The sequence below is a fragment of the Puma concolor genome, chromosome D4, assembly GCF_028749965.1.
Source record: "Puma concolor isolate L17-30 chromosome D4, mPumCon1.1.hap2, whole genome shotgun sequence".
Lineage (NCBI taxonomy): Eukaryota > Metazoa > Chordata > Mammalia > Carnivora > Felidae > Puma > Puma concolor.
This window is the reverse complement of record NC_141679.1, coordinates 39,793,317-39,865,405: the sequence shown is the minus strand read 5'-3', so window position 1 is coordinate 39,865,405 and position 72,089 is coordinate 39,793,317.

The window sequence follows — 72,089 nt, the reverse complement described above, 5'->3', positions numbered from 1 at the left end:
TTTCCTTAAAACAAAGCATGTCTTATAGATCAGTGGAAGTAGTAAGAAAAAACCTAGTTTATTCTTTTAAATTGTTGCATATTATTCCATAGGATAGCAATGCCATTAATATTATTAAAGGTATTTAAACTGATTGACAGGTGTTTAAGTTCTGTGTAATTATGTGAGAGTATTTTTATAAAAGAGACCTCTAACAATGTAACTGATCAAGTAAATAGTTATTCCATGTAATTAGGTACATACTGCAAATTGCCTTCCAGAGGCAGAGTTTAGGTTTTCCAAATCGCGCTCCCATCAACAAATCAGCAAGTCAACAAATGACTTTCCCTCACACCCTCATCAACACTGCGTATTATCAATTTTGTAAATATTGGCTAATCTGTTGGGTGAGAAAATAATTCACTCGTTAACAGGTAAGTGGAACATATTTTTATATATAATTTACATATATCCTTTCATTTCTTTTTCTGTGAATTGCCTTTTTTTAATTTAAATTTTAGTTATATTGGTTTCAGGGGTAGAAACACTCAGTGAGTGTATGTGAAACACTCAGTGCACATCATAACAAATGCCCTCCTTAATACCCATTCCCCATCTAGCCCATTCCCCACCCACCTCCCCCCATCAACCTTCAGTTTTTTCTCTATCATTAAGAGTCTCTTGGGGTGTCTGAGTGGGTCAGTTAGTTAAGCATCTGACTCTTGATTTTTGGCTCAGGTTGTGATCTCACAGTTTGTGGGATAGAGTCCCACACTAGGCTCCATGCTGGCATCATGGAGCCTGCTTGGGATACTCTCTCTCTCCCTCTCTCTGCCTCTACCCTGCTCATGCTCTCTCTCTCTCTCAAGATAAATAAATAAACTTAAAAAAAAGAGTCTCTTGTGGCTTGTTCCCCTCTCTCCTCTTTTTCCCCCCTTTCCCATATGTTAATCTGTTTTGTTTCTTAAATTCCACATATGAGTGAAATCCTATGGTATTTGTCTTTTTCTGATTGCCTTATTTCGCTTAGTGTAATGCATTCGAGCTCTATCCATGTTGTTGCAAATAGCAAGATTTCATTCTTTTTGATAGCTGAGTAATATTCTATTATACATATATATATATATATACACACACACACACACACACACACACACAAATACATATATATATATATATAGACACACACCACACACATATACACACCACATCTTCTTTATCCATTCTTCAGTCGATGGACATTGGGCTATCTCCATAGTTTGGCTATTGTTGATAATGCTGCTGTAAACATTAGGGTGCATGTATCCCTCCGAATCTGTATTTTTGTATCCTTTGGGTAAATACCTAGCAATGCAATTGCTGGATTGTAGGGTAGTTCTATTTTCAGTTTTTTGAGGAACCTCCATACTGTTCTACAGAGTGACCGCACCAGTTTGCATTCTTACCAACAGTTTAAGAGGTGGTATCCTTTTTCTGCATCCTTGCCAATACCTGTTGTTCTTTGTGTTGTTAATTTTAGCCATTCTGACAGGTGTGAGGTGGTATCTCATGATGGTTTTGATTTGTATTTCCCTGATGATGAGTGATGTTGAGCATCTTTCCATGTGTCTGTTAGCCATCTGGATGTCTTCTTTGGAAAAGCGTCCCTTCATGTCTTCTGCCCATTTCTTCATTGGGTTATTTGTATTTTGGGTGTTGAGTTTAATAAGGTCTTTATAGATTTTAGAAACTGACCCTTTATCAGATATGTCACTTGCAAATATCTTCCTGCATTCTGTAGGTTGCCTTTTAGTTTTGTTGATTGTTTCCTTCACTGTGCAGAAGATTTTTATTTTGCCGAAGTCCCAATAGTCCATTTTTGCTTTTCTTTCCCTTGCCTCTGGTTTTGTGTCTAGTAAGAAGTTGGTGCAGCCATGGTCAAAGAGGTTGCTGCCTGTGTTCTCCTCTAGGTCTTTGATAGTGTTCTCTTTCGCATTTAGGTCTTTCATCCATCTTGAGTTTATTTTTGTGTATGGTGTAAGAAAGTGGTCCGGGTTCATTCTTCTGCATGTCGCTGTCCAGTTTTCCCAACAACATTTGTTGAAGAGACTGTCTTTTTAAAATTGGATATTCTTTCCTGTTTTGTCAAAGATGAGTTGACCATATACTTGTGGGTCCATTTCTGGGTTTTCTATTTGGTTCCATCATTGATCTATGTGTCTGTTTTTGTGCTAGTACCATATTGTCTTGATGACTACAGCTTTGTAATATAGCTTGAAATCGAGAAACATGATGCCTCCAGTTTTGTTTTTCTTTTTCAGAATTGTTTTGGCTATTCGGGATCTTTTGTGGTTCCATACAAATTTTAGGATTGTTTGTTCTAGCTCTACCAAAAGTGCTGGTGGTATTTTGATAGTGAATGCATTAAATGTGTCGATTGCTTTGGGTAGTATGGACATTTTAGCAATGTTTGTTCTTCCAGTCCATGAACATGGAATGCTTTTCCGTTTCTTTGTGTCCTCTTCAATTTCTTTCATAAGTATTCTATAGTTTTCAGAGTACAGATCTTTTACCTCCTTGGACAGGTTTATTCCTAGGTATCGTACTGTTTTTGGTGCAATTACAAATGGGATCAATTCCTTGATTTCTTTTTCTGCTGCTTTGTTATTTGTGTATAGAAATGCAACAGATTTCTGTATGTTGATTTTATATGCTGTGACTTTGCTGAATTCATGTATTAGTTCTAGCAATATTTTTGGTGGGGTCTTTTGGGTTTTCTACTTAGAGTATCATATCAACTGCAAATACTGAACATTTAACTTCTTTCTTGCCAGTTTGGATGCCTTTTATTTCTTTTTGTTGTCTGATTGCTGAGGATAAGACTTCCAGTACCATGTTAAATAGTATGGTTAATTTAATTGTCTGTTATTGGTTTCTAACATCTCTATATTTTATAGATCTTTGTCCCTTGTCCTTTAAATATGTTGCAAATATTTTTTTCCAGTCTCTTACACACATTTTAATTTATTAATATAATTTTTTCATTAAGTTTTAATTTTTCATTTTTTTTGTTCTTTATGATGTCTATAAAAAGTTTTCCAATGTACTTTTCTAATACTTTTATTGTTTTGTTCAGAGTTTTTGCTTTTTGGTTTGTGTATGTGTGTGTGTTTGTGTGTATGTATATTTAGTCATCTGGAATTTATTTTTGAGTATAATAGGAATTAAGAGTATAACTTAATTTTTTTCCTAAATAGGTGGCCAGTAAATAGAAAATTATTTCAACATGATTTTGTTTAATAATTTAGTTCTTTCCATTGTTGTGGAATATAGCATTTTGTATATTAAATTTCCATTGACATGAGTCTATCTCTAGAACTCTCTATTCTATTTCATTAATCTAATTGTGCAATCTTGCATTACATGGAATTTTTCCAGTTTTATTGAGAAGTAATTAACATACATCACTGGTAAGTCTGGGGCATACAGCATGATGATTTGATTCACATATATTGTGAAATGATTACCACAATAGGTTCAGTTAACATCTATCTTCTCATATAGATACAATAAAAAGAAAAGAGCAAAGAAAAGAACAAAGGAAAAAATTTTCTCCTTGTGATGAGAACTCTTAGGATTTACTCTCTTTACAACTTTCCTATAGACCACACAGAAGTGCTAGTATAGTCATTATGTTGGTCATCATACCTCTAAGACTTACGTATCTCATAACTGGAAGTTTGTACCTTTTGACCACTTTCCTCCAATTACTCCTGTCACTATTCCCCCAAACCATCTCCCTGGCCTCTGGTTACCACAAGCCTGATCTCTTTTTCTACAAGTTTGTGTTTTTTGTTTGCTTTTGTTTGTTTTATTTGTGTTTTTAGATTCCACACTTAAGTGAAATCATACTGTGTGCCTTTCTCTGTCTGACTTATTTCAGGTATATTTAACATATACCTTCAAGGTCCATCCATGTTGTTACAAACAGTAGGATTTCCTTGTGTTTTTTTATGGCTGAATAAATTCATATATTATATACATATATCACAACGTTTTTTATCCATTCATCTGCCCATGGACAACTAGGTTGTTTCCTTGGCTGTGGTAAATAATTCTTATATGAACACGGGGGTACAAGTATCTTTTCAAATTAGTGTTTCTGTTACCTTTGGATATTTCCCAGAATTGGAATTGCTGGATCATGTGGTAGTCCTATTTTTAGTTTTTTTGAGGATCCTCCATACCGTTTTCCATAGTTGCTACATGAATTTACAATTCTGCCAACAGTGCACAAAGGTTCCTTTTCTCCACATCCATGCCAGGTTTTGTTACCTCTTGCCTTTTTGAAGATGGCAATTCTAACAGTTGTGAGATGATATCTTATTGTGGTTTTAATGTACGTTTCCCTAATGCCTAGTTATGTTGAACATCTTTTCGTGTAGCTGTTGCCTGTTTACATATCTTCTTTGGGGAAATGTCTATTAGGGTCCTTTCCCCATTTTTAAATTGAGATATTATTATTATTATTATTATTATTATTATTTCTTTTTTTTTTTTGCTAATGAGTTGTATATTCTTTATATGTTTGGATATTAACCCCTTATCACATATATGGCTTGCAAATATTTTTCCCATTGCATAGATTTACCAAGACTCATTCAAGGAGTTTCTTCCTTTGTTTTCTTCTAGGAGTCATGTGTCCAAGTCTTATATTTAAGTCTTTAATCCATTTTGGATTCATTTTTATGACTGGTATAACATATGGGTTCAGTTTCATTCCTTTACATGTGAATATTGAATTATTACAGCATTTATTGAAGAGACTGTCTTTTCTCTATTGAGTATTCTTGGCTCCCTTATCAAATATTAATTGACTGTATGCTTGGGTTTAATTTTTTTAATTTATTTTTGTATTTAAAAATTTTTAATGTTTGTTTGCTTGTTTATTTTTTGAGAGAGAGAGAAACAGAGTGCAAGTGGGAGAGGGGCAGAGAGAGTGAGACACAAAATCTGAAGCAGCTTCAGGCTCCGAGCTGTCAGTACAGAGCCCAATGTGGGTCTCAAACTCACAAACCACAAGATCACGACCTGAGCCAAAGTCAGACGCTTAACTGGCTGAGCCACCAAGGTGCCCCTTCTTGGGTTTATTTCTGAGCTCTTGATTCCATTCTATTTGTCTGTTTTTATGCAGTACTATATTATTCTGATGACTATAGCTTTACAGTATAGCTTGAAATTAGGAAGCATGATACAGCCTGCTTTATCCTTCTTTCTCAGGAGTTCTTTAGCTATTCAAGGTCTTTGTGGTTCCATGTAAATTATAGAAGTGTTTTTCCTACTTCTGTAAAAAAGCCATTAGAATCCTGATAGAGAATGCATTGAATGTATAAATGGCTTTTGGTAGCGTTGACATTTTAACAATATTCATTCTTCCAATCTATGGATATAGAATACCTTTCCATTGCTTTGTGTCTTCTTTGATGTTTTTCATCAGTGTCTTCTAGTTTTCATTGTAGAGATCTTTCATCTTTTTAGTTACATTTATTTCCAAGTATTTTATTGTTTTTGATTCTATTGTAAATCTGATAGATTTCTTTATTACTTTTTCAGAAGTTTTATTGTTACTGTATAGAAGTGCCACTGATTTTTGTATGTTAATTTTGTACCCTGCAAATTTCCTGAATTCATTGTTGAATATAACAGTTCTTGCTTGAGTCTTTAAGATTTTAAATGTATAAAATCATGCTGTCTGCAAATAGAAACAATTACTTCTTCCTTTCCAATTCTGGTATCTTTTTTATTCTTGCTTGATTAATGTAGCTAAGACTTCCAGTAGTATGTTGAATAGGAGTGGTACAAATGGGCACTCTTGTTTTGTTCCTGATCTTAGAAGATGATCTTTTCTTCATTTGATATATTAGTTGTGCACTTGTCATATATGGCCTTTGTTATATTGAAGTATGTTCTCACTATATATACTTTGTTGAGAGATTTTATTAAGAATGAAAGTTGAATATTGTCAAATGCTTTTTCTCCATTCTATTAAGATTATTGTATGAGTCTTTTCTTTTATTCTATTAATGTGGTATATCATAGTAATTAATTTGTGTATGTTGAAACATCATTGTATTCCAGGGACAAATCCCACTTGATCATGGTAAATGATGCTTTTACTATGCTGTTGACTCAGTTTGCTGGTGTTTTATTGAGAACTTTTACATCTATATTCACTAGGGATATTTTCCTGGTGGGATAGTTTTCTTTTCTAGTGTCTTTCTCTGGTTTTGATATATGGATAATGCTGGTGTTTTAAAATGAATTTGGGAATGTTCCCTCCTCTTCAATTTTTTGGAAGAATTTGAGAAGGATTGGTGTTAATTCTTTAAATGTTTAGTGAAAATCACCAGTAAAGCCATCTGGTCGTGGGCTTTTCTTCATTGGGAGATTTTCCATTACTGTTTCAATTTCCTTATTGGTAATTCGTCTATTCAGATTTTCTATTTCTTCTTGAGCCAGTCTTAGTATGCTGTATGTTTCTAAGAAATTTTCCATTTCTTCTACGTCATCCAGTTTTTTAGTGTATACTTATTCATAGTAGCCTCATGTGATGCTTTGAATTTCTGTGGTATTAGTTGTAATATCTCCTTATTCATCTATAATTTTGTTGATCTGAGTCTTTTCTCTTTTTTGTCTCATTAGTCTAACTAAAGGTTTGTCATTTTTATCTTTTCAAAAAACTAACTTAGCTTGGTTCATCTTTTCTATTTTTCTGCTCTCTATGCCATTTACTTTTGTTTTAATCTATTATTTCTTTTCTCCTGCTAACCTTGGGACCAGTTTATTTTTCTTTTTCTAGTGCTTTCATATGTCAAGTTAGATTGTTTGAGATCTTTCTTGCTTCCATAAGGTGAATGTTTCTTGCTATGAACTTCCCTCTTAGAACTGCTTTTGCTGCATTTCATTAAGTTCTGACCTGTTATGTTTCCATCTTCATTTGTCTTAAGAAATTTTTATTTTCCCTTCAACTTCTTCTTTGATCCATTGGTAGTTCAAGACACTGCTGTTTAATTTCCATGTATTTGTGAATTTTGTTTTTGTTTTCTAGTTCCATGCCGTTGTGTTCAAAGAAGATACTTGGTTTGATTTTAGTCTTTTTGAATTTGCTAAAATTCATTTTGTGACCTAACATAATCTATCCTAGAATATGTTCCATATGTGCTTGAGAAGTATGTGTATTGTGTTATTATTGGATAAAATGTTCTGTACATATCTGTTAGCTCTGATGTTTGGCTCTGATATAAAACTTAGAATTGTTATATCTTTTTGATGTACTGACCTCTTCTGTATCATTATATAAAGACATTCTTTGTCTCTTTTTACCACTTTTAACTTAAAGTCTATTTTGTCTGGTATAGGTATAGCTACCCCTACTTTTTTTTGTTTGTTTATTTGTTTGCTTCTGGTTACCATTTGCTCCAAATGTCTTTTCCTGTCTTTTCATTCTTAGTCTATGTCTATCTTTCAGGCAGAAATAAGTCTCTTGTAGGCCGCATATTGTTGGATATTATTATTATTTTGTCCATTCAGACATTCTATGTTCCTTGATTGGAAAATTTATTCCATTAATGTTTAAAGTAATTATTGATAAGTATGTGCTTATTGCCATTTTGTTAACTGTTTTCTGGTTATTTTGTAGATCCATTTTTCCTTGTTTCTTATCCTGCTATCTTTTGTTTTGTTTTGTTTTGTTTTTTGATGTCTTTTGGTACTAGTGTTCTTTGACATATTTATTGTGTTCTCTTGTGTTATTGTTATAAGATTTTCCCTTTCCGTTACCATGGTGCTTACATAAGAAATCTAAAACTTATAACACTATGTTTTAATCTGATAATGGGCTAATTTGAGTAGAATTTGTATACTTCACACTTTTATTTCTTCTCTTTCTCACATTTTATATTATTGTGATTACGATTTACATTTTTTTTATATTGGGTAACTAGTAACAGACTATTGCATTTATATATATTTTTTCTATGTAGGTTTCTTTTTTTTATCTTTTAAGCTAGAGTTTGAGTTGTGCCCCACTATTACTATATTTCAGATCCATAAGTATATATTTACCTTGTCTATAATAGTTAGGCTACTTTTGTATGTCTTTATGATATTAATTGGTGTTCTTTTATTTCCACTCATTTCTTGTAAAGCAAGTCTGATAGTAGCAAACTCCTTCAGCGTTTGTTTGTTTAGGGAAGTTTTTACCCCTTCCTCACTTCTGAAGGATAACTTTGTCAGGTATAAAATTCTTGGTTGAGAGTTATTTTCTTTCAGTTTCTGAAAGTTTCCGTTGAGAAATCCACTTATGGTTTTGTGGGGGTTCACTTGTATGTAACTTCTCTCTTTTTCTCTTGCTGCTCTTAAAATTCTTTGTTTTTGACTTTTGACAATTTAGTTACGATGTATTTTGACATAGCCTTACTCAGGTTCAATTTATTTGGAATCCTTTGGGTCTCATGGATCTGGGTGTTGCTTTCTGTTTCCAGATTTGAAAGTTTTCAGCCATTGTTGCTTCAAATATAATTTCTGTCCCTTTCTCTTTCTCTTCTCCTGGAATTATTTTCATTTTGTTGTTTAATTCCCTTAGGATTTCTTCACTCTTTTTCATTCTTTTTTTTTTTCCTTTTTGTTCCTCTGTATAATTTCGAATCCCTCATTCTCCAAGTTGCTGTTTTTTGGGTTTTTATTTGTTTGTTTTTCTTCAGCATGGGTGGATCATTTTTGAAACTCTTTATTGAATTCTTTAGTTCAGTTATTGTCTTTTTCAACTCCAGGATTTATTTATTTATTTATTTTTCATGATTGCTATTTCCTTGTCAAACTTCTTGTTTCATTCATATAACTTCATTTACTTGTCTGTCTTGTCGTTCACTAAACCGGGATTATTCTGAATTCTTATCTGACAATATGTACGTCTCCTTTTCTTTAGGATTAATTGTTGGCATTTTACAGTTTCCTTCAGTCTGTCATATTTATCTGATTTTTCACGATCCTTGATTCCTTTTGTTGGTACCCGCACAGTTGACTAATGGTGCAGTAGGTAAAGTAAAGTAGGTTTACTTTGGCAGAGACAGTCTTTCACCAGTCTGCTCAGTTTGGGTTTGCGTGTGTGCTGATAACGTCTTTGGGCATGTGGGGGTCTGCTATTATGGTCTATTTTTGGATGGGGCAACTGTTTGAACTCTGAAGATGGGGATGAGGGTGTGTGGCATTGGCTGAGAGCAGTTGAATAGGACTGCTGGCTTAGTTCTTTACCCAAGTGAGGTTGTAGGATAGGCTCTGCAGTTGTCTAAATTTTCTGGTCAGATTTATTGGATGGTCAGGATGGGGGTACTGTTTTAGTAGAAGATGGGGCTAACAATTAGCTTCTCTGCCTTTTCAAGACATCAAGTCAGGGCCCAGAGCCTGTACGGTTCATTGTTTGAGGGCCTGAATTAATGAGGCCTGAATGTGCTCTGAATTCCTTGGTCAGGTAAGGCCACTGAGTTTCGCTCTGCAGTTGGAGAAAGCCATGGCTGTGCCTTCCGTTCCAGTGCCACTGTACTTAGCAGTGTTGGGTGGGCTAGTCACCTTCCCATGTGCTCTGCTTAGGTTCTCTGGATTTGATTCTGGAGATGAGCAAAGCCACTGGTTGAGATTACTGCTTGGGCCCTGCAAGTATGAACGCAGTGTAACAAAATCCATGTGGTGATCGTCTCACGTCCCTCCTCCCTTCTCTGTCACCGTCAATTCCCAGTGGCTATGCCCTGCACATCCCCCTGTAATCCCTTTATTGTGAGCTAAGAGTATGGGGCTCCCACGAAGCAACCTACAATGCTGGGAGAGGCTGATTGTCCTCTTGGACTTTTTTCCCCCTACTGGAAGAATTGGCAGCTTGGGAGAGACCAGTCTGTGTGGTGATGTGTCATCCTAGGGGAAGGCAACGTGGTCAATATGTAGCCACTCCTCTTACCCTTTTAATGCAGTCTGTCTTGGTCTCCGAGGTACTGGGGGTCCTTCAGCCTTACCCCACATGCTAGGATCCTTTCAATGGTGTCTTGTATTTCAATGCATGCTAGTTGTTCTTCTTGTGAGAAGGAGCAAAGTCAGGGACGACCTTGATGGCCATCTTGGTGACGTCACTTTGTATAATCCAGTTTTAATTATGTATCTTTTCTTGTTGAGATTAAAAAAAACCCCTTTTTCTTGAATTAAGTAATTTTTATCCATTTATGTAGGTAATTTAAAAATTTCTCCTTCGATCTATCAATTTCATGGAATTATAGCGATAGGTTTCCTGATGTTGAACTATCCCTGTGTTTCTGAGAAAGTCTTATTTCATTGTGATTGCTATCATACAAAACTGGATTGAATTTTCTGATACTTTAAGATTTTTTCCTCTCTGCACATAAATGAGATTGACCTAGTTGAAGTGTATCCTTCCAAGTCTTTCTGTATACATTTCCATAAATGTCCTTACATATTTTGATGTAAGGATTGTGCTAGATTTTTGTATTGAGCTGGGAAGCTTTCCATCTTTTTATATGGTCTGGAAGCATTTATACATTATAGGAATTATCTGTCCTTTGAAAGGCAGGTAGACCTTACCCAATACTTTGCCTGGGCTCCCTTGAACTTTAGAGATAGATTTTATTTCTATTGTGATTATGGTTATATTTTTAGCCACTCTACCTAAACATAGTTGCTTGGGTTTGAAATTTTTAAATGTTTTATATGTGAGTGCTGTTAAGGTTTGCTGATTTCATTGCTTCACTAGCTACTGTATCTCTATGAATAGCGCACTATGTTAGCACGTTTATAGCAATTATATCACAAAAATCAGGTTCACTGCAAATACCTAAATATATTTATATATAATATAAAATGTCAAATGTATATTTAAGAGAGACAATGAGGGGCACCTGGGTGGCTCAGTCGGTTGAGCTGACTTCAGCTCAGCTCATGATCTCACGGTTCATGGGTTCGAGCCTCGTGTTGGTCCCTGTGCTGACAGCTCAGAGCCTGGAGCCTGCTTCGGATCCTCTGTCTCCCTCTCTCTGCCCCTCCTTTCCTCTTGCTCTGTCTCTGTCTCTCAAAAATTAAAAAGAGAGAGAGAAAGAGAGAGAGAGGGAAGCAATGAAATGCTGGTGACCAAAATAAATGATTCAGATGATTCAGGCTGCCTTGTCTCAAAGCCTGGCAAACAGGAATGAGAAGCTATAGACAAATATTTAATTACTTAAAAATAGTTGTGCGGCCTCATCCCTCTTTTTGGAATCGCAGAAGCAACCAACATTACTGATGAAGTAGAAAATACTCAGAAATAACAAGGAAAAACACCAAGTTCACTCACCCTACATCCATCACCCGGAGGAAAATCATTTGCTCTATACTCTGCCAGAAATCTCATGCCAGTTAACCGATAAATACATTTTAAGAAGCGTTCTTTTTCTATATGTGGGTGTGTCTGTAACCTGCACTTTTCATTTACCGTTATGACCAGTTTTTCCATGTCAGTAAATACAGACCCGCCTTGTAACGGCCACACAGTATTCCATGGTATGAGTCATTATAATGTATATAGTCATACTCCGATGTGATGTTTGGACACTTAAAGTTGGGCCAGCTTGTGCCCTGTGCTGCTGTCTACCTCAATTCCACACCCTACATTTTCTTATTGTATCTAGTACCCTCTGGCCTCATTTTTATATCATTTTCTTTGTTTATGTAAATTAAGAGATTAAAAAAAAAATTCAAAGCAGGGGTTTGACATACTGAGAACATTAGCAAGCAAATAACTGAGCGCTTGCCTTGTGGCGTTGCCAAGACGAATAATGGGGCACGGGGGTAATATCTTTCGAATGCTTTCACTGGGCCAGAATTTACATAGTCTTTGTTTTACTCAATCTTCACGATACTTCTGCAAAGCTGATGTTCCAGATGAGGAAACTGAGTTCCAGAGAAGTTCCATGCCTTAACCGAGATCAAACCTAGTGGAGTGACAGAGTTGGTTGGGATTGAGGGCTGCCTGGCTTCATTGCACATCCTTGATATGGATAAAGGACAGTCCCCACCCTCAGGGGATTCACTCAGTGGCCGCATACAGAAGGAGCTGTGCGCCGGCCAGAATTCCCTGGCACGCAGACCCCTGTGCCTTGCTTTTTCACTCCTTTCCAGTTTTGAGAAGGACACCCAAGTAAGCCTTTATAACAACGAAATGCTATTTTAAGCAGAACCTACACTGAAACAATTACAATGAAAATACGTTATGCACCAGCAAAATGCACGCGGACAAAACCCACCTGCTCTAGCAGATGAGGCATTCCTGGGGGATAGGGCTTTGTGAGAATTATAAACACAGCTTTAGAAATCAGCCAGCACATGCGGTCAGCAAATAGTCAATGATGAGAATAAAAATAACAGAAATAAACTTTCAGACAAGAAAAAGAACAATTTACTCCCCTGTCGGGAAGGTTGGAAAAGAGTAGGGCTGATCGGTAGCCTTTGGATTGTTTAAAAGGATCAGTTCATTTTAGTAAGTTAGTAAGTTAGGGCCCCTGGGGTGGGGATGTCTTTGGATCTTTTCTCCATATCCTCATGACTCAGAGCTCTTCAGAACTTCCTGCTTGAAGGAAATGATGTGATATTTAGTTTGAAGCAAAGATGCTTTTCAAGCAAGACAATAGCCTGTTCACGTTCTATTCGAGAAGCAAAACAAAAACAAATATGAATCTGGTTTTTTTTCCCCCCCTTTAAACTCTAGGAATGGGAAATACTACCGCTCAGTGGGAATGGCAGTGAGAAATTTTTTCTCAACAGAGAGATAAATGTATTAAAATCGGCATTGTGGTGGAGAGAGCAGGAAACTCAAGGCTGGATGTCTCCATTTCATGCCCTTTTCTTAATAATCATGGGAACCTGGGCAAATGTCTTAACCTGTCTGGACCTCAGATTGTTGATCTAGGTACGGGGAGAAATATTTGCCCCACATAGCACTTAAGATCGCTAGTGGCAATGAAATTCAAATAACATGTGTGAAAACCATCTGTGAAATGTTGAGTGCTGTACAAAATGTGTTATTATTGTTATAGTTGATATGATTAGCCTCACAATACCTGATATATCTGGGTACCCGGTTACAACTTGTTTTCGTTGTTTTAGTAACATTCCCAGAGCGAAGAGCTGTGCTTTGGGAGCTCCCTGTGGTCGGGCTGGCACGTTATGTGAACCTGTTGAAAAATGATGGCTGAGAGCCGAAAAGAGGAACGTGAGAGATCTGTGGGCTCTTCACCTCCAGCCTGAATTTATCCTTCCCACCCGGCCGGCCAGATTCTCTCTGAAGCTGTGACCCGTATGTGTCAACACGTAAGAAAAGAAGACAAGAAAGGGGCTTCTTCGGACTCAGGTTAGCATTCAAAACCCACAAGCGTATGGCAAAAGAATCCCAAACCACACTGATGGCCATGCAGATTTCACTGGGTCTTCTGTTGCCTTCTGGCCAGGAGGCCGCGGTTAGCCCAGCAGTGTGTGTTTGGGGCGTGTGTGTGGGCTTAGAAAGACCTCTTGTCTCCGTTTTATGGGGGCCTGGATGCACTTTCTCTAGGAGGCCTGGGGCACAAGTAAGACAGCAGGTTCTTCTCGCCTTGTCCTCTTCTGCCTTCTCAGATGCTCTCTGCAGTCTCCCGAAGGGTGAGCCGGGAACACTTGATGCAGAATTCACCTCCTGAAGCTGTTTCTGCAACTTCATGCAGTAAGAATCCAGCCTGGCCAGGTAGCAGCTGGGCTCCTGGGCTTGGGCCCAAGAAAGGTGCATATACTCAGGGAAGGTCCCAGGGCCGCGTGGGGTTTAGGTGAAATGTCTGCGGAATGTCCCTGCCGCCGCTGAGCTCAGTCTGCTAAATTACCTTCCTGCTCTGTCCCACCTGCCTTCCCTCCTCTCCCCTCTTCCTATGCATTCCTTTCTCCCCTCACCTCGACACTTTTTCACTCTTCACAACCATCTTTTCTTTCCTTCATTTCTGTTACTTACTGGATGCACACATTGGTGCAGCTGTGTGAACTCCCTTCTGTTGCACTTGCCTTTATCTGTAAAACGAGACTAAAATACTCCCTAGGGGCTGGGGGCAGATTTCATGCCCGTTGCCTCCCTCCCCTCTGTTATTCTGTACTCTCTTCCTCTGTAAACTCTTTCATTTTTGGCCTCCGGGCTTGGCTAGGGCACCTCGCTGATCCCAGGGACAAGGCAGGTAAAATCTTGCGTTTTCCCCCTCCTGTTTCCCTTTCCCCCTTTCCTCCTTTCTTTCTTCGCCTCTCCCTCTCTTCCTGACACGCAAAGAAGGCCCTCTCCCACCCGCTTGGCTTTATGCTTTCAGTAAATCACCTGGGGAACATTCTATCCGCCATCCACCTCTCCTCGGCTCCTGGGGCTAGCAATGGGGCTGCTGCGAGCAGGGCTTTCAGAATTAATGGCCGGCCTTTATTTACCTTCACGCTCATGCCATTGATGCTGAACCCCAGGCTGTCACAAAGGCAGAGAAAGATTTGATGGGCTAAATCTCTTCCCATGCTCCATTACATCTGGGGGCAGTTTCTATCTTCTTCAGTGAGAATCCACCAAACAAAAGCTTGGTTGGGAGTCCTGCAAGCCGCTCCAAAATTATTCGATCCTTGATCGAAGCGGCAGAGGTTTTTACCCCCTTGGGAGGGAGCCCGCAAGGCCCTGTGACTCCTGACACCCAAATCTAACTGCTGTCCTCTTGCAGCTGCCCATCGGTGTCGGTCCCCTGGAGCTTCAGAACGTGGACCGTTCGTATGCCCCGCAGGGAAATCCGGTTGGATTCTACCGAAACAATTCGAATACTCCGGAAGATTCTCGGCTAGGGATAATATACCGTTGAACTGGAAGGTGAAGTTTCCTGGGTAGAGCTGGCTTGGCCCACTCAGCCTCTGTTCATTCTGTGCTTTCGGAGTGGGCCAGGGGCTGAACTGGCCGCCAAGGACGTGATGGTGGACAAGGAATCTACTTTGCTCTCAACAGTTTAACACCCAATAGGGTTTGGAGGGCATACTAGTGGCGGTGAAAAGCGATCCCAGCCTGTGACTTCCTAAGGATAGGCACCAGACTTGAATCCAAAGGCGGATGAGGAGAAGGCCCTGGGCAGGCGGCAAGAGAATCTTCCAGGCTAACAGAGTGGCCGGTTGCGAGGCTAGGATGCGGGCACATGAGGGTTCAGACCATTCCGTCTGGTTGGGTTGGTGAGTGTGGAGGCAGGGATTGGCAGGAAGTACAGTTAGAGAAGGCCATGGAGGCCAGGAAGGTTTTGGGATATTCTCCTCTGGGCATTAAGGAAGTCCTTGAGGCCTGTTAAACAAAGAGAAAACGTGACCGTGTATGTAACTTTAGGAACCTCGCTCCTAACTTCAACGGGACAGTTTCTTGGAGGAGGGCAAGACTCAGTTCACTCTGGCTCCACCTGGAATCTCCTGGGGAGCTTTCAAAAATACTGATGCCTCTGTTCCACCCACAGAGATTCTGATATAATTGGTCTGGGATGCAGCCTGGGCTTTGGAAATTTTTAAATGCTTCCCAGAGGATGCTAATTTGCAGCCCAGGCCGAGAACCACTAATTTAAGAGGTGGGGAAATAGAGGTGGGTGAAGGACATGAGATGTGTCAGGCTTGGGCAGGACCATTCCCCAGGGCTTCCTTGCAATTTTTTTTTTCTTTTTTTTTCTTCTCTTAGTGGTTAGGAGGTCAAGTCTTGAACCTGATGGCAGGTTCTCAAGTGCCTGTGGAGGGCGGGGGCAGCAAGCCTCAGACTTTATCAGTAGGAAGCCCCGAGATGGTGGGAAGTAGCTGAATCTCCAGAATGAACTGATTGGTGACAACAGGGTGGGGGAGGGGATGGAAATGAATAACTTGCTCAAAGTATAAGTTGGTTTTTGATTAGCATCCACACATACCCTCACTGCCCCTCCCCCCTTTTGTCTCCATTTGCTTTAATTTTCTTCTTCAGATTGATTGGGATTGTTCAGAAAAACTCTAGATAAACCGCATTGAAAGTTTTATATTTAGCCTGTCTGAACTATGGCTAATTTGTGAACAACCACCACCACCACCACAACAAAAGCAGCGATTTATTTTAAACTCCAGAAAGGGTTTATTCAGTTTCTTTCTTTTGTTTTTCCATGCATTGTTTTTCCGCAGAGAGCTCAATGCCATACCGCACAGTCCGCATTTCCCCCGGTTTCTATTTAGCCCTTCTAAGAATTACTCAACCCGAGAGCACTGAGAACATTCGGGCACGTCCCGGGACCCGTGGAGTTAACCCCTCCGTTCACGGAGGGGCTCTCCCGGCCTCGCAGCAGTGGCTTTGCCGGGAGCTGCCGTGTTCCAAAGGGCCCCTTGGTATCTGCTGTGATGATGCGGCTTAGGGGTTAAACGCAGTTTGCAATTTCAAAAAATGCCTGATTTGTTGAAAGAGGCTCCTGAAGAAGAACGTGCGAGTCTGAAATGGTGTGCAACATTTGAGAAGGTGGGAGTGCACGCTCAGGGCCCTGGAAAACTCGGATTGGGGCCCGGAATCAGGAGAAGGACTCTACTGGGGTTTCTCAGACCCTCATCAACTTATAAGCCTTCCTGTTGAAACCCCTGACAGTGTCTTCGACAGCATGTGATTATCTTACAATAAAATCTGTCCCCAGCCCCCCTCCTCCTGCTGCTCCCCCAGTTTCCACAAAGGTGTCGAATGGTTAACCGTCGGGGGGCATGGAGAGTTAAAAAGCAGATTCTAGAAGTTGCCGGTGACTTGACTCTTTCAGGGGCTGAGTTAGGATCAAACTCTCTAATTTTATTTTTTCATTTTCGCTGGCGTGGAATTAACAAGGGCAAGAGAACGCCCTCCAGGTTTACAGTTGTATGGCTTATTGTGTATATATCCTATAAAACCAAAAACCATATGGAGAATTCTGCTTTCTTGGCTTTTTTGTGTGTGTATGTACCAGGAAGCAGTAAAATGTTTTGAGGTGCTATTAAGTCTTTACGTTACAAAATCAAGATTCCACCTTAAAAATTTTCCATACTGTACCGTTGTTGCATAGCCTGGGGGGCTGAATGCCTGCCAAATATCTCTCCGAGAGTGATTTATGATATATGATACGCTCCCCAGCCCAAGTGGAGACTGTGTTGTTGTAACATGAGAAAGGGGAAGCCCTGCTCTCTCTCGAAACCATGATGACTGGTTTCTGTTTGGCTTTTCTGAGAGAACACACAGCATAAAGCGTGCCGCGTTTTATGGCACCAAAACTGATGCAAGGAACAATACGCAATTCAGCTAAAGAAAACGTTAATTTCTCTTTGCCGTTTGTGAGGGGTTGTTTTCACTTCTAATGGCTCTTGGTTTTTTTTTTGTCCATTCTTCCCCTACCTCTCCACCAGCCCCACCCCCCCTTGCTGCTAATCTCCGAAGCTCAGAAATAAACTAGAACCGTTCTGTACTGGCAATTAAAATATTTAAAAATGAAATCTCAACTCCATGTTTTAAATATTTCATGTGCTTTCCATTCTACTATGACTAAGAATATATTGTGATTTCTGGTGTTTTCTGTTCTGCAAATGTTTCCCTTGCAGCTGTGAAGAAGTACATCTCCCATATGGCTTTTTGGGCACTTTTCAGTTTGCTTAGATAAAGCAATATGGACCAAAAAAAATTTAAAAAGACAATCATTTTTTCCGTTCATACTAAGATCTTTTTGGCCTCTAGCTTGATATTTTAATTAGCTGCAATTTAAAGGACAGTGTGATTTGCTTGCAAAAATACTATCAGTAGTGATATTGCTACAGGTTATTTAAATAGCCTATTAGTGAACTTCAGCTGAGGTTGTTTGGTTGGTATTAATGTTAATTGTTCCTTTTCTAAATATAAAAGGAAGCTATAGTCACTGAAGAAAATGTGGAAAATGCAGAAGGGTGCATTCAAGACAGTGTACGATCGGACTTGGGTTTCCTTCCTAGTTATCTTACATCGTTCTTATATTTCCATGTCTACCTATTCTTTGAAAACATGACTTCTAATGGCTTCCTAATCTATGGCAATATCTTGGTATATGTAACCATTTCCTTGTTATAGATCATTTAGGGCAGTTCCATTTGTGATGGAATCGTCCGTATAAATAACAGTGTGATAACTAACTGCATATGGAATTCTGGCCATATTTGTTTTCTTTGTTAGGACAGATATTCCATTAGGTGGCTTTAATGTCAAAAATTATAAGCTTATTTTAATAATCTTGCTACATATTTCCACATTGGTTTAGAAAGTCTACACTGTACTTTATTACCACTGCTGCTGGTGGAATTTCTGTCCATCTCATCCTTATATTCTTTGGTACACTGGTGGTTGGTGGTTATTTTTTAAATCTTTGCCGGTTCAATATATATACCTATATATTGTATACAATATATAGGTATATATACACATATATTGTATACAATATATGTGTATATATGTATATATATACACGTGTATATACATATATATATACATATATATGTGTATATATATACATGTGTATATATATACATATATGTATATATATATGTATACACATGTATATATATATACATATATATGTATATATATGGTGATAAAAATAATTAATTTCATTTTTTTTAAGTGCTTTTTTTTACAGTTTATTTATTTTGAGAGAGAGAGAGAGAGTGTATAAGCAAGGGAGGAGTGGAGAGAGGGAGAGAAAGAATCCCAAGCAGGCTCCTCGCTGTTAGCATACTGCCAGACTCGGGACTCAAACTCACAACCTGTGAGATCATGACTAGAGCTAAAATCAAGAGACAGATACTTAACCGAGTGAACCACCCAGGTGCCCCAAAATGATGAGATTAATTTTAATCAGCATTATTTTAACCATTAAAACAATATAGATTCTTCTCTTGTATGTAGTCCACTAATTTTGAGCTCTTAATGAGTTGGTCTGGTAAGCTTTCCCCAAACCCACATTTGATGTATTGAAAACTCTCAGACTACTCATGCTCTTGTAAGGACCCGGGAATTCACTTTCTACTAGAGCAGCTGAGTATTGCATGGAAATCTGGCCAGAACTTGAACAAGTGCTACTAACACGTGGCATACCTTAAACCTCCCCAGCTGTGTAACTCAGGACCCATCCGGTATGCCCAGCACAAGCTGGTTTCCTGCAGGGACAGTGAAAGTCGTGCTTTGGTGGTGTCAGGTGGGTGTGAATAAAGGTCCGGAGAGAAACTGGGGCATACTGCTTTTTGTTCTCGATCCTGCTCATGAACTTGTAACCCATTTGGCAAAACAATTCTGGAACCTAGGATGCTTGAGGTAATGCACTTTTGGATCACCTTTATGTCTTGTCTCAAAACCGTTCCTATTGAAGACCTCTGGGACTTTCTTTCATGTACCAAGATTATTGCCAGGTCATCCTTAAAATTTAGTTGAGAGGGTGAATGTGATAGTTGGAGCCGTTTTTAAAGACGTTCTTGGGAATGCTTCTCAAATTCCCCTTGCTTTTCGATCTTACAGGTTACCATTTATTGAGCACCTATTACGCTCCAGGCACCTTTCACACTTGGTTTTATTTCAACTTCACTACCATCCAATGGAATTTTGAATGAATAATGATCCATTCTTACAGGCAAAAATAACTTCAGAGAGATTAGGCCAATTCCCCAGAGATATAAAGATTGTAAGTGGTAGCTATTAAATGCACAGAGGTTCAAATTCCTCTTTAGTAATTATATGGAAGCTGTAGGAATAGACATGTCAAGGCTCTCAAGTAAACTACCAGTGAGTCAGGAAGACAATTGGGTGATCTTTTCATTATTAGCATGCAAGAAAACTATTCCCTGCTCCCCGAAGAACATATATCATAGCGTTGTAAAGTCATTTTTCAAGCTTAATTGCTTCATATGTAATCATTAGAGTCTCAAACATAACATTTCTTAGAACATCTACAAACTCTGGAAGGACTGCAGAAATTCACGCAGTGACCTCAGGCTATTGAATTTATCCCACAGCTTTGATTGAACACCTTGCATTTCAACGCACATATGTCTTGTGAATTCTTTTGCTTTGCGGCTTAGTAGCAAGGCATTTACCCTCTAAGCGGTGCCCATAAAAACAGGGGTTGATCATTTATGGAAGCTGACCACGGAATATGCCAAAGGTGCTTTAAGGACATGCTTTTTAGTGTCCACACGCGGAAACCTATATTTCAAATTCCAGGGGCTCAGGATTTTAAGGATCAGGCTTCCTAGCCTCTTCAGTTTCTGCAAGCTAAGATAACCTGTTGCTATTTTTGAATATAAATAGACTGTATTAGGCATTAAAAGAACTGCCCCAGGGTTTTCCCCCCTTTCCCATTCTGGTGTTTGGATTGGCAGCGGAAGTCTCGAGCTTTGAGACTTGGAAGGCAGTGCCTGCAAACAAACATCCTGTGCACAAAATTGTCGGTCGGCACTGGGTGTTCCAGGATGATTGACAGGAAGCAGGGTGTGCGGTGAGGAGGGAGGATGGACACTCTGAGCACAGTGACTTCCAGTTCCCCCAAACAATAGCCAGGCTCCCAGGGAACGTCACACATTCCTCTTCCCATCTGCTGGCGTGGAAGTCTGTAGGGATGGTTGTGGTGCGAGTTAGGGAGGATGTGGGCTGGCCAGGAGGTGAAAAGAACCTGGTACTCAACCCAGCAATTGCAAACAGGGAACTGAAACCTTTTGATAATGCTCTCATCTGAGGAATAGGAACATGTAGACATGTGGAGCTCTGGGATGATGCCTTGGATCAGACAATGGCAAAACGGGAGTCATCCGTAGACCTTATGACTAAAGCTAACACTGGTCCCTCCGGGGAATGGGGCGTGAGGCCGGTGGTGTTGACAAGAGATCAGGGATAATTAAAGGAAGTGAAATGAAACTCACAAGGAAAGGCAAATGAACTTAAAAAAAAAAAATGTTTATTTTGAGAGAGAGAAAGAGCGCAAGCAGGGGAGGAGCAGAGAGACAGGGAGAGAGAGAATCCCAAGTCAGCGCGGAGTCTGACACAGGGCTTGACCCCATGAGCTATGAGATCAAGAGTGGGACACTTAACCGACTGAGTCACCCACGTACCCTGGAAAATGGACATTTTTAAAAGCCCGTTTTTCCAAAATCTCACTGTGAGCTGTGATTTTGCATATGGTTTTGCTTTTGCTCTTATTGCAGACTTTAATATTAAGGCAGGTATAATATTAATTTTTTTCAGATGATGTAACTGAGGCTCAAAGAGGTTAAATAATGTGACAAAGTTAGACCATGGAATAACTGGTATTGAAGGATCTGTCCTTTGGACCCCCAAACCCGTGCAGTTTCCCCCATCACGTTTCCCCCCTAAACTTGCTCAGGTCCTGCCCTCTTCTTTCTCTAATTCTTCCTTGTGGGGAAGACACGGAAAAGAATTTATCTCTGTAGCTCAGTCTCCTTCAGCTTCCGGTTTATACCTCCTTTCTCACTCTTCCAAAATGTTCCCTGGCTGCCTGGGTCAACAGCCCTGTCATATCTCTGGGTCTCTCCCCGTGGTTTCCTCCGCTGCCTTGACTTTCTCTTCTTTCTTCCCAACACAACCAACCGCGCAGTCTTCAAAGCCCATCCAAATGCCAGTGTCTTTTAAGAGCTCATGTATCCCAGCTTCCCTCACCCCCTGGGTGGGATCCCACCTTCCCAACATGCTCACAGCAGCTTGTGTCTACCTCTCTCGTAATTATCGTATGTCATTTCAAATCTGAATAGCCCTAGTTCTCACTAACCCATGTGTAACTCACACACAAAATTTCAATTTAGTCCTATCTTCTGATAGCTCGATGATACCCCACTTAAGTACATATTAAGTTTCAATCCTCCTTTCTGGATCTATTTTTGAGAATTACCAAGAATCCACAGTCTGTTTTTAGCCAGTAGTTTCTCTTATAGAATTTCATGAATTGATGTAAGAAAACAGATTGGCAGAAGCATTAAAGGAGCCAGTTCAGAAGGAAGGAAAGTCTGGCCAATATTTCCTTCTCTCCTTCTTTTTTTCCTTCCTCCCACCCTCCTTCCTTTCTTCCCTCCCTTCCTCCTTCCTTTCTTCCCTCCCTTCCTCCCTCCCTTCCCTTCCTTCCTTCTTCCTTCCTTCCTTCCTTCCTTCCTTCCTTCCTTCCCTCCATTCCTTCCTTCTTTCCTCCCACCCTCCTTCCTTTCTTCCCTCACTTCCTCCCTCCCTTCCCTTCCTTCCTTCCTTCCTTCCTTCCTTCCTTCCTTCCTTCCTTCCTTCTTTCCTTCCTCCCACCCTCCTTCCTCCCTTCCCTCCATTCTTCCTTTCCATCCTTCCTTCCTTTCCTTCCTTTTTCCTTCCTTCCTTCCTTCCTTCCTTCCTTCCTTCCTTCCTTCCTTCCTTCCATAAATATTTGTTGAGTATCACTCATGTGTTTGGTTGCTGGGATAGACACTGAGGATACAATGGTGAGCAGAACCCACACTTCTTCCGCCCCTGTGGAGCTACGGTCCATTGAGGAAGAGAAACATGACAAGTACAAGATACAAAATACACAATACACAATACACAAAATACACAATCGTGAACAGTGATAAACACTATGAAAAAAAGTCTAGGGGACTATGTAAACATAATTCGGGTGGACATGAGCCAGTCAGGGGAGCTGATGGGTAGCGGTCGGCAGACAAAAGTGAACTTCCCGAGCAAGGAATTAAATCAATCTGAAAGCACTCCTGAGGTCAGGTGGCCACAAGGTCCCTTAAGGGAAGATCTATGGCTGCTGTTCATCGGAGGCAAGCAGGGAAGGGCACCCCTCTTTCACCAGGGAGTAGAAAGATGGTGGTCTCATGAGACAGTGCTTGGTTTTGCTCATGTGGTATTATCTCAGAAAAGTCAAGTGATTAAACATAGAAAAGTGCACAACTTATATTCTTGCATGCTCGGTCAGGAAAACAGTAGAACATTGAAGGCTGATGATGAAATTCATAGATCCTTTTCAAGTTCCATTTACCTGGAAATTCCCCATGTCTACATGAAGAGGTCAGCTCTTGTGATACACATATTCATGAACACACACACACACATACACACACACACATACACATGCACATGCACTCACACATATACACCCCCACCATTTTCTTTGCACTGAACTTCTCCCCTTCACTGTGCAGAAGACTAGCTGTCCTTTGTTTTAGGTGTTCTTACGATTGTCAAGACATGAGGGTAAATGGGTGGTGGTGGGCGTCGTGGAGGAGGTAGTGAAGCTGGAGGAATAGATATCCCACACTCATCCCATGAATCAGAATACTTAGGGGTTATTCACAAAAGATTTCATGGACCATAGGCTCCATTTCCCTTCTGTGTGTGTGTGGACCTTGCAAGTAACTTGTGATTTGGAGAGATCCAGTGAATAGAGTGCCAGAGGCAGACACTGGAGTATAGGTGACATCCCCCAAGACACTAAACATGCTCTTTGTCTGCATATTTTAGGGAGTCATGGAGACACGATTCAACCACACATTTATACACAACATGAAACCTTTATGAGGGATAGGCTGTCTGCCAGATGTCCATTCCCTTTCCTTCTCCCCCTTCCCTCCTTCTATCTCTACCCTTCCTTCCTTCCTTCCTTCCTTCCTTCCTTCCTTCCTTCCTTCCGTTTCTTCCTTTGAAGTACAATTTTGGAGAAACTTGAATTTGAGGTAGCCATATTGTATTGTATTTAAATTCAAAATGGTCATGACACATCTAGATTTGTAAAAGTTTATATTCTCAGTATTTCCGTTCAGAGAAGAAAGTCAAAATTCCATACAAACATTGGCATCCAAAACTTCATACACCTGCTTCTTGACTTCTTATCTACCCTGACTCCACGGCCCCTGGTAACCTGGTGTCCCTATTGTTCTTGGAATAATTTTGTTTCCTTTGTTCTTGTTCCTGAGTCTTACCAGATTTGACCAATTCCCCCAGTCACACAAGCTCCCAGTTTTTCACCCACCTCTAGTCTACCTCCTACAACACCCCACCCAAGTCTTACCGCTTTCACTTTGAATGATCTCCTCTTCTCTGAACTCACAGCACTTTAGCTTATTTGGCAATTAATCCTGTGTGGGTTTGTGAAAAATCTTGGTTTGTTGGATGATATTGTTATGTAACTCATATCATTTGTTTTTTTTTTTTTAGTTTATTTATTTTGAGAGACAGAGAGAGAGCATGCGGGGGGGGGGGGAGGGGGAGAGAGAGAGAGAGAGAGAGAGAGAGAGAATGAGAGAGAGAATTCTAAGCAGGCTCCAAGCTGTCAACACAGAGCTCCACCTGGGACTCGAACTCATGAACAGAGAGATCACAACCTGAGCCGAGATCAAGAGGCGGACGCTTAACCAACTGACCCACCCAGACCCCCCTCATTTTTGTACTTTGTATTTCCTACTGTCTTGTAACCTCCACACGAGCCTGAAAACGTTTTGTTTTTTATATTTTGGTTACTCCAGCTGTTTGAAACACTTCATTATCCAAGCAAATCATATGTCTTTAGTAAATTATTTATTTATTGAAAACATCATTTTCAGTATTCAATCTACCAGAAGGGGAGGGTTATGGAGAAGCAAGCTGATATTTATTAAGATACAATTTGTTAGCCACAGGCTAGAAGCTCATTGACACATTCCTATTTAAACCTTCCTCAAATCTGGTAAATCAATTCTTTTTGATATTAATTTTACAGATAAAGATGTTTCACTAGAAGCGTTGAATTTTTTGCTTGGGATCGTACAGAGTGTATGTCAGAGCTTGCTTCCCTTTCCCCGCCCCCCCCCCCCCACCAGCCGTGTGTTCCTTGAAACATTCATGAGACAAGTATTTCATGAGACAGGCAGAGATATAACGATGAGCAAAAATCTACACAGCTCCTGTTTTCACAGTGCTTCAGTGAGTGGAAAAATATACACAAACCACACAATGACCACAAATGTAAAAGTGCAGGGGTGTGAAATGCTAGGATCGAGAGCCCCTGGCTACCAGGAACATGTATGATGGGCTATTTAACCGGCTCAGAGAAGGAAGGAAAGATGTCCTTACTGAAATAATACCTGGGCTGGATGTGTAGGATGAGTAAGAATCAGCCAAATGAAGAGGGAAGGAAGGGCACACCCAGAGGGGGACCCGCGAGCGCAAAGGCCTTGTGGTAGAGAGCGGCAAGTCAAGGAAGAAAGGTTGGAAGATTCTAGTGTGACTGGGGCGTGTATGGGGGGCTTGTGGAAAAAGTGGAGAAAGAGGGAGAGAGAGAGAGAAAGAGAAAGGGAGAGGGATTGAGAGATGAGGTGTGAAGCTAGAGCTGTCAGTCTTTCTGCTGTCTTTGTGTTTATCTTGAGAACAGTGAATGCATTCAGGATGTCCCGGCGTGTACATGACATAATTACTCTGGTTGCCGTGTGGAGCACAGGCAGAAGAAGGGCGAGAGAGGATGAGGGTAAAGCAGGCAGGGAATTGGCGTAATTGCTCTGGTGATGGAGAAAACAGTCGGCCAATGCGGGGATGGTGCCGGGAGGTAGATGGAGAAAAGGGATGGGCTGGAGACCTAGTCACGTGGTCCAACTGAGAGGTCCAACTGCTGATGGGTTGCACACGGGGATGAGGAGGAGGGTGACACAGACGATTCTAAAATTTTTACCTACAAACGGTAGGGCCATTATTTGTTCAGGACACTGTGAAAGATGAGCAGGTTTGAGGTGGACATTTATAGCAATGGATTTGACCACATTGTAAGACGTCAGGTAGGTGCCCGAGATGTGAATTTGCATAAATATGCCCGGAGTTTAAATGAAAGGTCTGACATTTCTAGAAAACGATGAGCATCTCTGCAGGGGAAGTTATAAAAGCCATGAGAATGGAGGAGGTGGTCCAGGGAGACTTTTGAGTGATCCTAGAGAGCAGGTAGTGTTGGAGGCACTAAAATGACACCCAGCCCCTGGTTTAAAGGGACTCTGGGTCCAGTGGTCTATACTTTGATTGGTCAGGTTCCACTTCCACCGTTTTCCAGTGACATCATCCTTTGAGAAAGCAAAGGCTGAAGTGAGTGGGCGTCAATGCTGTAATTCTTGACCTTTAAGGGTTTTTTGTTTTTTTTTTTTTCAGCTTTGTTTTCGAAGACGTGGTTTCCTGCCACTGTTTTGGCACACTTGTTGGATTGAGACACAGTAGTGTGTATTATATTTGGCATTTATGCTCATTACCTTACAGTGTTTGTGTTAACTTAGGAGGTATAAATTTTTGACTTTGCAAACAGGAAAACGGAGGCCCAGGCAGGGTTAGGAGAGCTTTGGGTGAGATCACCAGAGGCCCGGAAATCAAGATTAGAATCCACTACCTCTCAATCCCAAAGCAATTTCCATGCCTCTGATGTATGCTGTCTTGACATGCTGGGATTTGGCTTTTTATTTTATTTTACTTTATATTTTATTTTTTCAGAAGATCAGTAAGAGTGACTAGAAAAGGAGCAGGTATGCTGCCCCCAAAGGACTCCTGAGCTGTCCTGGGTTCTCAAGACTAGATCCTGATCATCAAGGTTATCAGAATTATCAGGATCAGTGATCACATTTGCACAGTAAAAACAGTGATGGCAAAAAGGATAAATGGCTTCCATTCCAATAGCGTGTAGTTCATGGTATTAGGAATAACCGCAGTAGGGATTCGTTTTAGAGACATCGAAAAGATAAATTGTAAAGCAACTATCAACTTAAAGAAACTTTGAGGAAGAGGGACTTTGCAAAATAACTGCATTCAAGGGAGATGTGAGTTTTAAAAGTGATTTATTTGAGGGGCATCTGGGTGCCTCAGTGGGTTAAGCATCCGACTTTGGCTCAGGTCACGATGTCATAGTTTGTGGGTTCGAGCCCCGTACCAGGCTCTGTGCTGACAGCTCAGAGCCTGGAACCTTCTTCAGATTCTGTGTCTCCCTCTCTCTCTTCCCCTCTCCTGCTCGTGCTCTCTCTGTGTCTCTCAAAAATAAATTTTAAAAAGTGAAAAAAAATTTACAAGTGGTTTATTTGACTAAATAGCATTGCTAGTTGGTAAAAGATTCCAATAGTGCAGGAGGGTACACAGTGTAAAGGCCTCCATTATAGCACTGCTCCCCAGAGCCCAATTTCCCTCCTGTGAGGTAACGGTTGTTACCAGTAGATTTATTTATTTATTTATTTATTTATTTATTTATTTATTTATTATTTCTCCAGAGAGATTCCATGGGTATCTACCTTTTATACACAAATAGAAGCTTGTGATACATCATGTTTTGTGATTTTTTTTTCAGTAGGCCATCACTCCGTATCTGTATGTATTCATATACCTATGTTCTCTTTAATGGCTGTGGAATATTCCATTGTAAGTGCCCCCAAAACTTACGGAACCAGTCTCTTACGAATGGATATTTAGAATGTTTTCGTATAATCTCTTGATACATTCGTGAGTGTATGTGTAGGAGAAATTTCTGGATGTGTAACTGGTGAGTCAAAGAGTATATATTTTTATTTTGAGAAGTATTAGAAATAGCCATATAAGGATGTTCACACTAATTATTACTCTCTCAAAAAATGCATGAGCATGTTTGCTTTCCCCAACCGCTTGTCAAATTATCAAACGTTTTATTTCACTAAAATGTGAAATGCATTTTATTTATTATTTTTATTTTTGTGTGTTTTTTATGTTATGTTAAATATGTTATTTATTTTTGACAGAGAGAGAGAGACAGAGCATGAGCAGGGGAGGGGCAGAGAGAAAGGGAGACACAGAATCTGAAGCAGGCTCCAGGCTCTGAGCTGTCAGCACAGAGCCTGACGTGGGGCCCGAACTCACAGATGGCGAGATCATGACCCGAGCCGAAGTCGGACGCTCAACAGACTGAGCCACCCAGGCACCCCAGAAATGTGAAATGCTTTTTAAAGCTCTTGAAGCTATCTTGTTTGTCCCAAGGTCTTGCTCAGGAATCAAGAGGCTTCTAGATGCTGCTCTTTTAACAACTTAGAGAGATTTAAGAATTCCGCAGCGCTCTCTATGGCAAATGGCCCAACATTCGTGAGGCAATGCAGGGAGACAACGTTAACAATTTATTGTGTGTTAAGCTGTGTGATCCAATTTGTTTCGTTCATTCAGCTAACATGTATTGAGTACCTGCTTTGCGTGCTGTTCTTGGTGCTTGAGACTCATTAGAAACAATGTGGACCTAGACTCTTGACCTCTGGAAGCTTACTTTTTAGCAGGAAAATATGATAAATGCCTAAGTTAACAGGGGGTAAGTGTGGAAAAACAAAAAAAGCAGACAAGGTAGTGCAGGTTAGGAGTGCAGGGGGCAGAGAAGTTTAGTAGATTAGATGGGATAGTCAGGGAGGGCCTCACCGAGAAGGCGATGTTTGACAAAGACTTACAGGTGTTAGGAAGTTAGCCCAGTGTTATTTAGGGAAGAGCTTTCCAACCACAGTCTATGAGTAGAGTGGGGGCCTGAGGTGGGAGTGTATGGGGACTTCTGGTGTGGCTGGAGCACAGCAAGTGAGACAGAAGGGCCATGCTGGTGATATGGAGGCTTTCCGGTCATTGTCTTAAGAGCGAAATGGGGATAACATGGCAAGGTTTTGAGCAAAGGAGGGTGATCTCTGTTTACAAAAGTGTGACTCTGAATGGCGTGTTGAGATAGACCGAGGAAGGGAAGGGAAGAAGTGGGGAAGCTTGTTAGGGGTTGTTGTAGTCAACCCCTACAAGCGAGAGACCATGGCAGCTCGGGGGGTAGCAAGAAGGGGTGTGAGAAGTGGTCAGAGTCTGGATGTTGTTTGCCAATGAAGCGACAGGATCTCCCGAGAGGTTGGGGCCCCCTCTGTCAGAATAAAAGAGGAGTTAGGAATGATTACAAGATTTTCAGCATGAATTTCCATCAACCGATATGGTGAAGCTTACGGATACAGCACGACTTTGTGTGGAGACTAGAAGTTCACTTTGAGTGGTGTTGAGTTTGAAATATCTGTTAGATATCTCAGCAGTGTGTCAAGTAAGAAGGTAGATATATGAGCCTGTAGTTGTGAGAGAGAGAGAGAGATTGAGGTCGATCTGGGCTGCAGGAAAAGCAAAGGAATTGCTTATTATATCTCATTTAATGCACACAGTAACAGACAGTGGTATATTCAGTTTATAGATGGGGAGAAAACTCACAGTAACTTACTCTGAATGGTCTGAGTCCAAAGTGCACCTCTGCCTACAGTGTTACCTGGTATCCGTTCTTTTCCCACACAGCTTCTACGTGCCAGGATTTGCCAAGGCTCCGTGTCATAAAGAAGTTGACGCTTGCTGGTTATACCTGGACACGTAGTTGCTGGTGAGAACACTGACAGAATGTATGCTGTGGATACAAGGCCCTAAGGTCTGGGAGCCTCCCTGAGATGATGGTCTCATGTGTAGAAAGCTCATTTTGAGACACAGCCCATGTCCCTTGATCCAGCCTATTTTTGGTAGTATCTAGTTTTTCTCCTCCAACTGTGCTCTTTTGAGCCTCACTAATGTCATAGAGGGGGAATTCTCAGTTTATGATGGTACTTCAAAATCCCTTATCACCTCAGTGGTTCCATTATTGGTTATTCCATAGAGAAACGTAGATCCCCCTGACATCTAGGTATGGGAAGATTTTGTGTTACCCCAAATTCTCCCGGACCATTGCAACCTAGGAGACTTGCGTGGGAGAAGACAACCATGTCCTGAAAAATGACTCACAGTTATCAATGATGTTCCAGTGTTTTCGAAAGTGACTCAAGATCATATGTCTTGCACACTTAATTTGGTGTTTAGAGCTCTCTTACCGGCTTTTTCATTTATCTCTTCTGAATTAGGTCTTGACAGATTATTGAAAACACTCTGTAGTGCTTTGACTTCATGCTTTGAAGTCAGATACCTCCACATATTCTTACCTCTGACTCGGGGCAAGTTATTTAAGTCTGTTTTCTCAGATGTTGAAATGGAGGTACCAGTAGGATCTGCCGCAGAGAGTTGAGAGGAAGATTAAGAGAGAATAAAAGCAAATTCTTAGCATTGCTCTTTGCACAGAGCAGCAATCAAGAAATAGTTATTCACTATGGAAGTCTCTCAGAATAAAAATAGAAAGACCATATGAGCCAGCACTCCCACTTCTGGGTATTTACTCAAAAGAATTTAAAACCAGGATCTCAAAGAGATATGAGCACTCCCATGTTCTTTGCTGCCCTATTGACAATAGAAACAGCCCAAATGTCAATGACAGATGAATGGATAAGGACAGTGTGATATATGCATACGATACAATACAATTCAGCTTTAAAAAAAGAAGGAGTCTTTAATGTGTGTCAACATGAATGGACCTTGAGGACATTATGTTAAGTTAAATTAGCAAGACATGTACTGCATAATTCCACTTATATGAGGTACCAAAACAGTCAAATTCATAAAAATAAAGATCGGAATGGGGTTTCCAAGGGTTCAGGGGAAGGGAAACTGGGGATTATTAATCAGTAGGCAAAAAGTTTCAGTTAACTAAGGAGGGTAAAGTCTGGAGCTCTGCTGTATGGCACCATACTGAAAGCCAAGAATGCTGTTTTGTACGCTTGAGTTTTAAGGAGGGCAGATCTCGTGTGAAGTATTCTTACCACAATACAAAAAGAAAATGGTTACTATTACTAATATTAAGCTAGTAGGTATATAATAAGCAGTGTATATAATAAAGGTGATATTTGCCAAAATCTTGTATTTCAAACGAGAAATTTGAGTATCGTATAAACAGTATCTTGTAAATATTTTTAGCAACAGTCCTTTTTCAAAGGACATTTTCAAACCATTCCAATTTATAAAATAAATAAATAGTATTCCAAATGCCCTTTGAAGTTGACAGCATTTTATGAGTGTAAATACACCTCAATTATTAAAAAGTCAATTGATGAAGAGGAGAAGCTTGTTTTGATGGACATAAATACTAAACCAAGATGAAATAAGAGTGCCAGTCTCATACCCATCTCAGCATCCTGCTTCCATCACCACTTGATTTTGGTTACAGTGTATGAAGGAAATCTTCATGTGTATGAAGGAAATCACACATGTAAATAGCTGCAGATTATAACTTAAAAAAAGACTTAGCCATTCTCAAGGTATGGCTTCCAATATTTCGAGTTAGAAGCCTGAAAGGAGAGCAATTGGAAAGTTCTGTTTTGAAGGTGGAGAGTGAATTATTGGAGCGGAGGACCTGCTCACATGCCTTGTCAATCCAAACAGACCCAAGTCTTTTGGGGAATACCAACACCATTTATTCATAGCATATATGAGGCTTTCCATATAATCAGGGGTGCAAGATATGTAATTTTGTTTTCCTCTAACTGGACTTATTTTTGTATTCCAAGCCTCTTATTACTCTGTGAGGCTTGATGCAAATTTCAGGTAATGCAAGGTCCTCTCTCCTTCCATGGGGTTGTGTCTGTATTTTCTGGGCACTTAAATAGGATGGGGAGAGGAACATCTGGATCCCTATCAGCAACCATTCCCACTGGTTTTCCCAACCAGTGGTTGGTTGCTCAACCAGGTCATTCACTTCCAGTCCTGACTGTATGGCCACTCTAGGCTCAGCTCCTGTTCCGTTCTCTGTCTCCTCTATTCTTCTTATCCCCTCCCTCTTCTGTATTGTTGTGTCTTTCTCTGGCACATGGGGAGAATTTTGTTGAGCTAGCCAGTTCAACATAATGATAGATGTGTGGGGGCATTCGAATGCTCTTCTGCCGATTATTGGTGGCATAACTCCTTGGTTCCACCTGTCCCAGGTGCTATAGACAGTTGGATCTTTCCACAGTTTGGGTCTCAGTCAGGAGAAGGAAAACAAGTGTCTCTGATCTCAAGCCCTTAAACCCATCTGGGGACTTCTATGCACCTATGCTCTTCCAAGAGTTAGTTTGGGGTTTGCTGCAGGGATTGTAGCTACCCACCTCACCTCTGACCTTTCTCTTCCTTCCCTAGACTAGGTTTCTTTCTTAATGTGAGCACACCTTGGGCAATTAAGCAATCTCTATCAGAGTGTACTTCTTTGTATGGGTAGATACGCAGAAGAATTTAGAGGAATTTAAGTATATGCTCAAACAGAGAAGGAGAAATGTTATTTCAAAGTCTAGACCAAAAAAAAAAAAAAAAAGCAAATTTGGCGATCACATGTTTATGACATGTATTCCTGGTCTTAAAAGGGTTAACATTTGTAGAGTGACTTACAAAATGGAACTCTTACCCCAGCCCCAAATGCCTGCTTCTCCTCCAGTGTCCCCAACAGAGAATTGTCATCACCATTCTGCCACTTGTTCAGGTAAAAAATCTACGTGTTATCCTTTCTTTCTCTTTGTCCTTCATTTTTAAAAATACCCTTTATTTTTCAGAACAGTTTTAGGTTGACAGCAAAATTTAGAAGGTACAGACATTTCCCATATACTTCCTCCCCTTCCCCAGGAATAGTACGTTTATCACAACTGATGAACCTACACTGATGCTTCATATCAACCAGAACCCTTAGTTTCCATTAGGGTTCATAGAACGTTGTACACTCTGTGGGTTTTGATAAATTTCTCATGACATGTAGCCACCATTATAGGATCATTCAGAGTAGTGTCATTGACCTACAAATTCTCTGAGCTCTAATCATCCCTCCCTCCCCACCAACCCCTGGCAATCACTGATCTTTCTACTGTATCCATAATTTCGCCCTTTTTTTTTTTGAATGTCATATAGTTGGAATTACATATATAGTATATAGTCTTTCAGACTGGCTTCGTTCACTTAGTGATATGCATTTAAGTTTCCTCCACGTTTTTTTCATGACTTGGCAGATCGTTTCTTTTTAGTGCTGAATAATATTTCATTGTCTGCATGTGCCAGTTTATTTATCCACTCACCTACTGAGTGACATCTTGGTTGCTTTCAAGTTTTGGCAATCATGAATAAAGCTGCTACAAGTATTTATGTGCAGGTTTTTTTGTGTGGAAATAAGTTTCACCCCCTTTGGGTAAATACCAAGGAGCCCAATTACGGGACTGTATAGTAAGAGTAGCTAAAGTATGGAAAGAGCCCAAATGTCCATTGATGGATGAATGGATAAAGAAGATGTGGTATATATATATATATATATATACACACACAGTGGAGTATATGTATATACTCAGCAATCAAAAAGAATGAAATTTTGCCATTTGCAACTACGTAAATGGAACTAAAGGGTATTATGCTAAGCGAAATTAGTCAGTCAGAGAAAGACAAAAATCATATGACTTCACTCATATGAAGACTTTAAGACACAGAATAGATGAACATAAGGGAAGGGGAGCAAAAATAATATAAAAACAGGGAGGGGGACAAAACAGAAGAGACTCATAAAAATGGAGAACAAACTGAGGGTTATGGGAGGGGTTGTGGGAGGAGGGATGGGCTACATGGGTAAGGGGCACGAAGGAATCTACTCCTGAAATCATTGTTGCACTAGATGCTAACTAATTTGGATGTAAATTTTAAAAAATAAAAAAAAAATTAAATTAAAAAAAAATTTAAGTGTTTATTTTTTAGAGAGAGAGAGAGAGTGCTAGTGGGGAAAGGACAGAGAGAGAGAGAGAGAGAGAGAGAGACAGAATCTGAAGCAGGCTCCAGGCTTTGAGCTGTCAGCACAGAGCCCGATGTGGGGCTCGAATTCACCAACTGCGACATCATGACCTGAGCCGAAGTGGGATGCTTAACCAACTGAGCTACCCAAGTGCCCCGAGTATACTTAGTTGTGTAAGAAACTGCTAAACTGTCTTCCAAAGTGGTTGAGCTATATTGCATTTACACCAGCAATGAATTAGCATCCCTGTGGCTCCATATCTTTTTTTTTTTTTTTAATTTTTTTTTTCAACGTTTATTTATTTTTGGGACAGAGAGAGACAGAGAATGAACGGGGGAGGGGCAGAGAGAGAGGGAGACACAGAATCGGAAACAGGCTCCAGGCTCTGAGCCATCAGCCCAGAGCCCGACGCGGGGCTCGAACTCACGGACCGCGAGATCATGACCTGGCTGAAGTCGGACGCTTAACCGACTGCGCCACCCAGGCGCCCCGCTGTGGCTCCATATCTTATCAGCATTTGGTATTGGTGGTGTTCTAGATTTTGGCCATTCTATAGGTATCAAACAGTGATATCTCATCAATGTTTTTTTTTTAATTAAAAAAATATTTTAGAGAGAAAAGGGAAGAGGGGCAGAGAGAGAGAGAGAGAGAGAGAGAGAATCTCAAGCAGGCTCCATGCTCAGTGCAGAGTCCAATAGGGGGCTTGATCCCTCAACCCTGGAATCATGACCTGAGCCGAAATCAAGAGTTGGACACTCAACTCACCGAGCCACCCAGGCACCCCCTCATCATTGCTTTAATTTTCATTTTCTTGATGGCATGATGTAGAGCATCTTTTCACATGCTTATTTTGTCCTCTGCATTTTTTCCTCGCTGTAGTTTCTTTAAAGGCCTTTGAACCATTTTTTAATCTGGTTGCTTGTTTTCTTATAGTTGATTTTTTTTTAAGTTTGTTTATTTTGAGAGAAACAGAGCTAGCACAAGTGGGGGAGGGGCAGAGAGAGACGAAGAGAGAGAGAATCCCAAGCAGGCTCCACACTGCCAGCACAGAGCCCAATGCGGGGCTTACACCCGTGAAGCTGTCAGATCATGACCTGAGCTGAAACCAAGAGTTGGAGACGCTCAACCGCCTGAGCCACCTAGGCTCCCTTCTTATCGTTGAGTTTTAAGAGTTCTTTGTGTTTTGTATGACAATCCTTTATCCGATGTGTCTTTTGCAAACATTTCCCCCCAGGATTCTCTTTCTTTTGACAGTGTCTTACCCAGAGCAGAGAATTTTAATTTTAAATGAAGCCTAGCCTATCAATTCTTTGGTTCGTGGATTGTGCCATTTTGCTTTGTTATGTTTTTAATTGAAGTATGATGGACATACAATGTTACATTAGTTTCAGGTATACAGCATAGTGATGGAACAAGTCCATACATTATGCTCACTCCAAGCATAGTTGTCATCTATTACCATACAATGCTATTACAACACTTTTATCTCTATGACTTACTAATTTTATAACTGGAAGTCTATATTTCCCATTCCCCTTCACCCATTTTCTCCATCCCCCCCACTCTCTTCCCCTCTGGCAACCATCAGTGGTTCTCTGTATTTATGTTCTCTGTCTTTTGCTGTTTGTTGATTCATTTTTTCATTGTTCAGATTCCACCTGTGAGATCTTATGGTATTTGTCCTTCTCTGCCTTTTCACTTCACACACACCACATCTTCTTTATCCATTCATCTGTCGATGGACACTTGGGTTTCTTCCATATCTTGGCTATTGGTAAATAATGCTGCAATAAACGTGGAGTGCATATATCTTTTCAAATTAGTGTTTTTGTTTTCTTCAGGTAAATACCCAGTAGTGTAATTACTGGGTCAGAGCATAGTTCTACTTTTAAGTTTTTGAGGACCTCCATACTCTTTTCTACTGTGGTTGCACCAACTTGCGTTCCCTCCAGCAGTGCGCAAGCGTTTTCTCCACATACTTGCCAAGATCTGTTTTTGATTTTACCATTCTGACAAGTGTGAGGTGGTATTTGTGGTTTTGATTTGCATTTCCCTGATGATTAGTGGTGTTGAGACACTTTTCATGTGTCTCTTGCCCATCTGTATATCATTTTTGGAAAATGTCTGCTCATTTTTAAATCAGATTATTATTATTATTTTTTTATGTTGAGTCATATAAGTTCTTTATGTATTTTGGATATTAACCCCTTATCAAATATATCATTTGCACATGTCTTCTCCTGTTAGTAGGTTGCCTTTTGATTTTGTTGATAGTTTGTCTTTTTGTTTTTTCCTGTGTAAAAGCTTTTTATTCTGGTGTAATCCTAATAGTTTATTTTTGTTTTTATTTTCCTTGCTTGAGGAAACATAGCTAGAAAAATATTGCAAATGCCGCTGTCAAAGAAATTACTACTGGGGCGCCTGGGTGGCTCAGTCGGTTAAGCGTCCCACTTCGGCTCAGGTCACGATCTCGCGGTCGGTGAGTTCGAGCCCCGCGTCGGGCTCTGGGCTGATGGCTCAGAGCCTGGAGCCTGCTTCTGACTCTGTGTCTCCCTCTCTCTCTGCCCCTCCCCCGTTCATGCTCTGTCTCTTTCTGTCTCAAAAATAAATAAACGTTAAAAATTTTTTAAAAAATAGTGTCACCAACACATATCCACTAAAATAAATTAACCTTCCTATCTTAATGGATTTGGGAAACAGCAACTCCACATGCCGGTGATGATACGAGCAGCAGATCTGGGTAGGGGTGACAAAGCAAGAAGACAGCAATGTGATAGGCCTTTTAAGAGAGCAGTTCAGAGGCAATGAGCATAAACCCAAATTTATATCAGCCTGGGTTACGATTCAGGCTCTGTGGCTTTATAGATGGGCAGGACCTACTCTCTCCAAACTCAAGTTTTGAGAAGTAAGATATAATAGGGAATAATTACAAGTCTCTGGTGAGAGGAACTCTTGAGCTAATGCTTGCAAAAATACTTAGAATAGCACCTTGCCCATTGCCTGATCTCAATGAGTGGTGGCCATCATTGTCAATAACTCTTCCATTTCAATCTGAAGAGGTTGTGGTCTTTTGCGATATCTGAAGAGTGTGATGGAAAGACTCAGTGGTCTCTCTTATCGTTCTATATCCAATTCTTTTTTCCCCCATACAACTCTTCTTAAAAAAAAAAACACATTTAAACAGGACATTATTTCCCTCCAGAGCTTAATTTTGGAATGTGATTTTATAAGTTGTGGGCTGGTCTCTTCAGATTCAGAGAAGGCTTCTTGTGGAAGTGAGCCCAAGGCGAGATGCAGGGACATACCTTTGAGCAGAGATGATTTCAGATTGTCATCTTTTAATTGGTGAGCAGGACTGTCACCCCAGCCTCAGATTTAGCTGGGACAGACAGTCTTAGTGCAAATGGATCTCCAGATCATTAAATCTTATAGTTGAAACCCTTCCACTGCACTCCTGGGCAATTGACATACACACACACACACACACACACACACGGTTCTTCTTCCTTGGCTGTAATTTGGACTTGTTAAGCATTTTTGTAACACTATTTCTTCCTAAGTTGGCTGCTTTTCATTAGTGGTTCTTCACATCGCTCTCTCTGAGAGGTGAATACAACAGTCCATATTTTATAGACAAGGAAATTGAGGTCCAAGTAAAGCTAGTGTGGTTTGGCTGACACACCAGAAAATTAAACCCTGAAACTAGTAGCTAAACCCAGAGTGCCTCACTGTTGAGTCCTGGCTGACGTTATCAAGGAGACTATTTTTCATAGATGATTCAACACATTCAAAGAAAACACAAAGGTGATGTCCCCTGCCCTCTCTAAAAACACAAAATACTTCATAATTGCATATGGTCATGATGTTGAAACCAGAGCGATCGGTCAAAAATCGAATCTGATCCAGTCACTTTTCTTTTCCTTTTCCTTTTTTTTTTTTTTAAAGTTTATTTATTTAGTTTGAGAAAGAGAGAGAGCGTGAGTGGGGGGGGAGCAGAGAGAGAGAGAGAGAGAGAGAGAGGAGAGAGAGAATCCGAAGCAGGCTCCACACTGTCAGCGCAGGGCCCAGAGCAGGGCTTGAACTCACGAACAGTGAGATGATGACCTGAGCTGAAATCAAGAGTTGAATGCTTAACCGAGTGAGCCACCCAGGTGCCCCACGTCACTTTTCTATAAAGAGCATGGGCCTGGTTCTCCACTGCCCCAGGATCAGGTGCGATTCCCTTAATGCCACCTGCAGCCTGCTCTGGGCCCCTCTGGGACCCCACTTCCAGCCCCACCCACCACTCATCTGTCCATCTTCACACTGTCCACAGTCACGCTGAAGAGTTCATGTGCCTTTGTACATAAGATGGAGACAAGAAACTTTTTCTGTCTCATCTTCTCCCCTTGAGTTATAGGCCACGTGGTTCCGGAAGTCTCCCCACACTTCTCAAGGCCAGGTTCGTTGGCTCTTCTGCATACCCCAGTCACACACGCTATTTATACCCCATAAAGCACTACAGTTGTACCTTAAATTACCCTTTCCCATGAGACGACGATCCCCTTAAGGACCGAGTCTCATCGTTTACCTGCTTCATTGGAGATTCCCGGTTCCTTACCACAGTGTCTGCCAAGAGCAGGGATGCATCATATATGTATGGATCGCATGCCTTGTGATTTGCCATTTTTCCATCTGGCAAGATTGTAAGGTTACTACCCATTGTGTCAGAATGCGTCTTGAACGCCAGCAAAACAATACGTTATGGTCTGACGCTTCAGCGGTGGGATTGTTGGCAAGTGCCATGATGGAGGGGAGGTGAGCTCTGGAGATTACCGGCGTAGAGGTTTGGCTGAAGAAATCACTCGTCCTGGTCCCCTGATCTTTTAGAGGTATAATCAGGGTGACCATGTAGTTATCCAAACAGGTAGTAGTTTGAGAGTGGAAGTAGGACCAGTCGATAATTATACCGGGACAATCCATACGGACTGGGCGTGTCTCGGGCAAAGTGAGTCACTCTAGGTGTATGGATTACCCCAATGTGCTCTTCGTGCCGAGCTTAGTTCCCGGTTAAACCGATCCATCAATGGGCTCAACGCTGCTGCTGGGTGAGAAATCGCACAGTTGCACTAACTGAAGCGGCTAAGGGACATGTAGCAGTCATTTTGCAGCATATGGCTTGACAATTCTCTTCCTGCAGTAGCTCTAAACACAGTAGTAGTTATAGCTCCGTGACAGTAGCAGGTGAGAGAGGCAGTTAAGCAGTGGCTGTATCGCTCAGTAAAAGTTTTGGCACCTGGATTTGGACACGAAGAATGTTAACTGGGGAGCTGAAAGATTTCCAGATCGACCAAATCGCTCAAAGCTGCCAAGTTGGCCTGAGAACTTTCCTCTGTAAGTGAGATATGGATGATAGCTGAGACCACTCCTTAGCTGGAAAATGCAATTTAAACATATGTTTAAAGAAGCAATGATTAAAATATTACATTTTCAGATCCCTTTCGTGCTCCTGAGTCCAAGGCGGTGCCAAACGCTTAGCTGTGCAGAGGGTGATTATCTTTCGAGGGCAGGATAATAGCTTCCCAGTCGCTGCAGTGTAGATCTCAGTGCTGGCAAGGGTTTGGGAGGTGAAAATCCTTGACACCTAGAAGGTGTCGACATCCTGGTGAGCTTACTTATCTTGTTTTGGCAAATCTCCCATATATCGCGTGGAAGATGGCATGTTCCCATTACTAAATTTTTCTTTTCTTTCCTGATTAGGACTTCTCCAAATCTGTGTCCATCATCTATGTCTGGAGAATAATTTGTAACTCGCAAAATCACTGGCAGAGTACAATATTAATTTCTACCGTAATGACCTGGGGTCGGAATTAGGAACCCTTTTGCATTAACAGGAAATTAGGAACTGGGTTACCATCTCAGGTATGCCCTGCAAACCAGCAGATGTGGAGAGGGCAAAGAAGAGACACCAGAAAACAAAACCAAAAAAACCTCTCTCTGAAGCTGCTCGAAATCAACTGAACCCATCTCAGCAGAGCAATCATAGCCCATCTTATCCTTTCCTGGTTTGATATTAGAGCCTTTTTAAAAAGTCCCGAGTTGACAGTAGTACATTTGTGCATGTTTTTTAAAGTTTATTTATTTATTTTTGAGAGAGCGCGCACGCGCGCGAGAGAGTGCTACACGTGTGCATGAGCAGGGGAGGGGGAAAGAGAGAGAAAGAGGCAGAATCCCAAGCCGGCTCCTCCCTGTCAGGGCAGAGCCCTAGGCACAACAGGGCTCGAACTCAGGAACCACGAGATTATGACCTGAGCCGAAATCAGGAGTGGGTCACTCAACTGACTGAGCCACCCAGGCGCCCCTACACCTGGGGTGCTTAATTCCCTAGCTCAGACTTCTAGGTCAGTGTTGTCATGATGCTCTTAAGGATGGGGTTCCTCCAGGAGGAGTAAAAACCAAGAACAAAACAATCTACGTGAAACGTTAGTTACGACATACGTCAATTGTGCCAGCTATATGCCATGCACTTTTTAAGAAAAGGAGTGCACTGTGTGCAAAAAGAAGCAGCTCACCGCTTGGTGCAAGAAACTGTAATTGACAGGATGCCTATGACTATAATGTAATCAGGAAGCGAATTGTGGCTTATACCCTTTATGACTTTCCGTGGTAAAACAATAGAGGAATCTCGTATGCTCAGAAGGAGGGAGGGGTTTAGAACAGGAACTGGAAAAAAAAAAAGTCATCCTTCCAATGACACAGAAGAAAACGGCACCGGTTACGAATGTGCTTCTAGTATGAAAAAGCCCGGGTTCATATCACAGCTCCTTTCATTAGTTGTGTGACCCTGGGTAAGGCAGTGAACCCCTTCGCTTCGATTTCCCCATCTTTAGGACATAGAAAGAGTGAAAGCAACCATCACACATGGTTTTGGTGAATATCAAATGAGATTATACGTAAAAGCCCTTAGTAAAGCGTTTGACACATGGTAAGCTCAATAAATAACAATTATACTTGTTCAAAACCCAGTTATTTGACACTAGGGTTGCGATTTTTATTTCAGGTTGTGCTTGACTATATGGTTACACTCGTGTATGTTTGTGCCTCAGTTTTGTGGTTCACTAAGAACATTCAGTCCTCCAACCCTGCATTGCTTCCAGGTCAGGAAGCCCCTGAAAACAAAGGACATGCAGACATCCCCCTTTCACAAAGTGCTTTGGTGGCCCTGTCCTCCCTCCCCACTTGGGGCTGTCACAGCTCGCTCAGAGGAGAAGCTCAGAGGAGCACAACCAGGCCAGGGATGATTATATTTCTCAAGAATGGCTTGACGTTGTGTATATGCGCAGTTGCTATGTTATTGTGCTTTTAGATTTTTTCTTTTTTTCTTCGTTTGTATTTTCATTCTAATGCAAAAATCAGTAAAGAGACTGGGTTAAATGTCAAAAACTGCGGATATTGAGTTTCCTTAAGAAACCATATATTTGGATGGCGAGTTGGCACGAGACCTCTCACCAGACTCTAAGAACATCTCGTTCCCTTTCTTCTCATTCTTCTTTTCCCCTTCCAACAACTTTAACCACAAGAATACTCCCCACTTTCTACTTATGTTGCCTCGCTCCAATTTCGTTTCTTCAGCCCTTCCAACAAATTTGTCGGCAATTCCTTGTATTATATTCAAGGGATATATTCCTGCTGAAGTCAGAAGTCAGGAGATTTGGAAGGGAATTTTGGTGTTTTAAGCTTATTTATTTATTTTGAGAGACAGAGAGAGAGAGAGAGAGGGAGAGAAGGAGAGAGACTGCATGAGCAGGGCCGGGGCAGGGAGAGAGGGAGAGAGAATCCCGAGCAGGCTCCATGCGGTCAGCACAGAGCCCCCACTCAGGGCTCAATCTCATAACTGTGAGATCATGACTTGAGCTGAAATCAAGACTTAGACGCTTAAACGATTGAGCCACCCAGGCACCCCTGGAAGGGAATTTTGAATCAGCTGGCAACTTACTGTTATCTTGGTCCTGTTGTTAATCTCCCTGAGTCCCAGTTGTGTGACGATGGGAGAATATATAGGCTCACCTTACCTTTTTTCACAGGATTGTAAGGGGACAAAATAAAGTACTCGGTGGGCTAACCTTTTCGAATGCTCTTAATTTGAGGGTACTGTTTATCATGAATTGCCTTTGCATAATATTTCAAAATGAAGAATAAAAAGTGCATAATTGGGGCGCCTGGGTGGCTCAGTCGGTTAAGCGTCCGACTTCAGCCAGGTCACGATCTCGCGGTCCGTGAGTTCGAGCCCCGTGTCAGGCTCTGGGCTGATGGCTCAGAGCCTGGAGCCTGTTTCCGATTCTGTGTCTCCCTCTCTCTCTGCCTCTCCCCCGTTCATGCTCTGTCTCTTTCTGTCTCAAAAATAAATAAACGTTAAAAAAAATAAAAAATAAATAAAAAATAAAAAGTGCATGAAACACAAATATACTGCAAAAATTAAAAAAAATAAGGCAGATTTGAAGTTATATTTCCTTATGAAATATGCCCAGACTGACCCAGTTTTCCTTCTCCTATTTTTAAAGCGACTTAATTTTTTAGAATAGTTTTAGGTTCATAGAACAATCTAACAGAAGGCATTCTAAATATTAAACTAAAATGTGACAGAACTTTTTCTGATTTATAAATCCTTAAAAAAATAGTGTTCTTCCTTTGTTAGCCTAAACTTTTCTTTTTTTTTTTTTTTTTTGGATGGGGGGTGGCATTTTGTGTAAGTGGAAAAGTAAATACACTTCCCTCTCAGCAACCTTGACCCACTGTATAAAGTGTGTTTAAATGTTATCTGCACCGCGGCTTCCCTGGTCTATTTCTAAACTCTACAACGGTTTTGCTGACCATGAGAAAATTTCATTTATCATGCGTCGGTGAGGAGCTGGAATAGACATTGTTCAAGAAATGTGAATCTGTTCACTAGAAAATAGAGTCAAATGGGAGGCCATTTGTCATTGGAACAAATAATTAGCAAGTGACTGGAGTATCCTTTTTTTTTTTTTTTTTTTTTTTTTTCTTTTTGCTTGCTCCTAAACAGGGGCTTTTTCAGTAGCATTCTGTGATGAAGACCATTGGGATCACCAGAGAGTGATTTTAAGAAGTCAGAAACCATCGCAACAAAACTCACAGCAAAACACTTTACTAAGATCCAGGCCCTGTATTAGTTGTTTTGTATTTGCTGACTCTTTTGAGCATCATAGAAACCCTGTGAGGTATATGTCATGTGTCCCATTTTATTGATAAGAAAACTAAGGCTCGGAGAGATTCAGTAATTTCTCAACCGAGCAAAGCATCCTGGTGGAACAAGTAGGATTTCTTGCCTGAGAAACTCAAGTAGCCTCTTGTACTCAGTGTATAGTGGGATATTTGAGTATTCTTTGCAGACCAATGGCATGGGCATTCCATGAAAAGAGGTTGTGTGACTAGAGAAGACCTAGGAAAATACTCCTCCTCTTCAAGAATAATAATAAACATCATCATCATCTTATACCTCGTGCTAAGGTATAAGCAACGTGATGGGATGTTTATCACACCGAAGCTTTGCAGGGACCCACTGAGGTGGGATCGTTAGCCCCACTTGACAGATGGGAACTTGAGACTCACTGCGGTGAATTGCTTGCCCGGTTCAAATAAGCATGTCTTTCGGACTAACTAGACCGTGACCTTCCCTCTGTTCATATTGGTGTTCACCCACCTCCTCCTTGAAGGAGTGGTCTCCTCAGAAATTTAAATCATCCATGTGCCTTGCATTATCTCCCACTTTAGCATCCTTTTATCTCTGACTTTTTTGTGTGTGTGGTGGGGACACCACGGGATGTCAAAAACTTGCAGCTAGCATGGCGTTCTTGTCTTTTGGTCACGTTCGGGACCTTTTTCAAAGGCTCCATCAGGATAGTGTCTTAGGGATCCTTTCCCTCTCAAATATTGTCCTTTACTTCTGATTCATGCCACAGAAACAGAGAATCTCTAAATAAACAAGCAGAAAGTACGTTGGAATGACTTCATGCCCAAGTTTCTGATTGCTTGCACAGATGACATTCCGGCTCTGTCTCACCACACATTATTTTTTGAATCATTTTCCCTAACCCAAGTATCTCTGGTAACCAAATTTTGGTAACTTCCCCAAGGCACCCTGAGGTTTGGAAACCAAGTGGGCAGTTCCAAGTCCTTAGCGGACCGTTCCAGGGCACGCAACCTCAGAGCTAAGGTCAGACCCCATTAGAATGGGGGTGGGGAGACAGGATATGTGGAGAGAGGTTCGTGCCTTTCCACTGTACTGGAATTTAACTGGAATGAGTGAAGGCAATTTCATTTTAAAATCTCTCCCCCCTGTCACCTCATTAACACCTCCAGTGAAAGGCAGCTGTGAGACTGTTAACTCTTTGCTTGCACATTCTTGAAAGTGCTATTGGCTGGGAACTCTTGTCCTTGTGAGAAGATACCCTGCTGTCACCAATCTGGGAATCTGTAGCACTGAAATGAGGGTTTTTCCAAGACTCATATTTATACCCCAATAGCGCTCCATTCCGTAGAGTGAGACGTGCATTTCTGCCAGATTTTGCATATTTTGAGCCACTACTCCATAAGCTGCAGTATGTTGGGTTTTTTGGAACTTGGCTGCCTCAACTTCTTTTTGGAAATAAAGTGAGAACGTATGTGAACATTCATTAAGTTATTAACTCATTCATTTACTCATTCACACTTTTAATAAATCACACTGGATGAGTGCCTGTTTTATGTCAGGCAGCATGTCAACATCAGGGGTATAAGGAAAAATAAGACATGGTCCCTTCCCTCAAGGAGTTTACAGTTTAATGCAGGTTTGAGCATTAGTCTAATATAATGTGGCGAAGTGATGATAAAAGTGACTATGGGAGCAAAACAGGCGAGGCAGGAAAGCAAAGTAGCCCGAGGGAGGTCAGAGAAGACAGAGGATACGTGAGTGATTTTGAAGAATGGGTAGGAGTTAGCTATATGGAAAGAGCTGGGATGGGAAAGAAACATGGGCAAAATCAGGAGAGAATGGTTTTGGCACAATGTTAGAGACCAGCTTTGAGTGCTGTGTATAGTGGGTACTCTTATACATAGCCCAGACCGCCATTCAGGATTTAAACATATGTTCTCCCAGATGCTGGGAGGGGTGATGGCTATAAGTTCTCAGCTGAACCTGTTTGGGAATTGCCCCCCAACCAGGGGGATTTGCCTTGTCCAAGTTTATGCCCTTTCTTCTGGGACAGTATATATATATATATATATATATATATATATATATATATATACATACACACACACATATATATACGGTGGTATATATGTATATATGTGTGTGTATATATATATATATATATATATATATATATATCTCCAAGATACTCAGATATAAAGACCAGTTCTCCTTATGTCAAGGTAGATAATTCTGAGTATCTATCCCATTTCAAAAGCTCCCAGTAAGATCTTCTAAAGCCTCTGCTGCAACTGTACCATAGTTCAACTTCTCTGTCTAATCTTGCTTACCACACTTCTCACAGCTGGCGTCCTCTGGGAAATGGTGCAAGAAGGGATCAAAAAGGTCAGAGCAGTGGTATGCTTGAGTGGAAATATTATAAGACTGGAAAACCTGCCAGGTGACTAGATTCACCAGGAGGGCCCAGTGGATACCCCCACTTACTTAAGTGATCAGGAATATGCTGGTGAGACAGGCTCTAGCATCACTGAGAAACTCGGTGGTGGCCGACAGCTGGTGGTTGTTAGAAAATTTTGTTTATTGATCATGCATAGCATGGTAGAGTTCCAAGTAACAGAGGCCAGGGTGGCATTTGATATTGGAAGCAATGATATTTCTGTAATGAGTCACACGACTGGGGTGTCACCTTGGTGAGGAAGTTATGGAGATGGTTAACAGAGTACGGTGGCCTTAAGGACAAAATAGATGGAAGATCCAACAAGAGTGTTGCTTAATCCACTCAGTCAAAAGAAATCAAGGTTGGACGATCAGAAGGTTGAGTGCAGCCATATCCCTTCCCTAGTCTCCATACCTGAGACAGATTTTGGAGCTGGATCCCTGAAAGAAATGCCAGGTATACAACAGAAACTGAAAGAGGGGGACGAGATCAATCTTGGTTTATGTATGGGTCGGCTCAACATGTGAGTAGTGCAAGTTAAAAATGGACCGTGGCTTCATTATAGTCCCATTCAGGGAGGACCTTAATGGAGCCCCAGTGAGAAGAAATTCTTCCAATGAGAAGAGTTTCTAATGGTATACCTTGTCATCATTTTGTGTGGAAATAGAAGTATCCCGAGATAAAAAATATATATATATATAAACTCATGGGTAGTGGTGAATGGGTTGGTAGGTTGGTCAAGGGCCTGAAAAGAGAAATGTTAGAAGATGTGGTATAGAATGATCAGGTGGAGAAGCATGTGAACAGACCTATGGGATGGAGTACAAAGAGTAAATACCCTTGTATCACGTGTTAAAGCCTCCAGAGAGCATCCACCAAGAAAGAAGCAATGAAGAACTAAGTAGACAGAAGGATTTCACCAGTCGACATTAGCCAGCTCTCTCATCAACACAAAAGCTGCACAAATGAATAGTTATCTTGGAATGAAAGAGGCTCTTCATGGACTCAATGTAACTTCAGTTACTGCATGGTGGCAAGTTTATTGCATTGGAACACTACTACCCTGGGAGGGACACCACTTATCTTGAGTGGAATATTCATATTTGACTTAGTCATCCCTACAGTATATGGGCACCAACATCAAAAAAAAAAAAAAATCTCACAAAATGTTGTATAAGACCAAGGAACACTTTTCAGCAAAGGAAGTGATGTGGTAGATATGACCGTGGAAGGCACTGGTTCTATCACTCACCATACCTAGCAGCTGCCAACTTGACCGACCTATGCATTGGCCTAGTGCAGGTGAAGCACTGGTTTAGGGATGATACCCAGTAAGAATAGAGCACCGTCCTCTAGGATGTGCTATCCACTCAATATCAATGATGATTAAATGTTTTGTTTACGGTAGGAAGCATACAGGAATCCAGGAATATATGAGTGGAAACAGAAGTGGATTCTTTATTTATTTTTTTTTTTAATTTTTTTTTTAACGTTTATTCATTTTTTTGGGACAGAGAGAGACAGAGCATGAACGGGGGAGGGGCAGAGAGAGAGGGAGACACAGAATCGGAAACAGGCTCCAGGCTCTGAGCCATCAGCCCAGAGCCCGACGCGGGGCTCGAACTCACGGACCGCAAGATCGTGACCTGGCTGAAGTCAGACGCTTAACCGACTGCGCCACCCAGGCGCCCCCAGAAGTGGATTCTTTTATCATCATTTCCAGGGACCCACTTGGAAATTTGCACTTTTTCTCTGCATAACCCTGGCATCTGTGTGTTTAGAATTCCTGGTTTTCAAGGGGGAAACACTTCCCCCAGGAGAGAGCAAAAGTCCCATTCAACTTTAGGCTATGGTTATCTGCTCACTGAGGTTCCTTGTGTCAAGTGACAGGCAAAAGAGTGGGATCACCATCCTGCCAGGAATAGTTGACCCTGATTCTCAGATAGACACAGATACGTTGCTATGTTAGGAATGAAGAGAACTGTAGGTTTTGTACCAGGTGATCCATGGAAGGGACAAGAGTTCCAGCAAAAGCCTGAGAAGGGTCTAGAAACCAGAGACTCAGACCTTTTAGGGATAAAGTTCTGAGTCATTAAGCTATCTAGACCAGCAGAGGTGTTTGGCGAGAGTGAGGGGATTTAGAAATATTGACAGAAGGTGGGATGGTAAGAACTAGATGCAACACTGAGATTAGCTGCAGTGGTTGGGGTTGAAGTTTGTGTACTTTTTTGGTAAGTTTCCCCAGGGGAAGAGACCAATCAGGATCCAGGATTTGCTGTTCTAAGAACTTATTATATGAAGCAAGAGGGTCAGAGAGCTGCCGGGGGTGGACTGAATTGGTTGGTACTGTGGTGCATTACCCAGAACTGCCTCCATGGCTGAAGTTCTCACCCTCAACTGGTGGGCATGTCAGTGGCTCTAGGTTACTGACTGATCCTGTACCCAGGTATTTTCCTAGGTGAAGACAGGATGCTCCTTCATATTCCCGTCTCTTCCCCAGGAGCAACCCGCATGTAATGATTGGTCAATAGAGAGGTTTAAATGTCTAGTCTTCTTGCCTGGACAAATTTAGGACTTCCTCTAGAATTATCTATGGCTTCTGTTACCACCACATGTGTTTCAAATCTTCCTCTGCCAAATCCTGCTGCCCTTATCCCTCATAATATTGAGAGCCCTTCCCAATAAACTTCCTGCTCAGAATCTGATTTGTAGGAAACCCAATTTGTGACAAATGGGTATGTATTAAGGTATAGGCTATACTATTCTATCAAAGAGAGCTAAACATAACATGGCTTCAGTACGAAAGAATGTTATTTCTTTCCGATGTAATAATCTGGATGGTCTTGACTGGCAAGCAACTCTGCTTCATGTGATTATTCAAGGACTCAATTTCCTATTTCATTGATTCATTACTCCCTTGACTGTTGCCTCATTTGGCATTTGGCTGAAGCTGTTTTCTCAGTATGTTCTTGGCCATGGGAAAGGGGAAAGGAGTGTGTGAGAACACATGTGTGTTGATTTAAAGCTCAGGCCTGGGCTTTGCACACCCTTTCTTCTTGAATTGGGAGGACTTAATCATGGGTCATATCTAACTACCGAGGATACTGGAAAATGTAGGGTTTCTAACTTACATGCCTAATCTCAACCCTGTTCTAGAAGGAAAGAAGGTTTTTGATGCAATGTTTCCATTATAGGTAAGGAGGTGAAGGTGGAAAGCAGAAATCATTTCAGGTTATCGATAAAGTGACAAGATAAGGCTTTAGACATCAAGTATGGCAGGAATTGGATAGTCATAATTTGCGCGAGAGAATTTTATCGTAAGGTGAGCCAAACAACTATACTATTTTTCATGTGGAAGCTGTTTTGTCATGGTATCTTTTATAACAGATGTGATCTCTTGTCTAAACATAGTTGACGTTTCTGTTCTCTACTTACTCCTCACCTGAGGCAAAAATGGGTATTGCTCTGTCAGAACAACGATGAAGGAGGTGTTCTCAACCTTTCTTTAAAAAAAAAATTTTTTTTTTCCAACGTTTTATTTTTTTGGGACAGAGAGAGACAGAGCATGAACGGGGGAGGGGCAGAGAGAGAGGGAGACACAGAATCGGAAACAGGCTCCAGGCTCTGAGCCATCAGCCCAGAGCCCGACGCGGGGCTCGAACTCACGGACCGCGAGATCGTGACCTGGCTGAAGTCGGACGCTTAACCGACTGCGCCACCCAGGCGCCCCTCAACCTTTCTTTAAAAGAAGAATTAACAGAGCAGTTTTGTCCTTCCTACTCCCCCAGTGGACAGGGTCAGGGGGAGGGTACATCTCCCCAAGGATAAGACTTAGTGTATAAAAAAAGTAGAATGTCACATATGAAGAAAATGGAGATGGAGTAGTATGGAAAAACACTTGAGTCTTTCAGGTCCAGTCAAGCGGTCAGAGCTTGGCCTCCCCCTGGTCCGGCCTCTGGATTTATGATTTTTCCCAAATTGCTCGTCCTTTTCTGGCATTCACCTCTAAATTGGGTTGTTTGATGAAATAAACTAGAGCTTTCCTTTCAGCTGAGAAATGTACTTCAATTTGAACAGGCATTCAAAGTGTAGGTTGGACCCAGTTAGAGTTGGAGCTCAAGAAGTGTCTGTTGAATTTAATTAAATTTTTGGTTTTCATTTTAGCTAAGTAAATCATTGCTTGATCCTCAGCCCGCATGGGAAGCCCACCCCCTAACATCCAGAAGGAAGCAACAATAAGCAACAGCCTACTGAGTGTTCTAAGATCTCGACTCAGCTGTCTGAGGAGAAGAGTTTTATTTTTATCTGCCTATTCCAGATGTCTATTTCTCCGAATGATGCACGAAGGGGAAATTCCGAGAGAAGGCCCCTGGACAGCCCATGGCCACCTGGAGTCTATCTCGTATGTCATAAACGTTTAGAGATAAGGGGTACACGCTGGACCATCTGATGTGCTCTTTCCTCATGGTATTTTGGTGTGTATGTGAAAGGAATTATAAGAGATTGGCATTTCGAGCAGGAGCAAATCAGATCTCCCTAGGTTGGCATTCAGTTTGGGCAGCCGAGCACATTCTCAGTGCTTGGGAGTGACAGGCACATTGCCACTATTCTGGGCCTGGTTCACAAAGGAAGAACGATGGTTATCGTCTGTGATGGCAGTGGCTTAAGGAGCCACTGGCAGGGGTGAGGGATTGGGGCAGAAGGCAATCAGCAAAGTTGGAAATTCCCTAGAACACTAGGACTCACTCGCATTGGCACAAAGAACCACGTGACCTCCCAGGACCCCTTGTGGCCCTGATGCTTCAATTTCTACATCTCAAAAAATAAAGTAGCACCTGCTAGAGGTTCAGTCTTAAGTGACTTTAATAAACCCTAGCTGTTGTCTGAAGGGCAAGAATTACACGTTTATGATTAGCATCAGCGGGTAGCAAGGTGTGTGCACAAAGTGGCGATACTTTGATGGCAAATCCTTCCTTTTCAGATACTTTTGAAAGGCCAACTTATGTATAAAGCCAAATTTCCCCCAGATTAGTGGTCCCGTCGGCACTTAAAATGCTAGCAGGGGGAAAAAAATCAGTATCATGTTTGTCTTTAAAACGGGAGACGTAGGACACCTGGCCCTCTGTTATTACAGGGACACCGTACGGGAGTCAACTGGGGCACAATACAGTTCTTATTCCGAATCAGAATCCATCTGTACTCTACAGCAGAAAGACAAAAGAGGATTGTTAGCACTTAAAGGCACCTTGACAGAGTCATACTGCTTGACTCTTTTATTAATTGCCCCATCTGCTAAGTGAGAGCTCTCTGACACAGGTTGGTGCAGAACTCTTAAAGCCCTTAGTCTGCTTCCTATTGGTTCCACATGTGTTTGTATTTGTTCTCAGTAGGCAGAGATTCCGGGGAGAAAATGAACCGCTGCAGATCGATTGCAGTATCAGTCATGCAGAAGACGTGGTGAAGCGTGCCGTTTGATTTTGATCTAGTTTTAACCCTTGCTGGGCAGTTGCGCTGGCGCCCTGGCTTTCGTCTGCCTCGGTTTGTGCTCGAAGCCTCCGAGGCTACAGGTAAATGGGGAGAGAAAAGGCAGGGCGATGCCTTCATTTCAGGAAATACACCATTTCCCCTTTAAGTCTTTCAGACCTCAAAACCTTTCGGCCGCTGTCTGGGACGGCGCAATAGAAAAGCCAGAATGCAGTAGTGTGGGGTGTGTGTGTGTGTGTGTGTGTGTGTGTGTGTGTGAGAGAGAGAGAGAGAGAGAGAGGGGGGGGGGTGGGGGAGAGGGAAAGTATCGCACAGCCAAACAAAACTTTTGCCTCAATAAGACTATTTGAGCTCCCTGCTGTTTTCTAAAACTCTGGGAGCCTAAAGATGGAGATCTTGGAGAGAAGAATGAGCCCTCATCTCACTGGACAGTGGGGAGCCTCAGGTTCGGGAATGAATTATTGCAGCTTTCTTGGCCCCTGAACTCACATATTCTGCCCCGTACCCCTCTGTACGATTCTGAGCCCCGCTCTGCTGGCTTCAGTGGGCCTATCCCTCTCCTCGCCTATCTTTCCTAGAAGGGAGAACCGTATCCCTTGGGGTTTTGGCCGTTGGAAACAATGGAAAACATAGTCTAAATTGGCTTACACGAAAAGGTGTTTTGTAAGTTTACATAAAACCGTGGGGGTCGGGCTGGCTTTGGTCCTGTCTGAGCCAAGGGACTCAAAAATCCGCAGGAACTGGTCCATTTCCATCTTTGACCCGTTTTTGCTTTTGTCTACACCTGGCTTCTTTCTCACACTCCATACGCCAGCAATGATGACTGAATTATTCCTTTCCAATTTCATGTCTGCATGGAGAGAGAACCTGGCTTTCCATTAGTAGCCCCAGAAAATGTCTCACCAGGTCTGGCTTAGATTAGTTCACATGCACAACCATGAACCAACTCTGTGGCCAGGGGAATGCAGGTCTCTGGCCAAGACCGGAGCGATCATGTTCTTGAAGCTAGAGTAGAAGTCAGCCTGAAGTTCATTTGGGAGAAGGTTGTTTCTAAGAGAAAGTTCTGGGTACTGTCATCAAAGGAATGGGGAGCGGAGGCTGCTTGTCCAAACAACAGTCCAGAAATTAGGTATTATAGGAATCTTGGGTGCTGAAAGGGGAAAAATGACAATTGGGTCAATCAGAGCTCCATAAAGTAAGTTAAGCATGTACGTACGTACGTGTGTGTGTGTGTGTGTGTGTGTGTGTGTGTGTGTGTGTATGTAGTGAGTGTGAACCTCTGTGTGTGTATGTGTTGGTAAGGATGCTGGTTCAACACACTGGCTTTGGAACTGGATGTCCTGGGCCCAGACCCTAATTCTAGCAGTAACTAATTCATGGACTTTTTGATGAGCTACTTAAATTTTAGACTGGTTTGGCTTTATTCTACAAAGAGTTGGGGTCAAGTTAACCCAGCATCATTTCCGAAGAGATTAAGTGATGACTTTATCACCAACCTCGTTTATCTATTTAAAAAAAAATTTTTTTTCAACGTTTATTTATTTTTTGGGGGACAGAGAGAGACAGAGCATGAACGGGGGAGGGGCAGAGAGAGAGGGAGACACAGAATCGGAAACAGGCTCCAGGCTCTGAGCCATCAGCCCAGAGCCTGACGCAGGGCTCGAACTCACGGACCGCGAGATAGTGACCTGGCTGAAGTCGGACGCTTAACCGACCGCGCCACCCAGGCGCCCCTCGTTTATCTATTTTTGTGTGCTGTTGCTGCAGATAAAAATGGTATCTCAGGATAACTAAATGATTGCTTAAAAATACTTGATGTACTCTCGGCTACCGTCTCGAGGGTGGCCCGCAGTTCTACTTTTCTAAGTGACCCCTGTTTCGGAAGGAGAAACTACTTTTCTTTCCGAGATACGTCTTCTCCACTGTCCAAGACCCTTCTGGGCAGACCCTGAATGACTGTGTGTATATGAAGAATGCGATAGTTTGTCTTCTCAAGGAAAACTTCTTTTGCTGCATGAAGCTTATGCCCTGCCGCAGGAATCTATTAGTTCACCAAACTTTCACCTTCCCACAAATGTTTCAACAGCTGGGGCGCAAAGTTTCATTCAGAGACAAATGTGCGCACCACATTTACAGTCGGGAATTCAATCTTCGAGCATCACTTGATTAGAATGAACATTACGGTGCATTGCAATTCTTTTTATTTAAATAGCAGCCAATACATTTATGCCACAACCCATCCCCCATCCCAGAGCCTATTCAAAGAGGTTTCGGTTAATGCCATTTTAACCAACTGACATCTAAATATTTATAAAACTCTTTCGGTGCCCAAGGCAAGCATACCCCAGTATTTACATGGCTGGTACACACACACACACACACACACACACACACACACACATACACACACACACGTGAAAAGTCACGCGCACATTTTTGTGGAAATTAAGAACACATTTCTGATTCTGTTCTTTTTTTAAACATTTTTTAAAATGTTGGGGCGCCTGGGTGGCGCAGTCGGTTAAGCGTCCGACTTCAGCCAGGTCACGATCTCGCGGTCCGTGAGTTCGAGCCCCGTGTCGGGCTCTGGGCGGATGGCTCAGAGCCTGGAGCCTGTTTCTGATTCTGTGTCTCCCTCTCTCTCTGCCCCTCCCCCGTTCATGCTCTGTCTCTCTCTGTCCCAAAAAAATAAATAAACATTAAAAAAAAAATTTAAAAAAAATGTTTATTTGTTTTTGAAGGAGAGAGAGAGCATGAGTGGGGAAAGAGCAGAGAGAGGGAGACACATACTCCAAAGCAGGCTCCAGGGTGCCAGCACAGAGCCCCCTACGCGGGGCTCAAACCCACGAACCATGAGATCATGACCTGAGCCAAAGTCGGACGCTTAACTGACTGAGCCACCCAGGCGCCCCTCTGATTCTGTTCTTAAAAAGTGCTTCAACGTCAGGCTCTGGGCTGATGGCTCAGGGCCTGGAGCCTGTTTCCGATTCTGTGTCTCCCTCTCTCTCTGCCCCTCCCCCGTTCATGCTCTGTCTCTCTCTGTCCCAAAAATAAATAAACGTTGAAAAAAAAAAATTAAAAAAAAAAAAAAAAAAAAGGGGCGCCTGGGTGGCGCAGTCGGTTGAGCGTCCGACTTCAGCCAGGTCACGATCTCGCGGTCCGTGAGTTCGAGCCCCACGTCAGGCTCTGGGCTGATGGCTCAGGGCCTGGAGCCTGTTTCCGATTCTGTGTCTCCCTCTCTCTCTGCCCCTCCCCCGTTCATGCTCTGTCTCTCTCTGTCCCAAAAATAAATAAACGTTGAAAAAAAAAAAAAGTGCTTCAGTACGTGTCCTGCTACCCAAATCTCCTTTGAGGGTTCATCTCTGTTAAGCGATTAGCACAGTAGGAGCTCAAAAAACATGAGCTGTATTAAAGTGATTATAGTTATCATATGATTTTAATTGTTAAACAGTATCTTTGGGAATGTTAATTCTATTGGGCTTTTTGTTTTTCTACAGGGGGAAGTGTATGGTTCTTACACATGTTTAGATCAACCACTCAGGTAATCTCACTGACCCAAAGAGAGTTAAATGCATTTATTATTATTCCTGCAAATTAATCTCGAGGGAATACACCACTCTTTTGGATGTTTACAGACTTCTTTTCCAGAAAGTTCCATATACTCTTACAGATGTGTCTACCAGCAAAGTGTGGATCTTGCTGACTCAATATTGCTCCCCCCTGCCCACTCCCACTGAGGACATTCCTGGTCCTACTTGTTCTTTTTTCCTCTTTTACAGAGTAGGTATCACCAACACAGCATGTCGGTGACTTTACTGATCATGTGTATTATTCTTCGTTGGCCTTTCCCTCCCGGCATGTGATCGCCATGAAGGCGGATGTCTGTGTTTCTTTTATTGACTGATGTGTCCCAGTCACCTTCAGCACCATTTCTTTCTACCCCAGATAACGTGTTTGGTTTTGTTCTTTTTTTTAATGAAATGATATGGTTTTACAGTGTGTCTGAGATAAGAGCAGTTCTGTTTCTGGTAAGACAGAAACTGAAATGTTGACCTTGACCAGCTTTCTCTTATGACCAGCTTTCTCTAGGCATACCATGAACTTTGTCAACCTGGCGGCCCTTGGGAATCAGCAGTTCTTCTGCACTTGTCCTTGTGGGGTTTGGAGCACAGAATGAGAAGACTGCCTGCGCAAAGTCCCGTGATTTAAGATCTCCCTGGTATGTTGGTTGTGAAGTAGGAAGTGACTAGCGAAAAGAGGGAAAATGCAATAGTGACTTCACTCATCCAGGCTCAAAACTTTTTTGTTTGTGGTCATCAGCTTCGTCTCCTCTCCCTGAGCAGACCCCAAGGTTCTCTGGTGCTTCTTTCCCTGCACTGATTTCTCGGTATAGCTGCTAGATTGCCTACGACAAAACTCCAAAATGATGGTAGTTTAATTGAGATAATATAGTCCACCCTTTCTGACACAGAAATAAAGCAGTGGTAGGAGGGTTGGTATGGGTTGGCGCTGTGGGGACGTCTGGGATGCAGGAATCTGTCAGCTGTGCCATATGTGATGTGTGGCCCTTGTCTTCAGGATCCAAGATGGTGGCTGGGCGTGAGTCGGCATATCTGTGCTTCAGGCTGTAGTACTAGGACAAAGCAAGGCAGATAAGGGCAAAAGAAGCTCCCGTGTAACACTTCCGCCGTAGTTTAACTATTTGGCCATGGCTAACTGCAAAGGAGGTTGAGAAATGTAGCTTTTATTCTGGATGGCCATGTGATCAGAACATTGGGGGGTTCCATTAAGAAAGAAGGAGGGAATAGAAGGCGAGGTAGGCAATTAGCATTGTCAGTCCAAACTACCTCTGTAATACTTACTAACCGAGAGCTTGGATCATTGCAATCACTTGTGAAGTGGCTCTGCTTTCTTTTCCGGAAGTTTAGAATGCCAGCCTAATTGTTTTACAGTGTGTTCTCTTCATCTCATTCCATAGCTCAAATACTTTCAGAATTCTTAGTTAATAACTGGATCGAGTCCAGTTCCACTAGGCTGAAATTTCAGGAAGTGGCATTGTATGACAGAAAGAATTTGGCCTAGGGGCGCCTGGGTTTCTCAGTCAGCGAAGCGTCAGACTTCGGCTCAGGTCATGATCTCACAGTTCGGTTGGTGAGTTCCAGCCCCGCATCAGGCTCTGCGCTGACGGGGCAGAGCCCGCTTGGGATTCTCTCTCTCCCTCTCTCTCTGCTCCTGTCCCGCTCACTCTCTCTCTTTCTCTCTCAAAATAAATAAATGAACTTAAAAAAAAAAAAAAAAAAAGAAACCACTGACCCTCCACCCCCGCCCCCCCCCCAAAAAAAAAACAAAAAAAGAAAACCACAGGAATTACTACTTCTCATGGTCCCGCATGTTGGGTGAGTGGTTTCTCTGCTGGTTTCAGCTGGGCTCACGTGTGCAGTCACATTCAGCTGGAGAGATGGCTGCACCGGAAAGTCCCAGACGTTCCCACTCGTATCTGGCAAGATATGCTGTCTGGCAAGAAGAGCTATGGTGCCTCAGCTCTCCTCCGTGTGGCCTCTCCTCGGGCAGGAGTCTAGGCCAGCTGCCTTCTATTGTGGCCTTAGGGTGATGTTTCAACGGACAAAAACCAAAGTGGCAAGGTCTCTTAAGACCTAGCCTTGGGAGTCATGTAATGACTTTTGCCACATTTCTGTCACAATTCCAGTCCTGATTCAAGGGATGAAGAAATCGACTGCATTTTTTTTTTTTTTGGAAGGAGAGGTAAAGACCTCTTGACAAGGGGACTGGTTTCCCGGGCAGCAGGAAAGTGTGCTGAGTTGTTTATTTTTATTTTTATTATTTTTTTAATGTTTATTTTTTTAGAGAGAGAGAGAGAGAGAGAGGAATCACGAGCGGGGAGGGGCAGAAGGAGACACAGGATCCGAAGCAGGCTCCAGGCTCTGAGCTGTCAGCACAGAGCCCGATGTGGGGTTCAAACTCCTGGACCGTGAAATCATGACCTGAGGTGAAGTTTATTTATTTATTTTGAGGGGAGGAGAGGAGAAGGAGAGAGAGAGGGGAGAGAAAGAGAGAATCCCAAGCTGACAGTGCAGAGCCTGACGCTAGGCTCAACCTCACAAACCATGAGATAATGACCTGAGCCAAATTCAAGAGTTGGAAGCTTAAGACACTGAGCTACCCAGGTGCCCCTTCCCCCTTTATTTCTTAGCCTATAAAGCGTTATCCATATCTTCGGATATCCAGTCCCGTTTCCTTCAGCAAGCCTTGACCTTTTTTGGCCACCATGATTTCTCAACCTTCCAAATTCTAGCAGCCTTTTTGATTTATGTCACTCTTTAGGCCTTTGATTATATGGGTTCCTGCAACCTCACATTGCCTTATGGACGTATTTGTATGTCACCAAGTCTTCTGTAAACCCATAAAGGATGGAGAGTCTAGGCTGGAATGGTGAAATAAAATAAGATGTGAAAGATTAGTCTTATGGCCCCAGTTTTAGTCTTAAACGCTTATGAGCTGGGTAGACATGAGTAAGTCACTTAACTTTGCTGAACCTTAGTTTCAGAGTCATTAAAATGATAATATTCTGGGCCTGCTTGGCAATATTACTGTAAGGATCAGATAAGATTATACATAGGAACATTCTTTAAATATTGTGAAATATCACATAAATATTTGGCCCGTGGTAATACATTTAATGAACATTCGTTGACTAAATAAATATGAAATGTAGGAAACTAGATCTATTGAGTTTATTTGTTCAGGAACATGGATATTCTTTTAATTTACCCCCAAAAAGGAAACCAGAATACCATGGTTTTGGCAACATCAATTTAATGGGTTCCAGTTGAATGATTCCACCATGTCCAATTATAATTCGAGTTTTCAATACAGTTCGGCAAGAGAGAAAACATGAGCGGAGGTCCGATATTATTCTAAAATAGTTTCTGTCACAAGGTTTCTTTCAGAGGGAACATTTTGGAGGAGATTGTTTTGTTCAAGGGTTTCATAAGTGACATGGTAATGTGGTCACAATTGAGTTAACTCTTAAACACACCAGGAAGAAACTTCCTTTTGCTTACAGCACTGCAGGAAGCTCTCCTATCCTAGCTCGTAGGCAAATGCAGTCGATTAAGTCCACCAGAGCGAGGTTAGAATCGCAAGATGGTAATGCGTCAGGCTCCATGCAAAACCGTCACATGCAGACCAAAAGAGTTGCCTGTTTACATTAGTTGTAAGTATTAGTTTTAAGTATTAAGCATACAGAGCTATCGATTCTCAGTGTCGATCACATTTATCTTCACGAAGGTCGTCTTGTTGAACACCAACTCTCACTGCAATATGAGACTTTTTTTTTTTCTTTCTTTCTTGTTTTGTCCCAAATGGAGATGGTGAACAGCTGGCCAATGTCATTTTTAGGACCATTTTCATACACTTGAATTCAGTTGATAAGTTGTCTCTCTTATTTTCCTTCATCCCGGCTTTCTTAACCTTTCTAGAGAGGTCCTGTTTTTCTTCCCCCAACTCATTTTTATTACCATATTCAGGGCTCAGAGAATTCAGGCCTCAAACTTGACAGAAAAATCAAGTCAGTCTTGGCCAGTGTTTGTAATGACATTACTCCTTGTCTTTCCTTTGCGACACGGATCGTGATGTGTCCTGGCATCATGTATTTTGCTGTTGAGTCAAATTCATGTCATTGACTATGGCATCTTTCTTTCTTTAAAAGAATGCTTCTTCAATGTTTTTATGTATTTTAAAAGTAATACACGTTCACTGTTTGATATTTAAAAACTATATGCACACACACACACAAAAGACGAAAGTTGCTTGTGGTCCCTCTGATTAGGGACAGCCCCCCATTAAATGATTCTGGCTTTCAGTCTTCAGGGCAGAAAAGGTTGGCGTCTCATTCCACCTGGAAGTGTCGCCATCTTGCTGCCAGGGTCCTTTCTCTTTCCCTTGGGAGACTCGCTATGATCTGACTTAGACAAACATGGCCCTTGGTAGTGGAAAAATGGACTGACAAGGAATTAGGTATTCTCAGGAAAAGAACAAAAAAAAAGATATGAAGATATTGAATTAAATTCTGCAAATCCCAGAAAACTAGTATTACCTGTACTGAGGGAGCTTATAAGTATTAAATGTGAGTATGTGTGTGTGTATATGCATATATATTGTATATACTTCTTAGAAATGCATCTGGAACATAGTAAGAGCTGAATAAATATTAAATACTGTCACTTCAGTTGCAGTAACTATTATTCTTCTTATTGCTACCATCATAATCTTTGTCATCATCATTATTAAATGCTTCCTGCAAGCTGGGCCTGGTCTGGACCCTGGGACACTATAGTAGATCCTTGCCCTCCAGGACACCTTGGTTTGGGAAGACTGGCAGAAACAATTTTAGAATAATTGTGATCTCCAGCAGATGTACAACAGAACAAAACAAAACGCCCAAACAAACAAACAAACAAACCCTTTTAGCTCTGTTAGTTTCTTAGCTTCCTGAAAATACCTAGCTGCAGGCCTAGCTAAGCAGAACACCTAACCTTTGGTCATTCTCTGTCCTTCTACAATAAATTATCCGTTTCAGATTTCACCATCCCACCCATTAATTCACCACCATTGACCATTTCCGCAAAGTAAAGAAGCTATTCAGGATCCTATGTTTTTAGTGCTGTCTGTCATCAGCTTCTTCGCTCACTCATTCAAAAGGGAGGCTCATCCCTTGTTTACCCACTTTTGATGGCTCTCGGGAAACGGTCCCATGACTCTCATGACATTTGCAATGTAGCATTTTTTTTTTTTTTTATGAACAAATGGTCAATCTTGTCAACGCAGTGAAATAAACCCATCAAGTTGGTTGTCGACTCTAGGACATAATTTTCATTGTCATTTTTGATTTGGCGTCCCTCAAATTTCCCTCATGTGACTTGATGGATCTCTTTTTGAGACTTTTCTTCGTTTTAAACCATTTCTATAGACGTTTGGCAATTTACCCAGATTGATGGGAATGCGGTATGATCTACTCTGCATCCCTTCTCTACACAATTATGCTAGTTACCACATCGCGCAAATTGGGAAACTCCAAAAAATAGAGGGAGGGTCTCCCTCGTCTGGGAAGTGGTTGAAACACTGAAATAAAGTCTGTATTTGTTTGATGGGAAACCCGTCTTGCTCCTGCTCACTCTCCCTCCCTCTCTCTTTTCCTTGGGGTGTATCTGTGTTTGCGAGTTTGTGAAGAATGCCTGGTCTGAAAGAGAGGGGTGAAGATCGGTGGATGGGGTGAACAGTGAATAGATGAGAATTTAAATTCTCTCTACACACACACACACACACACACACACCCCTACACACACACGTATTATCCTATTGGATCTCTACATTGGAAAGCAGATAAAGTTTGGACCCCAACTTTGCCAATGACAAAACTTGGAAGAGGGTAACTAACTTGCCAAGGTCACAAGGTCACACAGCCACTGAGTGGAAAACTGAAGTCAAAACCACATTCACCTCGCTCCTTAGTACTGCGACTCCTTTACCTGGAGGCAAAGCCCCAGTCTTTAAAAAAAAAAAACAAAAAACAATGTTTGTTTATTTATTTTTTTTTTTTTATTTTTTTTTTATTTAAAAAAAATTTTTTTTTCAACGTTTATTTATTTTTGGGACAGAGAGAGACAGAGCATGAACGGGGGAGGGGCAGAGAGAGAGGGAGACACAGAATCAGAAACAGGCTCCAGGCTCTGAGCCATCAGCCCAGAGCCTGACGCGGGGCTTGAACTCCCGGACCGCGAGATCGTGACCTGGCTGAAGTCGGACGCTCAACCGACTGCGCCACCCAGGCGCCCCAATGTTTGTTTATTTCTGACAGAGAGAGGGAGAGCATGAGCAGGGAAGGGGCAGAGAGAGAGGGAGACACAGAATCCGAACCACGCTCCGGGCTCTGAGCTGTCAGCACAGAGCCCGATGTGGGGCTCGAACTCACAGACCGCGAGATCATGCCCTGAGCCGAAGTCGGATGCTCCACCGACTGAGCCACCCAGGCGCCCCAACAAAGCCCCAGTCTTACAGACCGCATCCTCTGGTGTGGAGCCTCGGGCAGAGGAGGTGTGCAGAGAATGCGCATGCAATGGTTTTGAGGAAACAATAGGGGAAAGCATGTTTTAAAAGATATCCCTTGATGAGGAGTCCTGGGAACGGAGGAATGCAATACCACGAGTGGAAAGTCCAAAGCAATTACATCTGTGAGTGTTAAAAACGTGTTGTGTGCTTGCTTTCTCTGCCGCAGGAGAAGGCTGTTTACATTATGGGGGATTGTTCCGGTCTGTACCAGAGAGCTTGTTAAGGGAGGACGGGCAGGTTGGTTGCACGAATGCGCACTCCCAATGAGACGAATGGAGAAATTATGAAGCAATCAAATGGCCAGGCTTTTAGCAGACCACGGTACATTGCCCTCTTTTGCTACCCCTAGGCCTGTTAGCATAAAGGAAGCTATAAAGTGCACATTATTCAAGTGTCTGCGTTCTACCAACACAGGCGGCCGGCAGTTCATGGCCACGGTCCTCGGGGTTGCGCAAAGCCACTCTGCCTCCCCCACAGGTGGAGCGGGCCCCATGCCTTCTCTCCTTGCCAGGACTGTGTCTGGGGCACGAGTGCGAGTTAGAGCGAGGAGAAATACCTGGCTCCTTTTGGACTTCCCTCCCTCCCCTTCCTCAGAGCCCTCAGGGGAAAGAGAGGCTGCCTGAAAAACCTCGCAAGCCATGGAGGAGTGAGCAGCAGGGTGGCTGTGTCTAAGTCTCTTGCATGTGCAGGGGGATGGGGATTCGCGGGGGGCGGGTGGTGGGGGTGGGGACACAATGACAGTGGCTGCTCTCTATCTGCAAGGGAAAGGGAGCTCTTGTTCCCATTAAGCAGGGGGCTCTGCATTAGGGGGAAGCGGTGAGGGGGTGGTCGGTCCAAACCTTTCCTCTTGGAGGTGAGGTGCAGAAATGGGAGGTGGCTTATCTGAGGCTGCCCAGCTTTGTACATTCAGTTCTGTGTGCGCTGTACCTTCTAGAAGGAATTGGGGTGTAGTGGTGGGTGGGTGGGGGGGTGATACACACTTACGTCTCTCTGTATCTTCTTTAACAGGGTAACCCAGAAGCTCAGTATGTAAAGGGGAAAGTCTCCGGCTGAGAATGGACTAGGTGTGGGGTGGGAGGTCCTGGAATCCCGCCTTTCCAGCTTCTCTTTGCCCCTGTGGTCTTGGAAGACGGGCTTGAGAAACCCCGGGGCTCTGGGGAAAACTTCAGCAGCAGAATACTTCATTTTTTTTTTTTCTTTCTCTGCCAATCCACTAAAAGTTATTATTCTTTCCCCCCTGCATCTTCTCGTCTTACCCACTTCAAACACATTTCTTCTTATTAATGCTGTTTTGGCAGAAGCTGATGCCACAGTTAATGGGCGAGCTGCCTTGGCTGACCTCGATCTCGTTATCCTGACCCGACGGGTACAGAAACAGGGACTTGGAGAGGGTAAAGGGACAGGAAGTGACAGACCCGGGATCTGACACCAGATCTCTCTGTATGATTCAGAACTCACGCTCTTCTTTGGACCCTGATACTCGACTTCCAGAGTGGAGGAGTGGTCTGTACTTTTGAAAGTTGCTCTGCATCTTTCGATGTTTCTTGCCAGGAGGCGAAATGATGCGATCAGCCCGGATGAAGTGTAAGACCCTTCACGCTCTTATGTTCTGCTATTTGGCACAGTTTATGGTTTAAGCTAATGGTTCTCTTAAGAAGAAGGGAGATCGTTCTCCCCAAAATATACATGTATGGTTTAGACATTGAAATTCTGGGGTCTGTGGCCCATGACTGGGGCTTTTTTCTTGTCCATGATAATGGTTTTTACAGACTACTTATCATGTGAAACCGCGCGGAGGATCTTCTGTTCTTTCATATTCTGTTCCCACCTTACTCTCTCCCGCCATGCCCAAGGGCTTTGTAAATTTGGTCTGTGGCTGTTTGGGATCTGTTTCATTTTTAGATGGTTTTTTTTTTTTTTATATTATTTTTTAAAGTTGATTTATTTATTTTTGAGAGAGACAGAGACAGTGGGAGGGGGAAAGGGGCAGAGAGAGAGGAAGAGAGGGAATCCCAAGCGGGCTCTGGGCTGCCGGGCGCAGAGCCCGAATTGGGGCTGGAAACCACAGACCTGTGAGGTCACGACCTGAGCTCAAACCAAGGGTCCGACCCTTAGTACCGACTGAGCCACCCAGCCAGCCCCATACTTCAGAGGGCTTATTGGAGACAACGGGCAACCCGTCTACGTGGCACTAGGGCTTGTTCACGAAGCTGTACCACATCACACGGTTGGCAGGGGGGCCAGCCCGACGGCCGCTTCCGGATGGAAGGAATGGGTGTTTTCTGATAACCGCCCTGCCCCAGGATAAAGGGGGTGATTCGGCGCATCAGACCCGTGTTTGGTCCACGACCCTGCAAACTTGAGGATAGTAAGTAACATCTGTGGTTTTTGTAAAGTCCCCTCCCCCCTTCCACTGTCTCCAGTTTGTAAATCTGCATGTAGAATAGGCTTTGGAACTTGAGAGGCCCGGGGGACGTGTGGGAGACGACGCAGTGTAGGGCCCAGGAACTTCGCCGCCTCACCGCGGATGGGGCAAAGGCACGCTGATCGCTGTTGAAGCCTGCTTTTTGCTCCCCAGAAATGGATGCATTTATGAAGCTGTGATTTCTCCTGCGGGAAAACAACCACCACCACCACCCCCCCCCCCCCAAAACCCCCCGAACCCAACTGCTATTTTTAGAGACCTTTTTTTTTTATTTTTTAAATGAAAGGCCCATGGACGTAAACCTACCCAGCCGGGAAGACTATTGGTGAGCTTTCCAAATCTGTCCACTAAAGTAGGAATTTGAAAGCCCCACCACAAATTGCTTTTCACTTCAACCAGGATGCTTATTACGATCCCCTGGCTCCGCTGTGCTCTCCTATTACACATGAATTTAGTTACCCTGTATTTTAATTACATGTGTCCAGCAAGTTTTATGTTCTCTTCCCTGACTACTCATAAACTTCACAGAGATCACCCCAAACCATACCGTTCTTAAAATAGCCTTTGCCTCCTATCCCTTTGCAAGGGTACCAAATGACACTCTCTCAAGCCAGCCCTGGCTCGTGGAAGTTCGTTAGGATCCGGGCAGGCAGAGCCCGGAGCCCGGAGCCCGTCCGTCCCTGGTCGTGGAGCTCTATGCCTAAAACGCACCGTCAGAGACACATGATAAGCAACAGGCCGAAGGTGGATTCCAGTGGCATCCTTCGAACCCATATGTCACCAGGGTTTGAGTCAAAATCATGGGCCGTCAGGGTGGTGCTTAGTGGCTACTTAATTGCTGTGATGAAGAAAAAGCCAAGATTTCACGTGCTTCTAGCCCCCAGGTCTCTTTGTTCCTCTGTTCCACGTGATCATGTTGTGGTTTGAAAGCCACAGGATGTATCTTTTGTAATTACAGGGGAATCGTGATTTCGGCGGACTCGATGGCCAGTCACATTAGGAAATGCCCCTTCACACTGAGAAACTGTCTATGAAGAGAAGGCTCTATGTTTGGCAGTGAGCTTGTTCTCTTACCATTACCCTGTCTCCCCTTTTTACTCAAGATTATTTGGCTGCAAGGGGAAGCAATATAATAAAAATATCAGTCAGTCTCTGGCCGCATAGTAACTGCTTTAGTCTGCACCCCAACGCTCCTAAAAATAAGGAAGACGACTGTCATCTCTCGAGCCGATGGTTGATAAATCAGACACTCACAATAATATTCCGGGCGACGTGGCCATAAAATACACGTCCTGAATGCTTTCTTTCCTAAAATGTCACTAATTGTAACATAACTCACCAACACAATGTTGTTGTTGTTGTTGTTGTTTTTAATTCACATAAACAGACCAGCGCAAAAGGCTGTTTTAATAAAGGGGTAGTATCACGTTCCTGTATTGTTTTTAGAAAGCAAGTATTATTGACCCAGCTGAGTGTCATTGGTGGGTGAGGGGCTGGAATTCTGGAGTCCAGGGTTCCAAAGTATTTCTCTAATTCACTGTGGCTCCCTGGGAGATAATGATGTATATCTCAGACAACCCAGAGTCATAATGAAATAATTTTAAACCGGTGGTGAACCTTGGAACTTATCCTTATGTCACTACATGACTGGGGAGAAAGAGAAAAATTCAGTGGGTCCTTTTTCACCTTTGCCATTCCTAAGGCTGCATCACCAGGAGAACTGGTTTCCAACCTCGTCTCCTTCAGCCCCACATCCATGACTTCGACAACTCGTTTATTTTTCATGTATGAGTTTGCGAATATTTTTGAATTCCTGCGTCTTCGATGGCACTTTTTACTGATAAAACATCTTTGGGAAAAAGGAATTCAGAATGAAAACAGATGTTTTAAAATCCATGCGTTTGACAATAATTTTTCTTTAAAATAACAATAAAGCCCATAGTTCAATGTCAGGGAAGCTCATATCAGTGGTTCTGATGAAAAACACTCGGGTATTTCTCTCCTGGTGTCTCAGGCAGTGGAATTGTTGATGACACCCAAAGATGAGTTGAGTTATGGCCCTGAGTTAAGTAACTGGTTATCTAGTTTTCTTTTGCTCTGAGATTTGTTGAAAAGTCTCAGTTAAATGAGCATGAAGGTTTCCAGGTATGCATGTGAGGTATGTGGGGATTGCCCCACTGTTCAGAGAGTTTGTTGCAGGCTGGGGACCATATGTGCAGCAAAGTGTGGGTTCCTGCAGTGTCCTTGGCTGGAGATTCTGGGTCAGCCTAGAGTTGTTCCAGAGGCTTTTCCTCTTGTGGTTGCTTGGTTTCTAATTTTGGTTTCTAATTGTACCAGCCATATTACCACAAGACCACAGCTGTAAGGTGGCACTCTGGCAAAAAGAAATAAGTCCGTCAGATATCTCCCCTTCCCGTTAGATAGATTAAATGACGACATTATATGGAAACCATAGATGTTTAACATGCAAATTTATATGCCATGTATTTAATTTTCCCTGATTCCCCTCCATGCTGCTCATCAACTCAAACCTCCAAATTTCATGAATGAGGAAATGCTTTATTTTTATTTTATTTTATTTTAATTTTATTTTTTGTTAAAAAATTTTAAAATGTATTATTTATTTTTGAGAGAGAGAGAGAGAGAGAGAACAAGCAGGGGTGGGGCAGAGAGAGAGGGAGACACAGAATCCGAAGCAGGCTCCAGGCTCTGAGCTGTCAGCACAGAGCCCGATGCAGGGCTTGAACTCACAAACTGCGAGATCATGACCTGAGCTGAAGTTGGAAGCTTAATCAACTGGGCCACCCAGGCACCCTCTGAATGAGGAAATACTTTAAAGGATCAAAACTACCTCTTCTACTTAAAGTAAGTAGTTTTTTCATACTTTTTCTATTTTGCCAGAAAGAAGACAAGTCGAATTTGGTTCTTACTAAAAAGGATTGGGCTCTTGAAAGTACAGTTCATGTAATTTCTCAGGGCACTGGTTTCCTCATGCATAGGAAGCAGGTTATAAAATATGTGAGATCTCTTCCAGCACAAAGATTCTGTGGTTGGGGCCTGAGAAAACAAAACTGAATTTGGGAAGAGGAGAGAAAAAAAAAAAAAAAAAAAAAAAAAAAAGGCAAGCAGGAGTGACTGTACTGAAGTAAGAAATCTTTGTTTTTAAGTTTATTTATTTATTTGAGAGAGACAGAGACAACACAAGTCGGGGAGGGGCAGAGAGAGAGAGAGAAGGAGAGAAAGAATGCCAAGCAGGCACACACTTCAGTGTGGAGCCCAATGCGGGGCTTGAACCCACGAAACTGTGAGATCATGACCTGAGCTGAAACCAAGAGTTGGTTGCTTAACCAACTGAGAAACCCAGTCACCCCACCACCCAGGTGCCCCAACTAAGACATCTTAAGATATGAGAATAAAGAGTGACTTGGAAATAAAGCTCTGAGTTCAGCTTTGTAAAACGACATAAAATCTGGAGAAGTGGTCTGGTTCTTTGGCTCAGAAAATGGTGGCAGTAGTTCTAAAGGTATTTAAGGAAGGAACTAAAGACATGGAATAAGGATAAATATGAAACATGACCGATGGAGATTAGGAAAGAATTTTTTTTTTTTTTTTTTTTTTTTTGGATCTTAAATCGAGGTATAGATAGAACTTTGCTAGCGTGAAATTTTATTTTGTTCATTGTCTTCTCTGGGTTCCTATTGAAAAAACACCGAAGGCACAAGATGATTTATGGCCTAATTCAGATATAACAGGTGACTAGACGAACCTTTCTCGGATTCATCATTTGACGATGATGAAATGGTTGATCCTTGAGAATGAATCGCTGAAGTTGTTTATAAAAGTTGCAAAAGGAGTTATGTATGCATTATTTTCCATGTGGACCATCCTTTCCTTGTCTGGTCTAGCCATGTACTATAGCCCTGTGTATACTATGGAACCAGTAAGTCAGAGAATAAAGTAAATAAAAAATGAATAGGACTAACACAGTGATCGAAAGGAAGGTCAAAACCCTCCCGTTCGATTGTGACAAAATCCAAAGATATGGGTGTCTCGACTCATGAGATCTATTTGCCTAAATCAAGGTATCCTGTTTCCTTTCCTGCTGGTTTAATGTCTGACCTCATATTTTGATACATGCTTGGAATGGGTGGCCGCGTGCAACATGCAAACCTCACCTCACGCTACGAATCTTACCCTGACGGTTTTCTGTGAATGAAGACAGTGGTCATGTGTCGTGTATCCTTTCTATACTCTGGGCTTTCCTTATGTCAATGTCTTTACTATTTGCAGTGATTTGTTAGGTAGATATTCTTTCCAGTTTGTTGACAAAGGAACTGAGGCTCGGCGAGCTGATGTGACTTGCTCAAGGTGACTCGGTCGCTCTGGCTCAAATCAAAATGTACGTGACTCTCAGGTATTTAGAGTTTCCGAGTTACTCAGAAAATTCAGGAACGGCTGTACATCTGAGAGCAACCATTTTCAAGGCGTTGAAGACATTTCCAAGCAAAACATTAGCTTGTCCCTGAAGCCACTTTTTAGAAAGCTATTTATAGTTGGGCACCCAAAAAGCATTTTTCTTCTACAAAAGTGATTTCCTCCATGACCTCATGTCAACAAAACCGTATAAGTGAGCACGACTCTATTCTTTAGACAAGTGCTCCAAAATGTTTGAATCTATGAATTATTACATGTGGGGCTGTAGAAAGTGTTTAGAAGAATAAACAATTAAAAGTCATAACAGTTACTTTCTTAGCCTCTGCGTAAGATCAGCAAAAATACCACCAACCGCAGCAAAACCTCTTAAAACCGTAGCTGATACAATTGGAGGAACAGTTTTCAACTGTTGTGCTTATCCTTCTCCGTTTTAAGTCAGGAACAAGGTATTGAAACACCATGCACGTAAATTGCACTTTATTGCGGAGGTTCTGGACCCCAAAGCTGAGGAGGCAGCCCGAGGAAATGATCGATTGAGAGGTGCTGAAATATGAGTAACCTTCAAAGGCGTTCTGTTGTATGTTAGGAGGCCCAGCATTCGCTGAGATAGCTCTTTCAGTTGCTGATCAACTCAGGGAAAAAGGGGGAAATATACAAAGGCTCTCTCTCTGGCTTCACAGCTGACTTAGAACCGTAAGCAGTTGTAGCTGGAAGCAACGCTGCCAGCCGGCTCCCTCATTTTAGAGATAAGCCCTGGAGAGGTAGAACAGCTTTCCCAGAGCAATGCAGTCAGTTAATAGCAGAACTGGGACTAGAAGCCAGAACGAATGGAGGCTCCGCTCAGTGTTCATGTGGATTAGCATGGTGGTAGGAATCCAAAGGAGAGGAAGCCTGGGGAGGCAGTGTGAGTAGTCTGTGATTCGAAGGCCGATCTAAAACAGATGCGACCGGACTAACAAATTTATGACCATTTTCAGTGCTGCTAAATTAGGTGCTTCATCATTAACCTTGCAAATAGAAACTTACAAGCATTGACTAAGCTTGACCTTAAGCCAGTCACGCCTGTCCATGTCCCAGCGTCCCAAGCGCAGGCACACACAGCCCCACTCCTCCGTGAATTTATGAGTTAGGGACATACTGCAGGGAGAGTTGATGGTCAGATTGGCTAATAAACCCTGTGTTTTCTTAAATCAACAACCATTTGGCATAATCATTCATTTTGCAGAAAAAAAGGAATCTTAGATGATTCATGAATAAGAGGCTTTGCCTAAAAATTAGAACGGTGTCACAGGTTAATTGTGTCCTGTAGCTTGAAAATACAAGCTCCTTGTTTTCTCAGAAGGCGGGGTGGAAGACAGTAGGGCTTCTTCCTGAAGGAAGCTCACAACGTACTTGTCTTCCTGGGCGCAGGAGGAGATCGACTCTCTACCCTCTGGAGCCAGTCTTGACCATCACAGGACTCCTCTTGGACAGCACAGTGAAAGGGGAAATGGTATGTGTCACTTCTGGGCCGTTTAAGAGCCAGTGTGTTTCTGTTCTTCCCCCTCCCTGCTGCTTGGCCCTATGACTGCTCATTAGTCTGGGACCCATCCAACTGATATGATGCAGAGGAGAACATCGGTCAGCCTGGGATGAACAAAGAGTGTGAGAGAGAACTGATGCTTTCTGGTTGTAAGCCACACAGATTTGGGGGTTGTTTGTTACCACAGCGCAGTTTAGGCGATCCTGACCAGTGGCTCCCGGTGGATGGGCTCACGCATTTCAATAAGAATGACGTGCTCTCTGGAGGCATCTAAGTTTGCATGCAAGACTTGGTTCTCTCACTATGCCCAAGAAAAATTGTATAATTATAATATATTCTTTTTAAAATTTTTTTAACATTTATTTATTATCGAGAGACAGAGCGTGAATGGGGGAGGGCCAGAGAGAGGGAGGCACAGAATCAGAAGCAGGCTCCAGGCTCCGAGCTGTCAGCACAGAGCCCGACACGGGCTCGAACTCACCAACTGCAAGATGACGACCCGAGCCGAAGTCCGATGCTCAACCCCTAATTATAACCCCCAATTATAACATATTCTTAAATTTGAATGGTGTTTTAATTTGTAGAGTCCTTTCTCAGAAATAGCTGTACATCGTACATCTGTGAAATAGATCAGTTGGGTGATATTACCATTTTTATTCAGATGAGGAAACTTAGAGAGTTTAAATGATGTACTCATGACTGGGATGATGCAAGAGATTTGTGTTTCATTCACTAGAACGCAGTGAATTCCACTCACTAGAATATTCTGTCTCTAGCCATCAAATTTGAGAAGATTGTTTCAATTAATTCTCTTTGTGGGGTTGTGTAGGTTTGGAGGAGGTAGCCAAGAGCAAACACATAGTACCTTCAGGAAGGAGTCTAAAGTTTATATAGCCCTATCTGCTTGGTGCCCAGCATGTTGATAGCATATGGTAGGGCTCATAAATATGGCTATGGTTTCACTTTTTAAAAAAAGTGTATGTGTTTATTGAGGGAGAGAGAAAGAGCAAAAGAAAGAGAGAGAGAGAAGGAGAGAACAAGTGGGGGAAGGGCAGAGAGTGAGGAAGAGAGAGACTCCCAAGCAGACTCTAAGCTCTCAGCACAGAGTTTGACACAGGGCTTGAACTCATGAACCATGAGATCATGACTTGAGCTGAAATCAAGAGTAGGATGTTTAACCGACTGAGCCACCTGGGTGCCCCTATGGTTTCACTTTTAATGGGAACCATATCCTCTCTATCCCCATTTCCACATTATTTCCTAGCTTATCACCTAACTTCTGTCCCGCATTCAAGGAATACCCTTAATTTTTTTGTAGAGTGGACAGACACTGGTATCCCACATTTAAAATAAATATTGCCCGTGCTATGGTCTGAATATCTGTGTCCCCCCCTAAATTCATATACTGAACTTTTTAAAAAATGTTTATTTATTTTTGACAGAGAGAGAGAGAGAGAGAGAGAGAGAGAGACAAAGCGCGAGTGGGGGAGGGGCAGAGGAGAGGGAGACACAGAATCCGAAGCAGGCTCCAGGCTCCAAGCTATCAGCAAAGAGCCCGATGTGGGGCTCGAACTCACAGACCGTGAGATCATGACCTGAGCCGAAGTCAGACGCTCAGCCGACTGAGCCACCCGGGCGCCCCATACTGAACTCTTAATACCAGTGGGACGGTATTGAGAGATGGGGCCTTTTGGGAGGTGACTGATGAATGAGAATAATGCCCTTATAAAAGAGGCCTGAGAGAGCTCGTTCCCTTGCCCTTCTGCCATGTGAGGATGCAACGGGAAGCCTGCAACCCAGGGGCCCTCACCTAACAATGCTGGCACCCCGATCTTGAACTCCTGCAGAACTGTGAGAAATAAATCTCTCCTGGTGATAAGTTACCCAGTCTGTGGTATTTTGCGGTAGCAGCCTGAACAGACTACGATGCCCTGATTAATACAGACATCGAACGTTCACGCTAGCGTGTTAATGATAGCTGTGGTAGGCAGTCTCTAAGATGGCACCAAGGTCCTACTTCCTGGTGTTGACGTTCTTGTGTAATCCCCGACCCTCGCGTGTGAACTAGATCTGTTGACCTGATCCTAACACATAAAATACGGCAGAAATGATGGAATGTCATTTTCGAGCGTAGTTATCAAATGACCATGGCGTCCGTCTTGGGCAGTCTCTGGCTCTCCGTTCCTGGACCGCCAGCTGCCATGTCACACTCCGCCTATGCAGAGGTCCACACAGCAAGAAGGTGAGGCCTGCCAACAGCCAAGTGGGTGAGCTTGGAAGCAGATTCTTCAGCCTTAGTTGAGCCTTACGTGACTGCAGTCCTAGCCAACAGCCTGATTGCAACTCATGATAGACCCTGAGCCAGAGGCACCCAGCTAAGTTGATGCCCAGATTTTTGATCCACAGAAACAGTGAGACTAAGCATTTGCTCTTTTAATCCATCAAGTTTTGGGGTCATTTGTTATGCAGCAACTGATAACTAATACAAAACTAAAATCCGTCGTGAGGGCAGGTTTCACTGGGCAAGGGCCTTCGGGCAGAGCAACCTCCAGAAAGAAGTCACCTGTGAAGGACAGAGCTGCACAGGACAGCGTTTGCCTAACTCACCTTCATCAAGCATTTTTTTCATCCCAAGTTTTCAGGTTATGCAAATACTAAAGCTATCCTTGAATGAGCAGACAGGCATTGAGAGCTGAGTTAACCCAGCCCAGCCCTTGCACTTGACAAACTAGAAAACCGAGACCTGAAGAGGATGTGTTAACACGTTCCATGTCACAAAACGTCGCCGTCAGGGACCCGCT